This window comes from Ovis canadensis, chromosome 24 (assembly GCF_042477335.2).
Source record: "Ovis canadensis isolate MfBH-ARS-UI-01 breed Bighorn chromosome 24, ARS-UI_OviCan_v2, whole genome shotgun sequence".
Lineage (NCBI taxonomy): Eukaryota > Metazoa > Chordata > Mammalia > Artiodactyla > Bovidae > Ovis > Ovis canadensis.
In genome coordinates this window covers 7,710,840-7,781,845 of record NC_091268.1, presented here as the reverse complement: position 1 = coordinate 7,781,845, position 71,006 = coordinate 7,710,840, and positions in this window count along the sequence as shown.

Here is a 71,006-nt window from a genome sequence, read left to right as displayed (position 1 = left end):
GGGGAGCCCCGTTTCCGCCTCCTAGCACGAGATGAGGGATCCTTTCCCTGTTTCGTAGGGAAAGAATTCCCGGCGTTCCCGTCGCATCTCAAGAGGAGGCGCTCTCCACAGGAAAGGCGAGAGGAACTCCAGGGTCGTGCAACCATTCCAAGAGTCCCCCAGATGTGTCAGTCCATTCCAGAGGAAACTGTTTTCCCTGCACTGCCTTGACGTTCAAGCCGAGGATCGACTCCCACCACGTGTGCACGTGGGACAGCCCTGTGGGAAAGCCCCGTGGGAAAGCCTCGTGGGAAAGACTCGAGGGAAAACCATAGATCCTTTGATCCACGCGGCGGACTGCGTGACACTGCTGCTACCACTCTGGAGGAAAGCGCAAGTGAATGCCAGCATTCGAGACGAGGACTGACTCCCCTGGGGAGACTCCAGAATTACCCCAAGATCGATGTCAGCACTGGAGAGGAATCCTCAGGTTCCGGCCCCGAATCCACACAAGGTCTTAGGCCCCGGCATCGACGGGAGAGGAATCCCGAGCGGCCCCCGAGGAACTCGCATGGGGACTGGCCTTTCCTGAGGCCTCCAGAATGGGTCGCTGAGGTCCCCGTCGTAAGTCGAGAGCACCTGCCGCAATTCGAGAAAATTCAGGAGGTTTTGCCCTCCTGGCGAGATGGGGCCCATTTCCGCTGAGGCTTCTCGAGGCTAATCACATCTAACCACTGGAACTTCCCAAGGGTCCTTCACACCCTTGCTGCAACTCAAGAAGTTCTGCGACATACCCGTCTCCACTCTAGAGGAAGCACGCGGGGTCCCGCACACTTCCAGGGGAGCCCCGTTTCCGCCTCCTAGCTCGAGATGAGTGATCCTTTCCCTGTTTCGTAGGGAAAGAATTCCCGGCGTTCCCGACGCATCTCAAGAGGAGGCACTCTCCACAGGTAAGGCGAGAGGAACTCCAGGGTCGTGTCACCATGCCAAGAGACCCCCAGATGTGTCAGTCCATTCCAGAGGAACCTGTTTCCCCTGCACTGCCTTGACGTTCAAGCCGAGGATCGAGTCCCACCACGTGTGCACGTGGGACAGCCCTGTGGGAAAGCCACGTGGGAAAGCCTCGTGGGAAAAACTCGAGGGAAAACCATAGATCCTTTGATCCACGCGGCGGACTGCGTGACACTGCTGCTACCACTCTGGAGGAAAGCGCAAGTGCATGCCCGCATTCGAGACGAGGACTGACTCCCCTGGGGAGACTCCAGAATTAGCCCAAGATCCATGTCAGCACTGGAGAGGAATCCTCAGGTTCCGGCCCCGAATCCACACAAGGTCTTAGGCCCAGGTATCTACGGGAGAGGAATCCCGAGCGGCCCCCGAGGAACTCGCATGGGGACTGGCCTTTCCTGAGGCCACCAGAGCGGGTACCTGAGGTCCCCGTCGTAAGTCGAGAGCACCTGCCGCAACTCGAGAAAATCCAGGAGGTTTTGTCCTCCAGGCGAGATGAGGCCCATTTCCGCTGAGGCTTCTCGAGGCTAATCACATCTAACCACTGGAACTTCCAAAGGGTCCTTCACACCCTTGCTGCAACTCAAGAAGTTCCCCGACATACCCGTCTCCACTCGAGAGGAAGCACGAGGGTCCCGCACACATCCAGGGGAGCCCCGTTTCCGCCTCCTAGCTCGAGATGAGGGATCCTTTCCCTGTTTCGTAGGGAAAGAATTCCCGGCGTTCCCGTCGCATCTCAAGAGGAGGCGCTCTCCACAGGAAAGGCGAGAGGAACTCCAGTGTCGTGCCAGCATTCCAAGAGACACCCAAATGTGTCAGTCCATTCCAGAGGAAACTGTTTTCCCTGCACTGCCTTGACGTTCAAGCCGAGGATCGACTCCCACCACGTGTGCACGTGGGACAGCCCTGTGGGAAAGCCTCGTGGGAAAGCCTCGTGGGAAAGACTCGAGGGAAAACCATAAATCGTTTGATCCACGCGGCGGACTGCGTGACAGTGCTGCTACCGCTCTGGACGAAAGCGCAAGTGCAGGCCCGCATTCGAGACGAGGACTGACTCCCCTGGGGAGACTCCAGAATTACCCCAAGATCCATGTCAGCACTGGAGAGGAATCCTCAGGTTCCAGCCCCGAATCCACACAAGGTCTTAGTCCCCGGAATCGAGGGGAGAGGAATCCCGAGAGGCCCCCGAGGAACTCGCATGGGGACTGGCCTTTCCTGAGGCCACCAGAGCGGGTCCCTGAGGTCCTCGTAGTAAGTCGAGAGCACCTCCGCAACTAGAGAAAATCCAGGAGGTTTTGCCCTCCAGGCGAGATGAGGCCCATTTCCCCTGAGGCTTCTCGAGGCTAATCACGTCTAACCACTGGAACTTCCTAAGGGTCCTTCACACCCTTGCTGCAACTCAAGAAGTTCCCCGACATACCCGTCTCCACTCGAGAGGAAGCACGTGGGGTACCTCACACATCCAGGGGAGCCCCGTTTCCGCCTCCTAGCTCGAGATGAGGGATCCTTTCCCTGTTTCGTAGGGAAAGAATTCCCGGTGTTCCAATCGAATCTCAAGAGGAGGCGCTCTCCACAGGAAAGGGGAGAGGAACTCCAGGGTCGTGCCACCATTCCAAGAGTCCCCCAGATGTGTCAGTCCATTCCAGAGGAACCTGTTTTCTCTGCACTGCCTTGACGTTCAAGCCGACGATCGACTCCCACCACGTGTGCACGTGGGACAGCCCTGTGGGAAAGCCCCGTGGGAAAGCCTCGTGGGAAAGACTCGAGGGAAAACCATAGATCCTTTGATCCACGCGCTGGACTGCGTGACACTGCTGCTACCGCTCTATAGGAAAGCACAAGTGCATGCCCGCATTCGAGACGAGGACTGACTCCCCTGGGGAGACTCCAGAAGTACCCCAAGATCCATGTCAGCACTGGAGAGGAATCCTCAGGTTCCGGACCCGACTCCACACAAGGTCTTAGGCCCCGGCATCGACGGGAGAGGAATCCCGAGAGGCCCCCGAGGAACTCGCATGGGGACTGGCCTTTCCTGAGGCCACCAGAGCGTGTCCCTGTGGTCCCCGTCGTAAGTCGAAAGCACCTGCTGCAACTCGAGAAAATCCAGGAGGTTTTGCCCTCCAGGCGAGATGAGGCCCATTTCCGCTGAGGCTTCTCAAGGCTAATCACATCTAACCAATGGAACTTCCAAAGGGTCCTTCACACCCTTGCTGCAACTCAAGAAGTTCCCCAACATAACCGTCTCCACTCGAGAGGAAGCACGAGTGTCCCGCACACATCCAGGGGAGCCCCGTTTCCGCCTCCTAGCTCGAGATGAGGGATCCTTTCCCTGTTTGGTAGGGAAAGAATTCCCGGCGTTCCCGTCGCATCTCAAGAGGAGGCGCTCTCCACAGGAAAGGCGAGAGGAACTCCAGGGTCGTGCCACCATTCCAAGAGACCCCAGATGTGTCAGTCCATTCCAGAGGAACCTGTTTTCCATGTACTGCCTTGACGTTCAAGCCGAAGATAGACTCCCACCACGTGTGCACGTGGGACAGCCCTGTGGGAAAGCCTCGTGGGAGAGCCTCGTGGGAAAGACTCGAGGGAAAACCATAGATCCTTTGATCCACGCGGCGGACTGCGTGACAGTGCTGCTACCGCTCTGGACGAAAGCGCAAGTGCAGGCCCGCATTCGAGACGAGGACTGACTCCCCTGGGGAGACTCCAGAAGTACCCCAAGATCCATGTCAGCACTGGAGAGGAATCCTCAGGTTCCAGCCCCGAATCCACACAAAGTCTTAGTCCCCGGAATCGAGGGGAGAGGAATCCCGAGAGGCCCCCGAGGAACTCGCATGGGGACTGGCCTTTCCTGAGGCCACCAGAGCGGGTCCCTGAGGTCCCCGTCGTAAGTCGAGAGCACCTGCCGCAACTCGAGAAAATCCAGGAGGTTTTGCCCTCCAGGCGAGATGAGGCCCATTTCCCCTGAGGCTTCTCGAGGCTAATCACATTAAAACACTGGAACTTTCAAAGGGTCCTTCACACCCTTGCTGCAACTCAAGAAGTTCCACGACATACCCGTCTCCACTCGAGAGGAAGCACGAGGGTCCCGCACACATCCAGGGGAGCCCCGTTTCCGCCTTCTAGCTCGAGATGAGGGATCCTTTCCCTGTTTCGTAGGGAAAGAATTCCCGGCGTTCCCGTCGCATCTCAAGAGGAGGCACTCTCCACAGGAAAGGCGAGAGGAACTCCATGGTCGTGTCACCATTCCAAGAGACCCCCAGATGTGTCAGTCCATTCCAGAGGAACCTGATTTCCCTGCACTGCCTTGACTTTCAAGCCGAAGATCGAGTCCCACCAAGTGTGCACGTGGTACAGCCCGTGGGAAAGCCTCGTGGGAAAGCCTCGTGGGAAAGACTCGAGGGAAAACCATAGATCCTTTGATCCACGCGGCGGACTGAGTGACACTGCTGCTACCGCTCTGGAGGAAAGCACAACTGCATGCCCGCATTCGAGACGAGGACTGACTCCCCTGGGGAGACTCCAGAAGTACCCCAAGATCCATGTCAGCACTGGAGAGGAATATTCAGGTTCCGGCCCCGACACCACACTATGTCCTAGGCCCCGGCATCGACGGGAGAGGAATCCCGAGAGGCCCCCGCGGAACTCGCATGGGGACTGGCCTTTCCTGAGGCCATCAGAGCGGGTCCCGGAGGTCCCCGTCGTAAGTCGAGAGCACCTGCAGCAACTCGAGAAAATCCATGAGGTTTTGCCCTCCAGGCGAGATGAGGCCCATTTCCGCTGAGGCTTCTCGAGGCTAATCACATCTAACCACTGGAACTTCCAAAGGGTCCTTCACACCCTTGCTGCAACTCAAGCAGTTCCACGACATAACCGTCTCCACTCGAGAGGAAGCACGTGGGTTGCCGCACACATCCAGCGGAGCCCCGTTTCCGCCTCCTAGTTCGAGATGAGGGATCCTATCCCTGTTTCGTAGGGAAAGAATTCCCGGCGTTCCCGTCGCATCTCAAGAGGAGGCGCTCTCCACAGGAAAGGCGAGAGGAACTCCAGGGTCGTGCCACCATTCCAAGAGACCCCATATGTGTCAGTCCATTCCAGAGGAACCTGCTTTCCCTGTACTGCCTTGACGTTCAAGCCGAGGATCGACTCTCACCACGTGTGCACGTGGGACAGCCCTATGGGAATGCCTCGTGGGAAAGCCTCGTGGGAAAGACTCGAGGGAAAACCATAGATCCTTTTATCCACGCGGCGGACTGCGTGACACTGCTGCTACCGCTCTGGAGGAAAGCGCAAGTGCATGCCCGCATTCGAGACGAGGACTGACTCCCCTGGGGAGACTCCAGAAGTACCCCAAGATCCATGTCAGCACTGGAGAGGAATCCTCAGGTTCCGGCCCCGACTCCACACAAGGTCTTAGGCCACGGCATCGACGGGAGAGGAATCCCGAGAGGCCCCCGAGGATCTCGCATGGTGACTGGCCTTTCCTGAGGCCACCAGAGCGGGTCCCTGAGGTCCCCGTCGTAAGTCGAGAGCACCTGCCGCAACTCGAGAAAATCCAGGAGGTTTTGCCCTCCAGGAGAGATGAGACCCATTTCCGCTGAGGCTTCTCGAGGCTAATCACATCTAACCACTGGAACTTCCAAAGGGTCCTTCACACCCTTGCTGCAACTCAAGATGTTCTCCGACATAACCGTCTCCACTCGAGAGGAAGCACGTGGGGTCCCGCACACATCCAGGGGAGCCCCGTTTCCGCCTCCTAGCTCAAGATGAGAAATCCTTTCCCTGTTTCGTAGGGAACGAATTCCCGGCGTTCCCGTCGCATTTCAAGATGAGGCGCTCTCCACAGGAAAGGCGAGAGGAACTCCAGGGTCGTGCCACCATTCCAAGAGTCCCCCAGATGTGTCAATCCATTACAGAGGAACCTGTTTTCCCTGCACTGCCTTGACGTTCAAGCCGAGGATCGACTCCAACCACGTGTGCACGTCGGACTGCCCTTTGGGAAAGCCTCGTGGGAAAGCCTCGTGGGAAAGATTCGAGGGAAAACCATAGATCATTTGATCCACGTGGCGGACTGCGTGACCCTGCTGCTACCACTCTGGAGGAAAGCGCAAGTGCATGCCCGCATTCGAGACGAGGACTGACTCCCCTGGGGAGACTCCAGAAGTACCCCAAGATCCATGTCAGCACTGGAGAGGAATCCTCAGGTTCCGGCCCCGACTCCACACAAGGTCTTAGGCCCCGGCATCGACGGGAGAGGAATCCCGAGAGGCCCCCGGAAACTCGCATGGGGACTGGCCTTTCCTGAGGCCAACAGAGCGGGTCCCTGAGGTCCCCGTCGTAAGTCGAGAGCACCTGCCGCAACTCGAGAAAATCCAGGAGGTTTTGCCCTCCAGGCGAGATGAGGCCCATTTCCCCTGAGGCTTCTCGAGGCTAATCACGTCTAACAACTGGAACTTCCCAAGGGTCCTTCACACCCTTGCTGCAACTCAAGAAGTTCCCCGACATACCCGTCTCCACTCGAGAGGAAGCACGTGGGGTCCCGCACACATCCAGGGGAGCCCCGTTTCCGCCTGCTAGCTCGAGATGAGGGATCCTTTCCCTGTTTAGTAGGGAAAGAATTCCCGGCGTTCCCGTCGCATCTCAAGAGGAGGCGCTCTCCACAGGAAAGGGGAGAGGAACTCCAGAGTCGTGCCACAATTCCAAGAGACCCCCAGATGTGTCAGTCCATTCCAGAGGAACCTGTTTTCCCTGCACTGCCTTGACGTTCAAGCCGAGGATCGACTCCCACCACGTGTGCACGTGGGACAGCCCTGTGGGAAAGCCTCGTGGGAAAGCCTCGTGAGAAAGACTCGAGGGAAAACCATAGATCCTTTGATCCACGCGGCGGACTGCGTGACACTGCTGCTACCGCTCTGGAGGAAAGCGCAAGTGCATGCCCGCATTCGAGACGAGGACTGACTCCCCTGGGGAGACTCCAGAAGTACCCCAAGATCCATGTCAGCACTGGAGAGGAATCCTCAGGTTCCGGCCCCGACTCCACACAAGGTCTTAGGCCCCGGCATCGACGGGAGAGGAATCCCGAGAGGCCCCCGAGGAACTCGCATGGGGACTGGCCTTTCCTGAGGCCATCAGAGCGGGTCCCTGAGGTCCCTGTCGTAAGTTGAGAGCACCTGCCACAACTCGAGAAAATCCAGGAGGTTTTGTCCTCCAGGCGAGATGAGGGCCATTTCAGCTGATGCTTCTCGAGGCTAATCACATCTAACCACTGGAACTTCCAAAGGGTCCTTCACACCCTTGCTGCAACTCAAGAAGTTCCCCGACATACCCGTCTCCACTCGAGAGGAAGCACGTGGGGTCATGCACACATCCAGGGGAGCACCGTTTCCGCCTCCTAACTCGAGATGAGGGATCCTTTCCCTGTTTCGTAGCGAAAGAATTCCCGGCGTTCCCGTCGCATCTCAAGAGGAGGCGCTCTCCACAGGAAAGGCGAGAGGAACTCCAGGGTCGTGCAACCATTCCAAGAGTCCCCCAGATGTGTCAGTCCATTCCAGAGGAACCTGTTTTCCCTGCACTGCCTTGACGTTCAAGCCGAGGATCGACTCCCACCACGTGTGCACGTGGGACAGCCCTGTGGGAAAGCCTCGTGGGAAAGCCTCGTGGGAAATACTCGAGGGAAAACCATAGATCCTTTGATCCACGCGGCGGACTGCGTGACACTGCTGCTACCGCTCTGGAGGAAAGCGCAAGTGCATGCCCGCATTCGAAACGAGGACTGACTCCCCTGGGGAGACTCCAGAAGTACCCCAAGATCCATGTCAGCACTGGAGAGGAATCCTAGGTTCCGGCCTCGACTCCACACAAGGTCTTAGGCCCCGGCATCGACGGGAGAGGAATCCCGAGAGGCCCCCGAGGAACTCGCATGGGGACTGGCATTTCCTGAGGCCACCAGAGCGGGTCCCTGAGGTCCCCGTCGTAACTCGAGAGCACCTGCCGCAACTCGAGAAAATCCATGAGGTTTTGCCCTCCAGTAGAGATGAGGCCCATTTCCGCTGAGGCTTCTCGAGGCTAATCACATCTAACCACTGGAACTTCCAAAGGGTCCTTCACACCCTTGCTGTAACTCAAGCAGTTCCACGACATACCCGTCTCCACTCGAGAGGAAGCACGTGGGGTGCCGCACACATCCAGGGGAGCCCCGTTTCCGCCTCCTAGTTCGAGATGAGGGATCCTATCCCTGTTTCGTAGGGAAAGAATTCCCGGCGTTCCCGTCGCATCTCAAGAGGAGGCGCTCTCCACAGGAAAGGCGAGAGGAACTCCAGGGTCGTGCCACCATTCCAAGAGTCCCTCAGATGTGTCAGTCCATTCCAGAGGAACCTGTTTTCCCTGCACTGCCTTGACGTTCAAGCCGAGGATCGACTCCCACCACGTGTGCACGTGGGACAGCCCTGTGGGAAAGCCTCGTGGGAAAGCCTCGTGGGAAAGACTCGAGGGAAAACCATAGATCCTTTGATCCACGCGGCGGACTGCGTGACACTGCTGCTACCGCTCTGGAGGAAAGTGCAAGTGCATGCCCGCATTCGAGACGAGGACTGACTCCCCTGGGGAGACTCCAGAAGTACCCCAAGATCCATGTCAGCACTGGAGAGGAATCCTCAGGTTCCGGCCCCGACTCCACACAAGGTCTTAGGCCCCGGCATCGACGGGAGAGGAATCCCGAGAGGCCCCCGAGGAACTCGCATGGGGACTGGCCTTTCCTGAGGCCACCAGAGCGGGTCCCTGAGGTCCCCGTCGTAAGTCGAGAGCACCTGCCGCAACTCGAGAAAATCCAGGAGGTTTTGCCCTCCAGGGGAGATGAGGCCCATTTCCGCTGAGGCTTCTCGAGGCTAATCACATCTAACCACTGGAACTTCCAAAGGGTCCTTCACACCCTTCCTGCAAGTCCAGAAGTTCCCCGACATACCCGTCTCCACTCGAGAGGAAGCACGTGGGGTCCCGCACACATCCAGGGGAGCCCCGTTTCCGCCTCCTAGCTCGAGATGAGGGATCCTTTCCCTGTTTCGTAGGGAAAGAATTCCCGGCGTTCCCGTCGCATCTCAAGAGGAGGCGCTCTCCACAGGAAAGGGGAGAGGAACTCCAGAGTCGTGCCACCATTCCAAGAGACCCCCAGATGTGTCAGTCCATTCCAGAGGAACCTGTTTTCCCTGCACTGCCTTGACGTTCAAGCCGAGGATCGACTCCCACCACGTGTGCACGTCGGACAGCCCTGTGGGAAAGCCTCGTGGGAAAGCCTCGTGGGAAAAACTCGAGGGAAAACCATAGATCCTATGATCCACGCGGAGGACTGCGTGACAGTGCTGCTACCGCTCTGGAGGAAAGCTCAAGTTTAGGCCTGCGTTCGAGACGAGGACTGACTCCCCTGGGGAGACTCCAGAAGTACCCCAAGATCCATGTCAGCACTGGAGAGGAATCCTCAGGTTCCGGCCCCGAATCCCCACAAGGTCTTAGTCCCCGGCATCGACGGGAGAGGAATCCCGAGAAGCCCCCGAGGAACTCGCATGGGGACTGGCCTTTCCTGAGGCCACCAGAGCGGGTCCCTGAGGTCCCCGTCGTAAGTCGAGAGCACCTGCCGCAACTCGAGAAAATCCAGGAGGTTTTGCCCTCCAGGCGAGATGAGGCCCATTTCCCCTGAGGCTTCTCGAGGCTAATCACGTCTAACAACTGGAACTTCCTAAGGGTCCTTCACACCCTTGCTGCAACTCAAGAAGTTCCCCGACATACCCGTCTCCACTCGAGAGGAAGCACGTGGGGTCATGCACACATCCAGGGGAGCACCGTTTCCGCCTCCTAGCTCGAGATGAGGGATCCTTTCCTTGTTTCGTAGGGAAAGAATTCTCGGCGTTCCCGTCGCATCTCAAGAGGAGGCGCTCTCCACAGGAAAGGCGAGAGGAACTCCAGTGTCATGCCAGCATTCCAAGAGACACCCAAATGTGTCAGTCCATTACAGAGGAAACTGTTTTCCCTGCACTGCCTTGACGTTCAAGCCGAGGATCGACTCCCACCACGTGTGCACGTGGGACAGCCCTGTGGGAAAGCCTCGTGGGAAAGCCTCGTGGGAAAGACTCGAGGGAAAACCATAAATCCTTTGATCCACGCGGCGGACTGCGTGACAGTGCTGCTACCGCTCTGGACGAAAGCGCAAGTGCAGGCCCGCATTCGAGACGAGGACTGACTCCCCTGGGGAGACTCCAGAATTACCCCAAGATCCATGTCAGCACTGGAGAGGAATCCTCAGGTTCCAGCCCCGAATCCACACAAGGTCTTAGTCCCCGGAATCGAGGGGAGAGGAATCCCGAGAGGCCCCCGAGGAACTCGCAAGGGGACTGGCCTTTCCTGAGGCCACCAGAGCGGGTCCCTGGGGTCCTCGTAGTAAGTCGAGAGCACCTCCGCAACTAGAGAAAATCCAGGAGGTTTTGCCCTCAAGGCGCGATGAGGCCCATTTCCCCTGAGGCTTCTCGAGGCTAATCACGTCTAACCACTGGAACTTCCTAAGGGTCCTTCACACCCTTGCTGCAGCTCAAGAAGTTCCCCGACATACCCGTCTCCACTCGAGAGGAAGCACGTGGGGTCCCTCACACATCCAGGTGAGCCCCGTTTCCGCCTCCTAGCTCGAGATGAGGGATCCTTTCCCTGTTTCGTAGGGAAAGAATTCCCGGTGTTCCAATCGAATCTCAAGAGGAGGCGCTCTCCACAGGAAAGGGGAGAGGAACTCCAGGGTCGTGCCACCATTCCAAGAGTCCCCCAGATGTGTCAGTCCATTCCAGAGGAACCTGTTTTCCCTGCACTGCCTTGACGTTCAAGCCGACGATCGACTCCCACCACGTGTGCACGTGGGACAGCCCTGTGGGAAAGCCCCGTGGGAAAGCCTCGTGGGAAAGACTCGAGGGAAAACCATAGATCATTTGATCCACGCGGCGGACTGCGTGACACTGCTGCTACCGCTCTGGAGGAAAGCGCAAGTGCATGCCCGCATTCGAGACGAGGACTGACTCCCCTGGGGAGACTCCAGAAGTACCCCTACATCCATGTCAGCACTGGAGAGGAATCCTCAGGTTCCGGCCCCGACTCCACACAAGGTCTTAGGCCCCGGCATCGACGGGAGAGGAATCCCGAGAGGCCCCCGGAAACTCGCATGGGGACTGGCCTTTCCTGAGGCCACCAGAGCGGGTCCCTGAGGTCCCCGTCGTAACTCGAGAGCACCTGCCGCAACTCGAGAAAATCCATGAGGTTTTGCCCTCCAGTAGAGATGAGGCCCATTTCCGCTGAGGCTTCTCGAGGCTAATCACATCTAACCACTGGAACTTCCAAAGGGTCCTTCACACCCTTGCTGCAACTCAAGCAGTTCCACGACATACCCGTCTCCACTCGAGAGGAAGCACGTGGGGTGCCGCACACATCCAGGGGAGCCCCGTTTCCGCCTCCTAGTTCGAGATGAGGGATCCTATCCCTGTTTCGTAGGGAAAGAATTCCCGGCGTTCCCGTCGCATCTCAAGAGGAGGCGCTTTCAACAGGAAAGGCGAGAGGAACTCCAGGGTCGTGCCACCACTCCAAGAGACCCCAGATGTGTCAGTCCATTCCAGAGGAACCTGTTTTCCCTGTACTGCCTTGACGTTCAAGCCGAGGATCGACTCCCACCACGTGTGCACGTGGGACAGCCCTGTGGGAAAGCCTCGTGGGAAAGCCTCGTGGGAAAGACTCGAGGGAAAACCATAGATCCTTTGATCCACGCGGCGGACTGCGTGACACTGCTGCTACCGCTCTGGAGGAAAGCGCAAGTGCATGCCCGCATTCGAGACGAGGACTGACTCCCCTGGGGAGACTCCAGAAGTACCCCAAGATCCATGTCAGCACTGGAGAGGAATCCTAGGTTCCGGCCTCGACTCCACACAAGGTCTTGGGCCCCGGCATCGACGGGAGAGGAATCCCGAGAGGCCCCCGAGGAACTCGCATGGGGACTGGCATTTCCTGAGGCCACCAGAGCGGGTCCCTGAGGTCCCCGTCGTAAGTCGAGAGCACCTGCCGCAACTCGAGAAAATCCATTAGATTTTGCGCTCCAGGCGAGATGAGGCCCATTTCCGCTGAGGTTTCTCGAGGCTAATCACATCTAACCACTGGAACTTCCACAGGGTCCTTCACACCCTTGCTTCAACTCAAGCACTTCCGCGACATACCCGTCTCCACTCGAGAGAAAGCACGTGGGGTGCCGCACACATCCAGGGTAGCCCTGTTTCCGCCTCCTAGCTCGAGATGAGGGATCCTTTCCCTGTTTCGTAGGGAAAGAATTCCCGGCGTTCCCGTCGCATCTCAAGAGGAGGCGCTCTCCACAGGAAAGGCGAGAGGAACTCCAGGGTCGTGCCACCATTCCAAGAGTCCCTCAGATGTGTCAGTCCATTCCAGAGGAACCTGTTTTCCTGCACTGCCTTGACGTTCAAGCCGAGGATCGACTCCCACCACGTGTGCACGTGGGACAGCCCTGTGGGAAAGCCTCGTGGGAAAGCCTCGTGGGAAAGACTCGAGGGAAAACCATAGATCCTTTGATCCACGCGGCGGACTGCGTGACACTGCTGCTACCGCTCTGGAGGAAAGTGCAAGTGCATGCCCGCATTCGAGACGAGGACTGACTCCCCTGGGGAGACTCCAGAAGTACCCCAAGATCCATGTCAGCACTGGAGAGGAATCCTCAGGTTCCGGCCTCGACTCCACACAAGGTCTTAGGCCCCGGCATCGACGGGAGAGGAATCCCGAGAGGCCCCCGAGGAACTCGCATGGGGACTGGCCTTTCCTGAGGCCACCAGAGCGGGTCCCTGAGGTCCCCGTCGTAAGTCGAGAGCACCTGCCGCAACTCGAGAAAATCCAGGAGGTTTTGCCCTCCAGGGGAGATGAGGCCCATTTCCGCTGAGGCTTCTCGAGGCTAATCACATCTAACCACTGGAACTTCCAAAGGGTCCTTCACACCCTTCCTGCAAGTCCAGAAGTTCCCCGACATACCCGTCTCCACTCGAGAGGAAGCACGTGGGGTCCCGCACACATCCAGGGGAGCCCCGTTTCCGCCTCCTAGCTCGAGATGAGGGATCCTTTCCCTGTTTCGTAGGGAAAGAATTCCCGGCGTTCCCGTCGCATCTCAAGAGGAGGCGCTCTCCACAGGAAAGGGGAGAGGAACTCCAGAGTCGTGCCACCATTCCAAGAGACCCCCAGATGTGTCAGTCCATTCCAGAGGAACCTGTTTTCCCTGCACTGCCTTGACGTTCAAGCCGAGGATCGACTCCCACCACGTGTGCACGTGGGACAGCCCTGTGGGAAGGCCTCGTGGGAAAGCCTCGTGGGAAAAACTCGAGGGAAAACCATAGATCCTATGATCCACGCGGAGGACTGCGTGACAGTGCTGCTACCGCTCTGGAGGAAAGCTCAAGTTTAGGCCTGCGTTCGAGACGAGGACTGACTCCCCTGGGGAGACTCCAGAAGTACCCCAAGATCCATGTCAGCACTGGAGAGGAATCCTCAGGTTCCGGCCCCGAATCCCCACAAGGTCTTAGTCCCCGGCATCGACGGGAGAGGAATCCCGAGAAGCCCCCGAGGAACTCGCATGGGGACTGGCCTTTCCTGAGGCCACCAGAGCGGGTCCCTGAGGTCCCCGTCGTAAGTCGAGAGCACCTGCCGCAACTCGAGAAAATCCAGGAGGTTTTGCCCTCCAGGCGAGATGAGGCCCATTTCCCCTGAGGCTTCTCGAGGCTAATCACGTCTAACAACTGGAACTTCCTAAGGGTCCTTCACACCCTTGCTGCAACTCAAGAAGTTCCCCGACATACCCGTCTCCACTCGAGAGGAAGCACGTGGGGTCATGCACACATCCAGGGGAGCACCGTTTCCGCCTCCTAGCTCGAGATGAGGGATCCTTTCCCTGTTTCGTAGGGAAAGAATTCCCGGCGTTCCCGTCGCATCTCAAGAGGAGGCGCTCTCCACAGGAAAGGGGAGAGGAACTCCAGAGTCGTGCCACCATTCCAAGAGACCCCCAGATGTGTCAGTCCATTCCAGAGGAACCTGTTTTCCCTGCACTGCCTTGACGTTCAAGCCGAGGATCGACTCCCACCACGTGTGCACGTGGGACAGCCCTGTGGGAAGGCCTCGTGGGAAAGCCTCGTGGGAAAAACTCGAGGGAAAACCATAGATCCTATGATCCACGCGGAGGACTGCGTGACAGTGCTGCTACCGCTCTGGAGGAAAGCTCAAGTTTAGGCCTGCGTTCGAGACGAGGACTGACTCCCCTGGGGAGACTCCAGAAGTACCCCAAGATCCATGTCAGCACTGGAGAGGAATCCTCAGGTTCCGGCCCCGAATCCCCACAAGGTCTTAGTCCCCGGCATCGACGGGAGAGGAATCCCGAGAAGCCCCCGAGGAACTCGCATGGGGACTGGCCTTTCCTGAGGCCACCAGAGCGGGTCCCTGAGGTCCCCGTCGTAAGTCGAGAGCACCTGCCGCAACTCGAGAAAATCCAGGAGGTTTTGCCCTCCAGGCGAGATGAGGCCCATTTCCCCTGAGGCTTCTCGAGGCTAATCACGTCTAACAACTGGAACTTCCTAAGGGTCCTTCACACCCTTGCTGCAACTCAAGAAGTTCCCCGACATACCCGTCTCCACTCGAGAGGAAGCACGTGGGGTCATGCACACATCCAGGGGAGCACCGTTTCCGCCTCCTAGCTCGAGATGAGGGATCCTTTCCCTGTTTCGTAGGGAAAGAATTCTCGGCGTTCCCGTCGCATCTCAAGAGGAGGCGCTCTCCACAGGAAAGGCGAGAGGAACTCCAGTGTCGTGACAGCATTCCAAGAGACACCCAAATGTGTCAGTCCATTACAGAGGAAACTGTTTTCCCTGCACTGCCTTGACGTTCAAGCCGAGGATCGACTCCCACCACGTGTGCACGTGGGACAGCCCTGTGGGAAAGCCTCGTGGGAAAGCCTCGTGGGAAAGACTCGAGGGAAAACCATAAATCCTTTGATCCACGCGGCGGACTGCGTGACAGTGCTGCTACCGCTCTGGACGAAAGCGCAAGTGCAGGCCCGCATTCGAGACGAGGACTGACTCCCCTGGGGAGACTCCAGAATTACCCCAAGATCCATGTCAGCACTGGAGAGGAATCCTCAGGTTCCAGCCCCGAATCCACACAAGGTCTTAGTCCCCGGAATCGAGGGGAGAGGAATCCCGAGAGGCCCCCGAGGAACTCGCAAGGGGACTGGCCTTTCCTGAGGCCACCAGAGCGGGTCCCTGGGGTCCTCGTAGTAAGTCGAGAGCACCTCCGCAACTAGAGAAAATCCAGGAGGTTTTGCCCTCCAGGCGAGATGAGGCCCATTTCCCCTGAGGCTTCTCGAGGCTAATCACGTCTAACCACTGGAACTTCCTAAGGGTCCTTCACACCCTTGCTGCAGCTCAAGAAGTTCCCCGACATACCCGTCTCCACTCGAGAGGAAGCACGTGGGGTCCCTCACACATCCAGGTGAGCCCCGTTTCCGCCTCCTAGCTCGAGATGAGGGATCCTTTCCCTGTTTCGTAGGGAAAGAATTCCCGGTGTTCCAATCGAATCTCAAGAGGAGGCGCTCTCCACAGGAAAGGGGAGAGGAACTCCAGGGTCGTGCCACCATTCCAAGAGTCCCCCAGATGTGTCAGTCCATTCCAGAGGAACCTGTTTTCCCTGCACTGCCTTGACTTTCAAGCCGACGATCGACTCCCACCACGTGTGCACGTGGGACAGCCCTGTGGGAAAGCCCCGTGGGAAAGCCTCGTGGGAAAGACTCGAGGGAAAACCATAGATCATTTGATCCACGCGGCGGACTGCGTGACACTGCTGCTACCGCTCTGGAGGAAAGCGCAAGTGCATGCCCGCATTCGAGACGAGGACTGACTCCCCTGGGGAGACTCCAGAAGTACCCCTACATCCATGTCAGCACTGGAGAGGAATCCTCAGGTTCCGGCCCCGACTCCACACAAGGTCTTAGGCCCCGGCATCGACGGGAGAGGAATCCCGAGAGGCCCCCGGAAACTCGCATGGGGACTGGCCTTTCCTGAGGCCACCAGAGCGGGTCCCTGAGGTCCCCGTCGTAACTCGAGAGCACCTGCCGCAACTCGAGAAAATCCATGAGGTTTTGCCCTCCAGTAGAGATGAGGCCCATTTCCGCTGAGGCTTCTCGAGGCTAATCACATCTAACCACTGGAACTTCCAAAGGGTTCTTCACACCCTTGCTGCAACTCAAGCAGTTCCACGACATACCCGTCTCCACTCGAGAGGAAGCACGTGGGGTGCCGCACACATCCAGGGGAGCCCCGTTTCCGCCTCCTAGTTCGAGATGAGGGATCCTATCCCTGTTTCGTAGGGAAAGAATTCCCGGCGTTCCCGTCGCATCTCAAGAGGAGGCGCTTTCCACAGGAAAGGCGAGAGGAACTCCAGGGTCGTGCCACCACTCCAAGAGACCCCAGATGTGTCAGTCCATTCCAGAGGAACCTGTTTTCCCTGTACTGCCTTGACGTTCAAGCCGAGGATCGACTCCCACCACGTGTGCACGTGGGACAGCCCTGTGGGAAAGCCTCGTGGGAAAGCCTCGTGGGAAAGACTCGAGGGAAAACCATAGATCCTTTGATCCACGCGGCGGACTGCGTGACACTGCTGCTACCGCTCTGGAGGAAAGCGCAAGTGCATGCCCGCATTCGAGACGAGGACTGACTCCCCTGGGGAGACTCCAGAAGTACCCCAAGATCCATGTCAGCACTGGAGAGGAATCCTAGGTTCCGGCCTCGACTCCACACAAGGTCTTAGGCCCCGGCATCGACGGGAGAGGAATCCCGAGAGGCCCCCGAGGAACTCGCATGGGGACTGGCATTTCCTGAGGCCACCAGAGCGGGTCCCTGAGGTCCCCGTCGTAAGTCGAGAGCACCTGCCGCAACTCTAGAAAATCCATTAGATTTTGCGCTCCAGGCGAGATGAGGCCCATTTCCGCTGAGGTTTCTCGAGGCTAATCACATCTAACCACTGGAACTTCCACAGGGTCCTTCACACCCTTGCTGCAACTCAAGCAGTTCCACGACATACCCGTCTCCACTCGAGAGGAAGCACGTGGGGTGCCGCACACATCCAGGGGAGCCCCGTTTCCGCCTCCTAGTTCGAGATGAGGGATCCTATCCCTGTTTCGTAGGGAAAGAATTCCCGGCGTTTCCGTCGCATCTCAAGAGGAGGCGCTCTCCACAGGAAAGGCGAGAGGAACTCCAGGGTCGTGCCACCATTCCAAGAGACCCCAGATGTGTCAGTCCATTCCAGAGGAACCTGTTTTCCCTGTACTGCCTTGACGTTCAAGCCGAGGATCGACTCACACCACGTGTGCACGTGGGATAGCCCTGTGGGAAAGCCTCGTGGGAAAGCCTCGTGGGAAAGACTCGAGGGAAAACCATAGATCCTTTGATCCACGCGGCGGACTGCGTGACACTGCTGCTACCGCTCTGGAGGAAAGTGCAAGTGCATGCCCGCATTCGAGACGAGGACTGACTCCCCTGGGGAGACTCCAGAATTACCCCAAGATCCATGTCAGCACTGGAGAGGAATCCTCAGGTTCCGGCCTCGACTCCACACAAGGTCTTAGGCCCCGGCATCGACGGGAGAGGAATCCCGAGAGGCCCCCGAGGAACTCGCATGGGGACTGGCCTTTCCTGAGGCCACCAGAGCGGGTACCTGAGGTCCCCGTCGTAAGTCGAGAGCACCTGCCGCAACTCGAGAAAATCCAGGAGGTTTTGCCCTCCAGGGGAGATGAGGCCCGTTTCCGCTGAGGCTTCTCGAGGCTAATCACATCTAACCACTGGAAATTCCAAAGGGTCCTTCACACCCTTCCTGCAAGTCCAGAAGTTCCCCGACATACCCGTCTCCACTCGAGAGGAAGCACGTGGGGTCCCGCACACATCCAGGGGAACCCCGTTTCCACCTCCTAGCTCGAGATGAGGGATCCTTTCCCTGTTTCGTAGGGAAAGAATTCCCGGCGTTCCCGTCGCATCTCAAGAGGAGGGGCTCTCCACAGGAAAGGGGAGAGGAACTCCAGAGTCGTGCCACCATTCCAAGAGACCCCCAGATGTGTCAGTCCATTCCAGAGGAACCTGTTTTCCCTGCACTGCCTTGACGTTCAAGCCGAGGATCGACTCCCACCACGTGTGCACGTCGGACAGCCCTGTGGGAAAGCCTCGTGGGAAAGCCTCGTGGGAAAGACTCGAGGGAAAACCATAGATCCTATGATCCACGCGGAGGACTGCGTGACAGTGCTGCTACCGCTCTGGAGGAAAGCGCAAGTGGAGGCCTGCATTCGAGACGAGGACTGACTCCCCTGGGGAGACTCCAGAAGTACCCCAAGATCCATGTCAGCACTGGAGAGGAATCCTCAGGTTCCGGCCCCGAATCCCCACAAGGTCTTAGTCCCCGGCATCGACGGGAGAGGAATCCCGAGAAGCCCCCGAGGAACTCGCATGGGGACTGGCCTTTCCTGAGGCCACCAGAGCGGGTCCCTGAGGTCCCCGTCGTAAGTCGAGAGCACCTGCCCCAACTCGAGAAAATCCAGGAGGTTTTGCCCTCCAGGCGAGATGAGGCCCATTTCCCCTGAGGCTTCTCGAGGCTAATCACGTCTAACAACTGGAACTTCCTAAGGGTCCTTCACACCCTTGCTGCAACTCAAGAAGTTCCCCGACATACCCGTCTCCACTCGAGAGGAAGCACGTGGGGTCATGCACACATCCAGGGGAGCACCGTTTCCGCCTCCTAGCTCGAGATGAGGGATCCTTTCCCTGTTTCGTAGGGAAAGAATTCCCGGCGTTCCCGTCGCATCTCAAGAGGAGGCGCTCTCCACAAGAAAGGCGAGAGGAACTCCAGTGTCGTGCCAGCATTCCAAGAGACACGCAAATGTGTCAGTCCATTACAGAGGAAACTGTTTTCCCTGCACTGCCTTGACGTTCAAGCCGAGGATCGACTCCCACCACGTGTGCACGTGGTACAGCCCTGTGGGAAAGCCTCGTGGGAAAGCCTCGTGGGAAAGACTCGAGGGAAAACCATAAATCCTTTGATCCACGCGGCGGACTGCGTGACAGTGCTGCTACCGCTCTGGACGAAAGCGCAAGTGCAGGCCCGCATTCGAGACGAGGACTGACTCCCCTGGGGAGACTCCAGAATTACCCCAAGATCCATGTCAGCACTGGAGAGGAATCCTCAGGTTCCAGCCCCGAATCCACACAAGGTCTTAGTCCCCGGAATCGAGGGGAGAGGAATCCCGAGAGGCCCCCGAGGAACTCGCATGGGGACTGGCCTTTCCTGAGGCCACCAGAGCGGGTCCCTGAGGTCCTCGTAGTAAGTCGAGAGTACCTGCCGCAACAAGGAAAATCCAGGAGGTTTTGCCCTCCAGGCGAGATGAGGCCCATTTCCCCTGAGGCTTCTCGAGGCTAATCACGTCTAACCACTGGAACTTCCTAAGGGTCCTTCACACCCTTGCTGCAACTCAAGAAGTTCCCCGACATACCCGTCTCCACTCGAGAGGAAGCACGTGGGGTCCCTCACACATCCAGGGGAGCCCCGTTTCCGCCTCCTAGCTCGAGATGAGGGATCCTTTCCCTGTTTCGTAGGGAAAGAATTCCCGGTGTTCCAATCGAATCTCAAGAGGAGGCGCTCTCCACAGGAAAGGGGAGAGGAACTCCAGGGTCGTGCCACCATTCCAAGAGTCCCCCAGATGTGTCAGTCCATTCCAGAGGAACCTGTTTTCCCTGCACTGCCTTGACGTTCAAGCCGACGATCGACTCCCACCACGTGTGCACGTGGGACAGCCCTGTGGGAAAGCCCCGTGGGAAAGCCTCGTGGGAAAGACTCGTGGGAAAGACTCGAGGGAAATCCATAGATCCTTTGATCCACGCGGCGGACTGCGTGACACTGCTGCTACCGCTCTGGAGGAAAGCGCAAGTGCATGCCCGCATTCGAGACGAGGACTGACTCCCCTGGGGAGACTCCAGAAGTACCCCAAGATCCATGTCAGCACTGGAGAGGAATCCTCAGGTTCCGGCCCCGACTCCACACAAGGTCTTAGGCCCAGGCATTGACGGGAGAGGAATCCCGAGAGGCCCCCGAGGAACTCGCATGGGGACTGGCCTTTCCTGAGTCCACCAGAGCGGGTCCCTGAGGTCCCGGTCGTAAGTCGAGAGCACCTGCCGCAACTCGAGAAAATCCAGGAGGTTTTGCCCTCCAGGCGAGATGAGGCCCATTTCCGCTGAGGCTTCTCGAGGCTAATCACATCTAACCACTGGAACTTCCAAAGGGTCCTTCACACCTTTGATGCAACTCAAGAAGTTCCCCGACATACCCGTCTCCACTCGAGAGGAAGCACGTGGGATCCCGCACACATCCAGGGGAGCCCCGTTTCCGCCTCCTAGCTCGAGATGAGGGATCCTTTCCCTGTTTCGTAGGGAAAGAATTCCCGGCGTTCCCGTCGCATCTCAAGAGGAGGCGCTATCCACAGGAAAGGCGAGAGGAACTCCAGGGTCGTGCCACCATTCCAAGAGTCCACCAGATGTGTCAGTCCATTCCAGAGGAACCTGTTTTCCCTGCACTGCCTTGACGTTCAAGCCGAGGATCGACTCCCACCACGTGTGCACGTGGGACAGCACTGTGGGAAAGCCTCGTGGGAAAGACTCGTGGGAAAGACTCGAGGGAAATCCATAGGTCTTTTGATCCACGCGGCGGATTGCGTGACACTGCTGCTACCGCTCTGGAGGAAAGCGCAAGTGCATGCCCGCATTCGAGACGAGGACTGACTCCCCTGTGGAGACTCCAGAAGTACCCCAAGATCCATGTCAGCACTGGAGAGGAATCCTCAGGTTCCGGCCCCGACTCCACACAAGGTTTAGGCCCCGGCATCGACGGGAGAGGAATCCCGAGAGGCCCCCGAGGAACTCGCATGGGGACTGGCCTTTCCTGAGGCCACCAGAGCGGGTCCATGAGGTCCCCGTCGTAAGTCGAGAGCACCTGCCGCAACTCGAGAAAATCCAGGAGGTTTTGCACTCCAGGCGAGATGAGGCCCATTTCCGCTGAGGCTTTTCGAGGCTAATCACGTCTAACCACTGGAACTTCCTAAGGGTCCTTCACACCCTTGCTGCAACTCAAGAAGTTCCCCGACATACCCGCCTCCACTCGTGAGGAAGCACGTGGGGTCCCGCACACATACAGGGGAGACCCGTTTCCGCCTACTAGCTCGAGATGAGGGATCCTTTCCCTGTTTCGTAGGGAAAGAATTCCCGGCGTTCCCGTCGCATCTCAAGAGGAGGCACTCTCCACAGGAAAGGCGAGAGGAACTCCAGGGTCGTGCCACCATTCCAAGAGTCCCCCAGATGTGTCAGTCCATTCCAGAGGAACCTGTTTTCCCTGCACTGCCTTGACGTTCAAGCCGAGGATCGACTTCCACCACGTGTGCACGTGGGACAGCCCTGTGGGAAAGCCTCGTGGGAAAGACTCGAGGGAAAACCATAGATCCTTTGATCCACGCGGCGGACTGCGTGACACTGCTGCTACCGCTCTGGAGGAAAGCGCAAGTGCATGCCCGCATTCGAGACGAGGACTGACTCCCCTGGGGAGATTCCAGAAGTACCCCAAGATCCATGTCAGCACTGGAGAGGAATCCTCAGGTTCCGGCCCCGACTCCACACAAGGTCTTAGTCCCCGGCATTGACGGGAGAGGAATCCCGAGAGGCCCCCGAGGAACTCGCATGGGGACTTGCCTTTCCTGAGGCCACCAGAGCGGGTCCCTGAGGTCCCCGTCGTAAGTCGAGAGCACCTGCCGCAACTCGAGAAAATCCAGGAGGTTTTGCCCTCCAGGCGAGATGAGGCCCATTTCCGCTGAGGCTTCTCGACGCTAATCACGTCTAACCACTGGAACTTCCAAAGGGTCCTTCACACCCTTGCTGCAACTCAAGAAGTTCCCCGACATACCCGTCTCCACTCGAGAGGAAGCATGTGGGGTCCCGCACACATCCAGGGGAGCCCCGTTTCTGCCTCCTACCTCGAGATGAGGAATCCTTTCCCTTTTTCGTAGGGAAAGAATTCCCGGCGTTCCCGGCGCATCTCAAGAGGAGGTGCTCTCCACAGGAAAGGCAAGAGGAACTCCAGGGTCGTGCCACCATTCCAAGAGTCCCCCAGATGTGTCAGTCCATTCCAGAGGAACCTGTTTTCCCTGCACTGCCTTGACGTTCAAGCCGAGGTTCGACTCCCACCACGTGTGCACGTGGGACAGCCCTGTGGAAAGGCTCGTGGGAAAGCCTCGTGGGAAAGACTCGAGGGAAAACCATAGATCCTTTGATCCACGCGGCGTACAGCGTGACACTGCTGCTACCGCTCTGGAGGAAAGCACAAGTGCATGCGCGCATTCGAGAGGATGACTGACTCCCCTGGGGAGACTCCAGAAGTACCCCAAGATCCATGTCAGCACTGGAGAGGAATCCTCAGGTTCTGGCCCCGACTCCACACAAGGTCTTAGGCCCTGGCATCGACGGGAGAGGAATCCCGAGAGGCCCCCGAGGAACTCGCATGGGGACTGGCCTTTCCTGAGGCCTCCAGAGCGGGTCCCTGAGGTCCCCGTCGTAAGTCGAGAGCACCTGCCGCAACTCGAGAAAATCCAGGAGGTTTTGCCCTCCAGGCGAGATGAGGCCCATTTCCGCTGAGGCTTCTCGAGTTCAATCACATCTAACCACTGGAACTTCCAAAGGGTCCTTCACACCCTTGCTGCAAGTCAAGAAGTTCCCCGACAACCCGTCTCCACTCGAGAGGAAGCACGTGTGGTCCCGCACACATCCAGGTGTGCCCCGTTTCCGCTTCCTAGCTTGAGATGAGGGATCCTTTCCCTGTTTAGTAGGGAAAGAATTCCCGGCGTTCCCGTCGCAACTCAAGAGGAGGCGCTCTCCACAGGAAAGGCGAGAGAAACTCCAGGGTCGTGCCACCATTCCAAGAGACCACCAGATGTGTCAGTCCATTACAGAGGAACCTGTTTTCCCTGCACTGCCTTGACGTTCAAGCCGAGGATCGAGTCCCACCACGTGTGCACGTGGGACAGCCCTGAGGGAAAGCCTCGTGGGAAAGCCTCGTGGGAAAGACTGGAGGGAAAACCATAGATCCTTTGATCCACGCGGCGGACTGCGTGACACTGCTGCTACCGCTCTGGAGGAAAGCGCAAGTGCATGCCCGCATTCGAGACGAGGACTGACTCCCCTGGGGAGACTCCAGAAGTACCCCAAGATCCTTGTCAGCACTGGAGAGGAATCCTCAGGTTCCGGCCCCGACTCCACACAAGGTCTTAGGCCCCGGCACCGACGGGAGAGGAATCCCGAGAGGCCCCCGAGGAACTCGCATGGGGACTGGCCTTTCCGGAGGCCTCCAGAGCGGGTCCCTGAGGTCCCCGTCGTAAGTCGAGAGCACCTGCCGCAACTCGAGAAAATCCAGGAGGTTTTGCCCTCCAGGCGAGTTGAGGCCCATTTCCGCTGAGGCTTCTCGAGGCTAATCACATCTAACCACTGGAACTTCCAAAGGGTCCTTCACACCCTTGCTGCAACTAAAGAAGTTCCCCGACATACCCGTCTCCACTCGAGAGGAAGCACGTGGGGTCCCGCACACATCCAGGGGAGCCCCGTTTCCGCCTCCTAGCTCGAGATGAGGGATCCTTTCCCTGTTTCGTAGGGAAGGAATTCCCGGCGTTCCCGTCGCATCTCAAGAGGAGGCGCTCTCCACAGGAAAGGCGAGAGGAACTCCAGGGTCGTGCCACCATTCCAAGAGTCCCCCAGATGTGTCAGTCCATTCCAGAGGAACCTGTTTTCCCTGCACTGCCTTGACGTTCAAGCCGAGGATCGACTCCCACCACGTGTGCACGTGGGACAGACCTGTTTGAAAGCCTCGGGGGAAAGCCTCGTGGGAAAGACTCGAGGGAAAACCATAGATCCTTTGATCCACGCGGCGGACTGCGTGACACTGCTGCTACCGCTCTGGAGGAAAGCGCAAGTGCATGCCCGCATTCGAGACGAGGACTGACTCCCCTGGGGAGACTCCAGAAGTACCCCAAGATCCAAGTCAGCACTGGAGAGGAATCCTCAGGTTCCGGCCCCGACTCCACACAAGGTCTTAGGCCCCGGCATCGACGGGAGAGGAATCCCGAGAGGCCCCCAAGGAACTCGCATGGGGACAGGCCTTTCCTGAGGCCTCCAGAGCGGGTCCCTCTGGTCCCCTTGGTAAGTCGAGAGCACCTGCCGCAACTCGAGAAAATCCAGGAGGTTTTGCCCTCCAGGCGAGATGAGGCCCATTTCCGCTGAGGCTTCTCGAGGCTAATCACATCTAACCACTGGAACTTCCAAAGGGTCCTTCACACCCTAGCTGCAACTCAAGCAGTTCCGCGACATACCCGTCTCCACTCGAAAGGAAGCACGTGGGGTGCCGCACACATCCAGGGGAGCCCCGTATCCGCCTCCTTGTTCGAGGTGAAGGATCCTATCCCTGTTTCGTAGGGAAAGAATTCCCGGGGTTCCCATCGCATCTCAAGAGGAGGCGCTCTCCACAGGAAAGGCGAGAGGAACTCCAGGGTCGTGACACCATTCCAAGAGTACCCCAGATGTGTCAGTCCATTCCAGAGGAACCTGTTTTCCCTAAACTGCCTTGACGTTCAAGCCGAGGATCGACTCCCACCACGTGTGTACGTGGGACAGCCCTTGGGAAAACCGCGTGGGACAGCCTCGTGGGAAAGACTCGAGGGAAAACCATAGATCCTTTGATCCACGCGGCGGACTGCGTGACACTGCTGCTACCGCTCTGGAGGAAAGCGCAAGTGCATGCCCGCATTCGAGACGAGGACTGACTCCCCTGGGGAGACTCCAGAAGTACCCCAAGATCCATGTCAGCACTGGAGAGGAATCCTCAGATTCCGGCCCCGACTCCACACAAGGTCTTAGGCCCCGGCACCGACGGGAGAGGAATCCCGAGAGGCCCCCGAGGAACTCGCATGGGGACTGGCCTTTCCGGAGGCCTCCAGAGCGGGTCCCTGAGGTCCCCGTCGTAAGTCGAGAGCACCTGCCGCAACTCGAGAAAATCCAGGAGGTTTTGCCCTCCAGGCGAGTTGAGGCCCATTTCCGCTGAGGCTTCTCGAGGCTAATCACATCTAACCACTGGAACTTCCAAAGGGTCCTTCACACCCTTGCTGCAACTAAAGAAGTTCCCCGACATACCCGTCTCCACTCGAGAGGAAGCACGTGGGGTCCCGCACACATCCAGGGGAGCCCCGTTTCCGCCTCCTAGCTCGAGATGAGGGATCCTTTCCCTGTTTCGTAGGGAAGGAATTCCCGGCGTTCCCGTCGTATCTCAAGAGGAGGCGCTCTCCACAGGAAAGGCGAGAGGAACTCCAGGGTCGTGCCACCATTCCAAGAGTCCCCCAGATGTGTCAGTCCATTCCAGAGGAACCTGTTTTCCCTGCACTGCCTTGACGTTCAAGCCGAGGATCGACTCCCACCACGTGTGCACGTGGGACAGACCTGTTTGAAAGCCTCGGGGGAAAGCCTCGTGGGAAAGACTCGCGGGAAAACCATAGATCCTTTGATCCACGCGGCGGACTGCGTGACACTGCTGCTACCGCTCTGGAGGAAAGCGCAAGTGCATGCCCGCATTCGAGACGAGGACTGACTCCCCTGGGGAGACTCCAGAAGTACCCCAAGATCCAAGTCAGCACTGGAGAGGAATCCTCAGGTCCGGCCCCGACTCCACACAAGGTCTTAGGCCCCGGCATCGACGGGAGAGGAATCCCGAGAGGCCCCCAAGGAACTCGCATGGGGACAGGCCTTTCCTGAGGCCTCCAGAGCGGGTCCCTCTGGTCCCCTTGGTAAGTCGAGAGCACCTGCCGCAACTCGAGAAAATCCAGGAGGTTTTGCCCTCCAGGCGAGATGAGGCCCATTTCCGCTGAGGCTTCTCGAGGCTAATCACATCTAACCACTGGAACTTCCAAAGGGTCCTTCACACCCTAGCTGCAACTCAAGCAGTTCCGCGACATACCTGTCTCCACTCGAAAGGAAGCACGTGGGGTGCCGCACACATCCAGGGGTGCCCCGTATCCGCCTCCTTGTTCGAGGTGAAGGATCCTATCCCTGTTTCGTAGGGAAAGAATTCCCGGGGTTCCCATCGCATCTCAAGAGGAGGCGCTCTCCACAGGAAAGGCGAGAGGAACTCCAGGGTCGTGACACCATTCCAAGAGTACCCCAGATGTGTCAGTCCATTCCAGAGGAACCTGTTTTCCCTAAACTGCCTTGACGTTCAAGCCGAGGATCGACTCCCACCACGTGTGTACGTGGGACAGCCCTTGGGAAAACCGCGTGGGACAGCCTAGTGGGAAAGACTCGAGGGAAAACCATAGATCCTTTGATCCACGCGGTGGACTGCGTGACACTGCTGCGACCGCTCTGGAGCAAAGCGCAAGTGCATGCCCGCATTCGAGACGAGGACTGACTCCCCTGGGGAGACTCCAGAAGTACCCCAAGATCCATGTCAGCACTGGAGAGGAATCCTCAGATTCCGGCCCCGACTCCACACAAGGTCTTAGGCCCCGGAATCGACGGGAGAGGAATCCCGAGAGGCCCCCGAGGAACTCGTATGGGGACTGGCCTTTCCTGAGGCTTCCAGAGCGGGTCCCTGAGGTCCCCGTCGTAAGTCGAGAGCACCTGCCGCAACTCGAGAAATTCCATGAGGTTTTGCCCTCCAGGCGAGATGAGGCCCATTTCCGCTGAGGCTTCTCGAGGCTAATCACATCTAACCACTGGAACTTCCAAAGGGTCCTTCACACCCTAGCTACAACTCAAGCAGTTCCGCGACATACCCGTCTCCACTCGAAAGGAAGCACGTGGGGTGCCGCACACATCCAGGGGAGCCCCGTATCCGCCTCCTTGTTCGAGGTGAAGGATCCTATCCCTGTTTCGTAGGGAAAGAATTCCCGGGGTTCCCATCGCATCTCAAGAGGAGGCGCTCTCCACAGGAAAGGCGAGAGGAACTCCAGGGTCGTGACACCATTCCAAGAGTACCCCAGATGTGTCAGTCCATTCCAGAGGAACCTATTTTCCCTAAACTGCCTTGACGTTCAATCCGAGGATCGACTCCCACCACGTGTGTACGTGGGACAGCCCTTGGGAAAACCGCGTGGGACAGCCTCGTGGGAAAGACTCGAGGGAAAACCATAGATCCTTTGATCCACGCGGCGGACTGCGTGACACTGCTGCTACCGCTCTGGAGGAAAGCGCAAGTGCATGCCCGCATTCGAGACGAGGACTGACTCCCCTGGGGAGACTCCAGAAGTACCCCAAGATCCATGTCAGCACTGGAGAGGAATCCTCAGGTTCCGGCCCCGACTCCACACAAGGTCTTAGGCCCCGGCATCGACGGAGGAGGAATCCCGAAAGGCAACCTAGGAACTCGCATGGGGACTGGCCTTTCCTCAGGCCACCAGAGAGGGTACCTGAGGTCCCCGTCGTAAGTCGAGAGCACCTGCCACAACTCGAGAAAATCCAGGAGGTTTTGCCCTCCAGGCGAGATGAGGCCCATTTACACTGAGGCTTCTCGAGGCTAATCATATCTAACCACTGGAACTTCCAAAGTGTCCTTCACACCCTTGCTGCAACTCAAGAAGTTCCCCGACATACCCGTCTCCACTCGAGTGGAAATACGAGGGTACCGCACACATCCAGGGGAGCCCCGTTTCCGCCTCCTAGCTCGAGATGAGGGATCCTTTCCCTGTTTCGTAGGGAAAGAATTCCCGGCGTTCCCGTCGCATCTCAAGAGGAGGCGCTCTCCACAGGAAAGGCGAGAGGAACTCCAGGGTCGTGCCACCATTCCAAGAGTCCCACAGATGTGTCAGTCCATTTCAGAGGAAACTGTTTTCCCTGCACTGCCTTGACGATCAAGCCAAGGATCGAGTCCCACCACGTGTGCACGTGGGACAGCCCTGAGGGAAAGCCTCGTGAGAAAGCCTCGTGGGAACGACTCGAGGGAAAACCATAGATCCTTTGATACACGCGGCGGACTGTGTGACACTGCTGCTACCGCTCTGGAGGAAAGCGCAAGTGTATGCCCGCATTCGAGACGAGGACTGACTCCCCTGGGGAGACTCCAGAAGTACCCCAATATCCATGTCAGCACTGGAGAGGAATCCTCAGGTTCCGGCCCCGACTCCACACAAGGTTTTAGGCCCCGGCATCGACAGGAGAGCAATCCTGAGAGGCCCCCGAGGAACTCGCATGGGGACTGGCCTTTCCTGAGGCCACCAGAGCGGGTCCCTGAGGTCCCCGTCGTAAGTCGAGAGCACCTGCCGCAACTCGAGAAAATCCAGGAGGTTTTGCACTCCAGGCGAGATGAGGCCCATTTCCGCTGAGGCTTCTCGAGGCTAATCACATCTAACCACTGGAACTTCCAATGTGTCCTTCACACCCTTGCTGCAACTCAAGAAGTTCCCCGACATACCCGTCTCCACTCGAGAGGAAGCACGAGGGTCCCGCACACATCCAGGGGAGCCCCGTTTCCGCCTCCTAGCTCGAGATGAGGGATCCTTTCCCTGTTTCGTAGGGAAAGAATTCCCGGCGATCCCGTCGCATCTCAAGAGGAGGCGCTCTCCACAGGAAAGGCGAGAGGACCTCCAGGGTCGTGCCACCATTCCAAGAGTCCCCAAGATGTGTCAATCCATTCCAGAGGAACCTGTTTTCCCTGCACTGCCTTGACGTTCAAGCCGAGGATCGACTCCCACCACGTGTGCACGTCGGACTGCCCTGTGGGAAAGCCTCGTGGGAAAGCCTCGTGGGAAAGCCTCGAGGGAAAACCATAGATCCTTTGATCCACGGGGCAGACTGCGTGACACTGCTGCTACCGCTCTGGAGGAAAGCGCAAGTGCATGCCCGCATTCGAGACTAGGACTGACTCCCCTGGGGAGACTCCAGAAGTACCCCAAGATCCATGTCAGCACTGGAGAGGAATCCTCAGGTTCCGGCCCCGACTCCACACAAGGTCTTAGGCCCCGGCATCGACGGGAGAGGAATCCCGAGAGGCCCCCGAGGAATTCGCATGGGGACTGGCCTTTCCTGAGGCCTCCAGAGCGGGTCCCTGAGGTCCCCGTCGTAAGTCGAGAACACCTGCCGCAACTCGAGAAAATCCAGGAGGTTTTGCCCTCCAGGCGAGATGAGGCCCATTTCCGCTGAGGCTTCTCGAGGCTAATCACATCTAACCACTGCAACTTCCAAAGGGTCCTTCACACCCTTTCTGCAACTCAAGAAATTCCCCGACATAACCGTCTCCACTCGAGAGGAAGCCCGTGGGGTCCCTCACACATCCAGGGGAGCCACGTTTCCGCCTCCTAGCTCGAGATGAGGGATCCTTTCCCTGTTTAGTAGGGAAAGAATTCGCGACGTTCCCGTCGCATCTCAAGAGCAGGCGTTCTCCACAGGAAAGGCGAAAGGAACTCCAGGGTCGTGGCACCATTCCAAGAGACCCCCAGATGTGTCAGTCCATTCCAGAGGAACCTGTTTCCCCTGCACTGCCTTGACGTTCAAGCCGTGGATCGACTCCCACCACGTGTGCACGTGGGACAGCCCTGTGGGAAAGCCACGTGGGAAACCCTCGTGGGAAAAACTCGAGGGAAAACCATATATCCTTTGATCCACGCGGCGGACTGCGTGACACTGCTGCTACCACTCTGGAGGAAAGCGCAAGTGCATGCCCGCATTCGAGACGAGGACTGACTCCCCTGGGGAGACTCCAGAAGTAGCCCAAGATCCATGTCAGCACTGGAGAGGAATCCTCAGGTTCCGGCCCCGAATCCACACAAGGTCTTAGGCCCAGGTATCTACGGGAGAGGAATCCCGAGCGGCCCCCGAGGAACTCGCATGGGGACTGGTCTTTCCTGAGGCCTCCAGAGCGGGTCCCTGAGGTCCCCGTCATAAGTCGAGTGCACCTGCCGCAATTCTAGAAAATTCAGGAGGTTTTGCCCTCCAGGCGAGACGAGGCCCATTTCCGCTGAGGCTTCTCCAGGCTAATCACGTCTAACCACTGGAACTTCCTAAGGGTCCTTCACACCCTTGCTGCAACTCAAGCAGTTCCGCGACATACCCGTCTCCACTCGAGAGGAAGCACGAGGGTCCAGCACACATCCAGGGGAGCCCCGTTTCCGCCTCCTAGCACGAGATGAGGGATCCTTTCCCTGTTTCGTAGGGAAAGAATTCCCGGCGTTCCCGTCGCATCTCAAGAGGAGGCGCTCTCCACAGGAAAGGCGAGAGGAACTCCAGGGTCGTGCAACCATTCCAAGAGTCCCCCAGATGTGTCAGTCCATTCCAGAGGAACCTGTTTTCCCTGCACTGCCTTGACGTTCAAGCCGAGGATCGACTCCCACCACGTGTGCACGTGGGACAGCCCTGTGGGAAAGCCTCGTGGGAAAGCCTCCTGGGAAAGTCTCGAGGGAAAACCATAGATCCTTTGATCCAGGCGGCGGACTGTGTGACACTGCTGCTACCGCTCTGGAGGAAAGCGCAAGTGCATGCCTGCATTCGAGACGAGGACTGACTCCCCTGGGGAGACTCCAGAAGTAGCCCAAGATCCATGTCAGCACTGGAGAGGAATCCTCAGGTTCCGGCCCCGACTCCACACAAGGTCTTAGGCCCCGGCATCGACGGGAGAGGAATCCCGAGAGGCCCCCGAGGAACTCGCATGGGGACTTGCCTTTCCTGAGGCCACCAGAGCGGGTCCCTGAGGTCCCCGTCGTAAGTCGAGAGCACCTGCCGCAACTCGGGTTAATCCAGGAGGTTTTGCCCTCCAGGCGAGATGAGGCCCATTTCCGCTGAGGCTTCTCGAGGCTAATCACATCTAACAACTGGAACTTCCCAAGGGTCCTTCACACCCTTGCTGCAACTCAAGAAGTTCCCCGACATAGCCGTCTCCACTCGAGAGAAAGAACGAGGGTCCCGCACACATCCAGGGGAGCCCCGTTTCCGCCTCCTAGCTCGAGATGAGGGATCCTTTCCCTGTTTCGTAGAGAAAGAATTCCCGGCGTTCCCGTCGCATCTCAAGAGGAGGCGCTTTCCACAGGAAAGGCGAGAGGAATTCCAGGGTCGTGCCACCATTCCAAGAGTCCCCCAGATGTGTCAGTCCATTCTAGAGGAACCTGTTTTTCTTGCACTGCCTTGACGTTCAAGCCGAGGATCGACTCCCACCACGTGTGCACGAGGGACAGCCCTGGGGGAACGCCTCGTGGGAAAGCCTCGTGGGAAAGACTCAAGGGAAAGCTATAGATCCTTTGATCCACGCTGCAGACTGCGTGACCCTGCTCCTACCGCACTGGAGGGAAGCGCAAGTGCATGCCCGCATTCGAGACGAGGACTGACTCCCCTGGGGAGACTCCAGAAGTACCCCAAGATCCATGTCTGCACTGGAGAGGAATCCTCAGGTTCCGGCCCCGACTCCACACAAGGTCTTAGGCCCCGGCATCGACGGGAGAGGAATCCCGAGAGGCCCCCGGAAACTCGCATGGGGACTGGCCTTTCCTGAGGCCACCAGAGCGGGTCCCTGAGGTCCCCGTCGTAAGTCGAGAGCACCTGCCGCAACTCGAGAAAATCCAGGAGGTTTTGTCCTCCAGGCGAGATGAGACCCATTTCCGCTGAGGCTTCTCGAGGCTAATCACATCTAACCACTGGAACTTCCAAAGGGTCCTTCACACCCTTGCTGCAACTCAAGAAGTTCCCCGACATACCCGTCTCCACTCGAGAGGAAGCACGAGGGTCCCGCACACATGCAGGGGAGCCCCGTATCCGCCTCCTAGCTCGAGATGAGGGATCCTTTTCCTGTTTCGTAGGGAAAGAATTCCCGGCGTTCCCGTCGCATCTCAAGAGGAGGCGCTCTCCACAGGAAAGGCGAGAGGAACTCCAGGGTCGTGCCACCATTCCAAGAGTCCCCCAGATGTGTCAGTCCATTCCAGAAGAACCTGTTTTTCCTGCACTGCCTTGACGTTCAAGCCGAGGATCGACTCCCACCACGTGTGCACGTGGGACAGCCCTGTGGGAAAGCCTCGTGGGAAAGCCTCGTGGGAAAGCCACGTGGGAAAGACTTGAGGAAAAACCATAGATCCTTTGATCCACGCGGCGGACTGCGTGACACTGCTGCTACCACTCTGGAGGAAAGCACAAGTGCATGCCCGCATTCGAGACGAGGACTGACTCCCCTGGGGAGACTCCAGAAGTACCCCAAGATCCATGTCAGCACTGGAGAGGAATCCTCAGGTTCCGGCCCCGACTCCACACAAGGTCTTATGGCCCGGCATCGACGGGAGAGGAATCCCGAGAGGCCCTCGAGGAACTCGCATGGGGACTGGCCTTTCCTGAGGCCACCAGAGCGGGTCCCTGAGGTCCCCGACGTAAGTCGAGAGCACCTGCCACAACTCGAGAAAATCCAGGAGGTTTTGCCCTCCAGGCGAGATGAGGCCCATTTCCGCTGAGGCTTCTCGAGGCTAATAACATCTAACCACTGGAACTTTCAAAGGGTCCTTCACACCCTTGCTGCAACTCAAGAAGTTCCCCGACATACCCGTGTCCACTCGAGAGGAAGCACGAGGGTCCCGCACACATCCAGGGGAGCCCCGTTTCCGCCTCCTAGCTCGAGATGAGGGATCCTTTCCCTGTTTCGTAGGGAAAGAATTCCCGGCGTTCCCGTCGCATCTCAAGAGGAGGCGCTCTCCACAGGAAAGGCGAGAGGAACTCCAGGGTCGTACCATCATTCCAAGAGACCCCAGATGTGTCAGTCCATTCCAGAGGAACCTGTTTTCCCTGTACTGCCTTGACGTTCAAGCCGAGGATAGACTCCCACCACGTGTGCACGTGGGACAGCCCTGTGGGAAAGCCTCGCGGGAAAGACTCGAGGGAAAACCATAGATCCTTTGATGCACGCGGCGGACTGCGAGACACTGCTGCTACCGCTCTGGAGGAAAGCGCAAGTGCATGCCCGCATTCGAGACGAGGACTGACTCCCCTGGGGAGACTCCAGAAGTACCCCAAGATCCATGTCAGCACTGGAGAGGAATCCTCAGGTTCCGGCCCCGACTCCACACAAGGTCTTAGGCCCCGGCATCGACGGGAGAGGAATCCCAAGAGGTCCCCGAGGAACTCGCATGGGGACTGGCCTTTCCTGAGGCCACCAGAGCGGGTCCTTGAGGTCCACGTCGTAAGTCGAGAGCACCTGCCGCAACTCGAGAAAATCCAGGAGGTTTTGCCCTCCAGGCGAGATGAGGCCCATTTCCGCTGAGGCTCTCGAGGCTAATCACATCTAACCACTGGAACTTCCAAAGGGTCATTCACACCCTTGCTGCAACACAAGAAGTTCCCCGACATACCCGTCTCCACTCGAGAGGAAGCACGTGGGGTCCCGCACACATCCAGGGGAGCCACGTTTCCGCCTCCTAGCTCGAGATGAGGGATCCTTCTCTCTTTCGTAGGGAAAGAATTCCCGGCGTTCCCGTCGCATCTCAAGAGGAGGCGCTCTCCACAGGAAAGGCGAGAGGAACTCCAGGGTCGTGCCACCATTCCAAGAGACCCCAGATGTGTCAGTCCATTCCAGAGGAACCTGTTTTCCCTGTACTGCCTTGACGTTCAAGCCGAGGATCGACTCTCACCACGTGTGCACGTGGGACAGCCCTGTGGGAAAGCCTCGTGGGAAAGACTCGTGGGAAAGACTCGAGGGAAAACCATAGATCCTTTGATCCACGTGGCGGACTGCGTGACACTGCTGCTACCGCTCTGGAGGAAAGCGCAAGTGCATGCCCGCATTCGAGACGAGGACTGACTCCCCTGGGGAGACTCCAGAAGTACCCCAAGATCCATGTCAGCACTGGAGAGGAATCCTCAGGTTCCGGCCCCGACTCCACACAAGGTCTTAGGCCCCGGCATCGACGGGAGAGGAATCCCGAGAGGTCCCCGGAAACTCGCATGGGGACTGGCCTTTCCTGAGGCCACCAAAGCGGGTCCCTGAGGTCCCCGTCGTAAGTCGCGAACACCTGCCGCAACTCGAGAAATTCCAGGAGGTTTTGCCCTCCAGGCGAGATGAGGCCCATTTCCGCTGAGGCTTCTCGAGGCTAATCACATCTAACCACTGCAACTTCCAAAGGGTCCTTCACACCCTTTCTGCAACTCAAGAAATTCCCCGACATAACCGTCTCCACTCGAGAGGAAGCCCGTGGGGTCCCTCACACATCCAGGGGAGCCACGTTTCCGCCTCCTAGCTCGAGATGAGGGATCCTTTCCCTGTTTAGTAGGGAAAGAATTCGCGACGTTCCCGTCGCATCTCAAGAGCAGGCGTTCTCCACAGGAAAGGCGAAAGGAACTCCAGGGTCGTGGCACCATTCCAAGAGACCCCCAGATGTGTCAGTCCATTCCAGAGGAACCTGTTTCCCCTGCACTGCCTTGACGTTCAAGCCGTGGATCGACTCCCACCACGTGTGCACGTGGGACAGCCCTGTGGGAAAGCCACGTGGGAAACCCTCGTGGGAAAAACTCGAGGGAAAACCATAGATCCTTTGATCTACGCGGCGGACTGCGTGACACTGCTGCTACCACTCTGGAGGAAAGCGCAAGTGCATGCCCGCATTCGAGACGAGGACTGACTCCCCTGGGGAGACTCCAGAAGTAGCCCAAGATCCATGTCAGCACTGGAGAGGAATCCTCAGGTTCCGGCCCCGAATCCACACAAGGTCTTAGGCCCAGGCATCTACGGGAGAGGAATCCCGAGCGGCCCCCGAGGAACTCGCATGGGGACTGGCCTTTCCTGAGGCCTCCAGAGCGGGTCCCTGAGGTCCCCGTCATAAGTCGAGTGCACCTGCCGCAATTCTAGAAAATTCAGGAGGTTTTGCCCTCCAGGCGAGACGAGGCCCATTTCCGCTGAGGCTTCTCCAGGCTAATCACGTCTAACCACTGGAACTTCCTAAGGGTCCTTCACACCCTTGCTGCAACTCAAGCAGTTCCGCGACATACCCGTCTCCACTCGAGAGGAAGCACGAGGGTCCAGCACACATCCAGGGGAGCCCCGTTTCCGCCTCCTAGCACGAGATGAGGGATCCTTTCCCTGTTTCGTAGGGAAAGAATTCCCGGCGTTCCCGTCGCATCTCAAGAGGAGGCGCTCTCCACAGGAAAGGCGAGAGGAACTCCAGGGTCGTGCAACCATTCCAAGAGTCCCCCAGATGTGTCAGTCCATTCCAGAGGAACCTGTTTTCCCTGCACTGCCTTGACGTTCAAGCCGAGGATCGACTCCCACCACGTGTGCACGTGGGACAGCCCTGTGGGAAAGCCTCGTGGGAAAGCCTCGTGGGAAAGACTCGAGGGAAAACCATAGATCCTTTGATCCAGGCGGCGGACTGTGTGACACTGCTGCTACCGCTCTGGAGGAAAGCGCAAGTGCAAGCCTGCATTCGAGACGAGGACTGACTCCCCTGGGGAGACTCCAGAAGTAGCCCAAGATCCATGTCAGCACTGGAGAGGAATCCTCAGGTTCCGGCCCCGACTCCACACAAGGTCTTAGGCCCCGGCATCGACGGGAGAGGAATCCCGAGAGGCCCCCGAGGAACTCGCATGGGGACTTGCCTTTCCTGAGGCCACCAGAGCGGGTCCCTGAGGTCCCCGTCGTAAGTCGAGAGCACCTGCCGCAACTCGGGAAAATCCAGGAGGTTTTGCCCTCCAGGCGAGATGAGGCCCATTTCCGCTGAGGCTTCTGGAGGCTAATCACATCTAACAACTGGAACTTCCCAAGGGTCCTTCACACCCTTGCTGCAACTCAAGAAGTTCCCCGACATAGCCGTCTCCACTCGAGAGAAAGAACGAGGGTCCCGCACACATCCAGGGGAGCCCCCTTTCTGCCTCCTAGCTCGAGATGAGGGATCCTTTCCCTGTTTCGTAGAGAAAGAATTCCCGGCGTTCCCGTCGCATCTCAAGAGGAGGCGCTTTCCACAGGAAAGGCGAGAGGAATTCCAGAGTCGTGCCACCATTCCAAGAGTCCCCCAGATGTGTCAGTCCATTCTAGAGGAACCTGTTTTTCTTGCACTGCCTTGACGTTCAAGCCGAGGATCGACTCCCACCACGTGTGCACGAGGGACAGCCCTGGGGGAACGCCTCGTGGGAAAGCCTCGTGGGAAAGACTCAAGGGAAAGCTATAGATCCTTTGATCCACGCTGCAGACTGCGTGACCCTGCTCCTACCGCACTGGAGGGAAGCGCAAGTGCATGCCCGCATTCGAGACGAGGACTGACTCCCCTGGGGAGACTCCAGAAGTACCCCAAGATCCATGTCTGCACTGGAGAGGAATCCTCAGGTTCCGGCCCCGACTCCACACAAGGTCTTAGGCCCCGGCATCGACGGGAGAGGAATCCCGAGAGGCCCCCGAGGAACTCGCATGGGGACTGGCCTTTCCTGAGGCCACCAGAGCGGGTCCCTGAGGTCCCCGACGTAAGTCGAGAGCACCTGCCACAACTCGAGAAAATCCAGGAGGTTTTGCCCTCCAGGCGAGATGAGGTTCATTTCCGCTGAGGCTTCTCGAGGCTAATCACATCTAACCACTGGAACTTTCAAAGGGTCCTTCACACCCTTGCTGCAACTCAAGAAGTTCCCCGACATACCCGTGTCCACTCGAGAGGAAGCACGAGGGTCCCGCACACATCCAGGGGAGCCCCGTTTCCGCCTCCTAGCTCGAGATGAGGGATCCTTTCCCTGTTTCGTAGGGAAAGAAGTCCCGGCGTTCCCGTCGCATCTCAAGAGGAGGCGCTCTCCACAGGAAAGGCGAGAGGAACTCCAGGGTCGTACCACCATTCCAAGAGACCCCAGATGTGTCAGTCCATTCCAGAGGAACCTGTTTTCCCTGCACTGCGTTGACGTTCAAGCCGAGGATCGACTCCCACCACGTGTGCACGTGGGACAGCCCTGTGGGAAAGCCTCGTGGGAAAGCCTCATGGGAAAGACTCGAGGGAAAACCATAGATCCTTTGATCCACGCGGCGGACTGCGTGACACTGCTGCTACCGCTCTGGAGGAAAGCGCAAGTACATGCCCGCATTCGAGACGAGGACTGACTCCCCTGGGGAGACTCCAGAAGTCGCCCATGATCCATGTCTGCACTGGAGAGGAATCCTCAGCTTCGGGCCCAGACTCCACACAAGGTCTTAGGCCCCGGCATCGACGGGAGAGGAATCCCGAGAGGCCCCCGAGGAACTCGCATGGGGACTGGCCTTTCCTGAGGCCACCAGAGCGGGTCCCTGAGGTCCCCGACGTAAGTCGAGAGCACCTGCCACAACTCGAGAAAATCCAGGAGGTTTTGCCCTCCAGGCGAGATGAGGTTCATTTCCGCTGAGGCTTCTCGAGGCTAATCACATCTAACCACTGGAACTTTCAAAGGGTCCTTCACACCCTTGCTGCAACTCAAGAAGTTCCCCGACATACCCGTGTCCACTCGAGAGGAAGCACGAGGGTCCCGCACACATCCAGGGGAGCCCCGTTTCCGCCTCCTAGCTCGAGATGAGGGATCCTTTCCCTGTTTCGTAGGGAAAGAATTCCCGGCGTTCCCGTCGCATCTCAAGAGCAGGCGCTCTCCACAGGAAAGGCGAGAGGAACTCCAGGGTCGTACCACCATTCCAAGAGACCCCAGATGTGTCAGTCCATTCCAGAGGAACCTGTTTTCCCTGCACTGCGTTGACGTTCAAGCCGAGGATCGACTCCCACCACGTGTGCACGTGGGACAGCCCTGTGGGAAAGCCTCGTGGGAAAGCCTCATGGGAAAGACTCGAGGGAAAACCATAGATCCTTTGATCCACGCGGCGGACTGCGTGACACTGCTGCTACCGCTCTGGAGGAAAGCGCAAGTACATGCCCGCATTCGAGACGAGGACTGACTCCCCTGGGGAGACTCCAGAAGTCGCCCATGATCCATGTCTGCACTGGAGAGGAATCCTCAGCTTCGGGCCCAGACTCCACACAAGGTCTTAGGCCCCGGCATCGACGGGAGAGGAATCCCGAGAGGCCCCTGAGGAACTCGCATGGGGACTGGCCTTTCCTGAGGCCACCAGAGCGGGTCCCTGAGGTCCCCGTCGTAAGTCGAGAGCACCTGCCGCAACTCGAGAAAATCCAGGAGGTTTTGCCCTCCAGGGGAGATGAGGCCCATTTCCGCTGAGGCTTCTCGAGGCTAATCACATCTAACCACTGGAACTTCCAAAGGGTCCTTCACACCCTTCCTGCAAGTCCAGAAGTTCCCCGACATACCCGTCTCCACTGGAGAGGAAGCACGTGGGGTCCCGCACACATCCAGGGGAGCCCCGTTTCCGCCTCCTAGCTCGAGATGAGGGATCCTTTCCCTGTTTCGTAGGGAAAGAATTCCCGGCGTTAGCGTCGCCTCTCAAGAGGAGGTGCTCTCCACAGGAAAGGGGAGAGGAACTCCAGAGTCGTGCCACCATTCCAAGAGACCCCCAGATGTGTCAGTCCATTCCAGAGGAACCTGTTTTCCCTGCACTGCCTTGACGTTCAAGCCGAGGATCGACTCCCACCACGTGTGCACGAGGGACAGCCCTGGGGGAACGCCTCGTGGGAAAGCCTCGTGGGAAAGACTCGAGGGAAAGCTATAGATCCTTTGATCCACGCTGCAGACTGCGTGACCCTGCTCCTACCGCACTGGAGGGAAGCGCAAGTGCATGCCCGCATTCGAGACGAGGACTGACTCCCCTGGGGAGACTCCAGAAGTACCCCAAGTTTCATGTCTGCACTGGAGAGGAATCCTCACGTTCCGGCCCCGACTCCACACAAGGTCTTAGGCCCCGGCATCGATGGGAGAGGAATCCCGAGAGGCCCCCGAGGAACTCGCATGGGGACTGGCCTTTCCTGAGGCCACCAGAGCGGGTCCCTGAGGTCCCCGACGTAAGTCGAGAGCACCTGCCACAACTCGAGAAAATCCAGGAGGTTTTGCCCTCCAGGCGAGATGAGGTTCATTTCCGCTGAGGCTTCTCGAAGCTAATCACATCTAACCACTGGAACTTTCAAAGGGTCCTTCACACCCTTGCTGCAACTCAAGAAGTTCCCCGACATACCCGTGTCCACTCGAGAGGAAGCACGAGGGTCCCGCACACTTCCAGGGGAGCCCCGTTTCCGCCTCCTAGCTCGAGATGAGGGATCCTTTCCCTGTTTCGTAGGGAAAGAATTCCCGGCGTTCCCGTCGCATCTCAAGAGGAGGCGCTCTCCACAGGAAAGGCGAGAGGAACTCCAGGGTCGTACCACCATTCCAAGAGACCCCAGATGTGTCAGTCCATTCCAGAGGAACCTGTTTTCCCTGCACTGCGTTGACGTTCAAGCCGAGGATCGACTCCCACCACGTGTGCACGTGGGACAGCCCTGTGGGAAAGCCTCGTGGGAAAGCCTCGTGGGAAAGACTCGAGGGAAAACCATAGATCCTTTGATCCACGCGGCGGACTGCGTGACACTGCTGCTACCGCTCTGGAGGAAAGCGCAAGTACATGCCCGCATTCGAGCCGATGACTGACTCCCCTGGGGAGACTCCAGAAGTCGCCCATGATCCATGTCTGCACTGGAGAGGAATCCTCAGCTTCGGGCCCAGACTCCACACAAGGTCTTAGGCCCCAGCATCGACGGGAGAGGAATCCCGAGAGGCCCCCGAGGAACTCGCATGGGGACTGGCCTTTCCTGAGGCCACCAGAGCGGGTACCTGAGGTCCCCGTCGTAAGTCGAGAGCACCTGCCGCAACTCGAGAAAATCCAGGAGGTTTTGTCCTCCAGGCGAGATGAGGCCCATTTCCGCTGAGGCTTCTCGAGGCTAATCACATCTAACCACTGGAACTTCCAAAGGGTCCTTCACACCCTTGCTGCAACTCAAGAAGTTCCCCGACATACCCGTCTCCACTCGAGAGGAAGCACGTGGGGTCCGGCACACATCCAGGGGAGCCCCGTTTCCGCCTCCTAGCTCGAGATGAGGGATCCTTTCCCTGTTTCGTAGGGAAAGAATTCCCGGCGTTCCCGACGCATCTCAAGAGGAGGCACTCTCCACAGGTAAGGCGAGAGGAACTCCAGGGTCGTGTCACCATGCCAAGAGACCCCCAGATGTGTCAGTCCATTCCAGAAGAACCTGTGTTTCCTGCACTGCCTTGACGTTCAAGCCGAGGATCGACTCCCACCACGTGTGCACGTGGTACAGCCCTGTGGGAAAGCCTCGTGGGAAACCCTCGTGGGAAAGACTCGAGGAAAAACCATTGATCCTTTGATCCACGCGGCGGACTGCGTGACACTGCTGCTACCACTCTGGAGGAAAGCACAAGTGCATGCCCGCATTCGAGACGAGGACTGACTCCCCTGGGGAGACTCCAGAAGTACCCCAAGATCCATGTCAGCACTGGAGAGGAATCCTCAGGTTCCGGCCCCGACTCCACACAAGGTCTTAGGCCCCGGCATCGACGGGAGAGGAATCCCGAGAGGCCCCCGAGGAACTCGCATGGGGACTGGCCTTTCCTGAGGCCACCAGAGCGGGTCCCTGAGGTCCCCGACGTAAGTCGAGAGCACCTGCCACAACTCGAGAAAATCCAGGAGGTTTTGCCCTCCAGGCGAGATGAGGCCCATTTCCGCTGAGGCTTCTCGAGGCTAATAACATCTAACTACTGGAACTTTCAAAGGGTCCTTCACACCCTTGCTGCAAGACAAGAAGTTCCCCGACATACCCGTGTCCACTCGAGAGGAAGCACGAGGGTCCCGCACACATCCAGGGGAGCCCCGTTTCCGCCTCCTAGCTCGAGATGAGGGATCCTTTCCCTGTTTCGTAGGGAAAGAATTCCCGGCGTTCCCGTCGCATCTCAAGAGCAGGCGCTCTCCACAGGAAAGGCGAGAGGAACTCCAGGGTCGTACCACCATTCCAAGAGACCCCAGATGTGTCAGTCCATTCCAGAGGAACCTGTTTTCCCTGCACTGCGTTGACGTTCAAGCCGAGGATCGACTCCCACCACGTGTGCACGTGGGACAGCCCTGTGGGAAAGCCTCGTGGGAAAGCCTCGTGGGAAAGACTCGAGGGAAAACCATAGATCCTTTGATCCACGCGGCGGACTGCGTGACACTGCTGCTACCGCTCTGGAGGAAAGCGCAAGTACATGCCCGCATTCGAGCCGATGACTGACTCCCCTGGGGAGACTCCAGAAGTCGCCCATGATCCATGTCTGCACTGGAGAGGAATCCTCAGCTTCGGGCCCAGACTCCACACAAGGTCTTAGGCCCCAGCATCGACGGGAGAGGAATCCCGAGAGGCCCCCGAGGAACTCGCATGGGGACTGGCCTTTCCTGAGGCCACCAGAGCGGGTACCTGAGGTCCCCGTCGTAAGTCGAGAGCACCTGCCGCAACTCGAGAAAATCCAGGAGGTTTTGTCCTCCAGGCGAGATGAGGCCCATTTCCGCTGAGGCTTCTCGAGGCTAATCACATCTAACCACTGGAACTTCCAAAGGGTCCTTCACACCCTTGCTGCAACTCAAGAAGTTCTGCGACATACCCGTCTCCACTCTAGAGGAAGCACGTGGGGTCCCGCACACATCCAGGGGAGCCCCGTTTCCGCCTCCTAGCTCGAGATGAGTGATCCTTTCCCTGTTTCGTAGGGAAAGAATTCCCGGCGTTCCCGACGCATTTCAAGAGGAGGCACTCTCCACAGGTAAGGCGAGAGGAACTCCAGGGTCGTGTCACCATGCCAAGAGACCCCCAGATGTGTCAGTCCATTCCAGAAGAACCTGTTTTTCCTGCACTGCCTTGACGTTCAAGCCGAGGATCGACTCCCACCACGTGTGCACGTCGGACTGCCCTGTGGGAAAGCCTCGTGGGAAAGCCTCGAGGGAAAACCATAGATCCTTTGATCCACGTGGCGGACTGCGAGACACTGCTGCTACCACTCTGGAGGAAAGCGCAAGTGCATGCCCGCATTCGAGACGAGGACTGACTCCCCTGGGGAGACTCCAGAAGTACCCCAAGATCCATGTCAGCACTGGAGAGGAATCCTCAGGTTCCGGCCCCGACTCCACACAAGGTCTTAGGCCCCGGCATAGACGGGAGAGGAATCCCGAGAGGCCCCCGAGGAATTCGCATGGGGACTGGCCTTTCCTGAGGCCTCCAGAGCGGGTCCCTGAGGTCCCCGTCGTAAGTCGAGAACACCTGCCGCAACTCGAGAAAATCCAGGAGGTTTTGCCCTCCAGGCGAGATGAGGCCCATTTCCGCTGAGGCTTCTCGAGGCTAATCACATCTAACCACTGCAACTTCCAAAGGGTCCTTCACACCCTTTCTGCAACTCAAGAAATTCCCCGACATAACCATCTCCACTCGAGAGGAAGCCCGTGGGGTCCCTCACACATCCAGGGGAGCCACGTTTCCGCCTCCTAGCTCGAGATGAGGGATCCTTTCCCTGTTTAGTAGGGAAAGAATTCGCGACGTTCCCGTCGCATCTCAAGAGCAGGCGTTCTCCACAGGAAAGGCGAAAGGAACTCCAGGGTCGTGGCACCATTCCAAGAGACCCCCAGATGTGTCAGTCCATTCCAGGGGAACCTGTTTCCCCTGCACTGCCTTGACGTTCAAGCCGTGGATCGACTCCCACCACGTGTGCACGTGGGACAGCCCTGTGGGAAAGCCACGTGGGAAAGCCTCGTGGGAAAAACTCGAGGGAAAACCATAGATCCTTTGATCCACGCGGCGGACTGCGTGACACTGCTGCTACCACTCTGGAGGAAAGCGCAAGTGCATGCCCGCATTCGAGACGAGGACTGACTCCCCTGGGGAGACTCCAGAAGTAGCCCAAGATCCATGTCAGCACTGGAGAGGAATCCTCAGGTTCCGGCCCCGAATCCACACAAGGTCTTAGGCCCAGGCATCTACGGGAGAGGAATCCCGAGCGGCCCCCGAGGAACTCGCATGGGGACTGGCCTTTCCTGAGGCCTCCAGAGCGGGTCCCTGAGGTCCCCGTCATAAGTCGAGTGCACCTGCCGCAATTCTAGAAAATTCAGGAGGTTTTGCCCTCCAGGCGAGACGAGGCCCATTTCCGCTGAGGCTTCTCCAGGCTAATCACGTCTAACCACTGGAACTTCCTAAGGGTCCTTCACACCCTTGCTGCAACTCAAGCAGTTCCGCGACATACCCGTCTCCACTCGAGAGGAAGCACGAGGGTCCAGCACACATCCAGGGGAGCCCCGTTTCCGCCTCCTAGCACGAGATGAGGGATCCTTTCCCTGTTTCGTAGGGAAAGAATTCACGGCGTTCCCGTCGCATCTCAAGAGGAGGCGCTCTCCACAGGAAAGGCGAGAGGAACTCCAGGGTCGTGCAACCATTCCAAGAGTCCCCCAGATGTGTCAGTCCATTCCAGAGGAACCTGTTTTCCCTGCACTGCCTTGACGTTCAAGCCGAGGATCGACTCCCACCACGTGTGCACGTGGGACAGCCCTGTGGGAAAGCCTCGTGGGAAAGCCTCGTGGGAAAGACTCGAGGGAAAACCATAGATCCTTTGATCCAGGCGGCGGACTGTGTGACACTGCTGCTACCGCTCTGGAGGAAAGCGCAAGTGCATGCCCGCATTCGAGACGAGGACTGACTCCCCTGGGGAGACTCCAGAAGTAGCCCAAGATCCATGTCAGCACTGGAGAGGAATCCTCAGGTTCCGGCCCCGACTCCACACAAGGTCTTAGGCCCCGGCATCGACGGGAGAGGAATCCCGAGAGGCCCCCGAGGAACTCGCATGGGGACTTGCCTTTCCTGAGGCCACCAGAGCGGGTCCCTGAGGTCCCCGTCGTAAGTCGAGAGCACCTGCCGCAACTCGGGAAAATCCAGGAGGTTTTGCCCTCCAGGCGAGATGAGGCCCATTTCCGCTGAGGCTTCTCGAGGCTAATCACATCTAACCACTGGAACTTCCCAAGGGTCCTTCACACCCTTGCTGCAACTCAAGAAGTTCCCCGACATAGCCGTCTCCACTCGAGAGAAAGAACGAGGGTCCCGCACAGATCCAGGGGAGCCCCGTTTCCGCCTCCTAGCTCGAGATGAGGGATCCTTTCCCTGTTTCGTAGAGAAAGAATTCCCGGCGTTCCCGTCGCATCTCAAGAGGAGGCGCTTTCCACAGGAAAGGCGAGAGGAATTCCAGGGTCGTGCCACCATTCCAAGAGTCCCCCAGATGTGTCAGTCCATTCTAGAGGAACCTGTTTTTCTTGCACTGCGTTGACGTTCAAGCCGAGGATCGACTCCCACCACGTGTGCACGTGGGACAGCCCTGTGGGAAAGCCTCGTGGGAAAGCCTCGTGGGAAAGACTCGAGGGAAAACCATAGATCCTTTGATCTACGCGGCGGACTGCGTGACACTGCTGCTACCGCTCTGGAGGAAAGCGCAAGTACATGCCCGCATTCGAGACGAGGACTGACTCCCCTGGGGAGACTCCAGAAGTCGCCCATGATCCATGTCTGCACTGGAGAGGAATCCTCAGCTTCGGGCCCAGACTCCACACAAGGTCTTAGGCCCCGGCATCGACGGGAGAGGAATCCCGAGAGGCCCCCGAGGAACCCGCATGGGGACTGGCCTTTCCTGAGGCCACCAGAGCGGGTCCCTGAGGTCCCCGTCGTAAGTCGAGAGCACCTGCCGCAACTCGAGAAAATCCAGGAGGTTTTGCCCTCCAGGAGAGATGAGGCCCATTTCCGCTGAGGCTTCTCGAGGCTAATCACATCTAACCACTGGAACTTCCAAAGGGTCCTTCACACCCTTCCTGCAAGTCCAGAAGTTCCCCGACATACCCGTCTCCACTCGAGAGGAAGCACGTGGGGTCCCGCACACATCCAGGGGAGCCCCGTTTCCGCCTCCTAGCTCGAGATGAGGGATCCTTTCCCTGTTTCGTAGGCAAAGAATTCCCGGCGTTCCCGTCGCATCTCAAGAGGAGGCGCTCTCCACAGGAAAGGGGAGAGGAACTCCAGAGTCGTGCCACCATTCCAAGAGACCCCCAGATGTGTCAGTCCATTCCAGAGGAACCTGTTTTCCCTGCACTGCCTTGACGTTCAAGCCGAGGATCGACTCCCACCACGTGTGCACGTGGGACAGCCCTGTGGGAAAGCCTCGTGGGAAAGCCTCGTGGGAAAGACTCGAGGGAAAACCATAGATCCCTTGATCCACGCGGCGGACTGCGTGACACTGCTGCTACCGCTCTGGAGGAAAGCGCAAGTGGAGGCCCGCATTCGAGACGAGGACTGACTCCCCTGGGGAGACTCCAGAAGTACCCCAAGATCCACGTCAGCACTGGAGAGGAATCCTCAGGTTCCGGCGCCGACTCCACACAAGGTCTTAGGCCCCGGCATCGACGGGAGAGGAATCCCGAGAGGCCCCCGGAAACTCGCATGGGGACTGGCCTTTCCTGAGGCCACCAGAGCGGGTCCCTGAGGTCCCCGTCGTAAGTCGAGAGCACCTGCCGCAACTCGAGAAAATCCAGGAGGTTTTGTCCTCCAGGCGAGATGAGGCCCATTTCCGCTGAGGCTTCTCGAGGCTAATCACATCTAACCACTGGAACTTCCAAAGGGTCCTTCACACCCTTGCTGCAACTCAAGAAGTTCCCCGACATACCCGTCTCCACTCGAGAGGAAGCACGAGGGTCCCGCACACATGCAGGGGAGCCCCGTATCCGCCTCCTAGCTCGAGATGAGGGATCCTTTCCCTGTTTCGTAGGGAAAGAATTCCCGGCGTTCCCGTCGCATCTCAAGAGGAGGCGCTCTCCACAGGAAAGGCGAGAGGAACTCCAGGGTCGTGCCACCATTCCACGAGTCCCCCAGATGTGTCAGTCCATTACAGAGGAACCTGTTTTCCCTGCACTTCCTTGACGTTCAAGCCGAGGATCGACTCCCACCACGTGTGCACGTGGGACAGCCCTGTGGGAAAGCCTCGTGGGAAAGCCTCGTGGGAAAGACTCGAGGGAAAACCATGGATCCTTTGATCCACGCGGCGGACTGCGTGACACTGCTGCTACCGCTCTGGAGGAAAGCGCAAGTGCATGCCCGCATTCGAGACGAGGACTGACTCCCCTGGGGAGACTCCAGAAGTACCCCAAGATCCATGTCAGCACTGGAGAGTAATCCTCAGGTTCCGGCCTCGACTCCACACAAGGTCTTAGGCCCCGGCATCGACGGGAGAGGAATCCCGAGAGGCCCCCGAGGAACTCGCATGGGGACTGGCCTTTCCTGAGGCCACCAGAGCGGGTCCCTGAGGTCCCCGTCGTAAGTCGAGAGCACCTGCCGCAACTCGGGAAAATCCAGGAGGTTTTGCCCTCCATGCGAGATGGGGCCCATTTCCGCTGAGGCTTCTCGAGGCTAATCACATCTAACCACTGGAAGTTCCCAAGGGTCCTTCACACCCTTGCTGCAACTCAAGAAGTTCTGCGACATACCCGTCTCCACTCTAGAGGAAGCGCGAGGGGTCCCGCACACATCCAGGGGAGCCCCGTTTCCGCCTCCTAGCTCGAGATGAGGGATCCTTTCCCTGTTTCGTAGGGAAAGAATTCCCGGCATTCCCGACGCATCTCAAGAGGAGGCACTCTCCACAGGTAAGGCGAGAGGAACTCCAGGGTCGTGTCACCATGCCAAGAGACCCCCAGATGTGTCAGTCCATTCCAGAAGAACCTGTTTTTCCTGCACTGCCTTGACGTTCAAGCCGAGGATCGAGTCCCACCACGTGTGCACGTGGTACAGCCCTGTGGGAAAGCCTCGTGGGAAAGCCTCGTGGGAAAGTCACGTGGGAAAGACTCGAGGAAAAACCATAGATCCTTTGATCCACGCGGCGGACTGCGTGACACTGCTGCTACCACTCTGGAGGAAAGCACAAGTGCATGCCCGCATTCGAGACGAGGACTGACTCCCCTGGGGAGACTCCAGAAGTACCCCAAGATCCATGTCAGCACTGGAGAGGAATCCTCAGGTTCCGGCCCCGACTCCACACAAGTTCTTAGGGCCCGGCATCGACGGGAGAGGACTCCCGTGAGGCCCCCGAGGAACTCGCATGGGGACTGGCCTTTCCTGAGGCCACCAGAGCGGGTTCCTGAGGTCCCCGACGTAAGTCGAGAGCACCTGACACAACTCGAGAAAATCCAGGAGGTTTTGCCCTCCAGGCGAGATGAGGCCCATTTCCGCTGAGGCTTCTCGAGGCTAATAATATCTAACCACTGGAACTTTCAAAGGGTCCTTCACACCCTTGCTGCAACTCAAGAAGTTCCCCGACATACCCGTGTCCACTCGAGAGGAAGCACGAGGGTCCCGCACACATCCAGGGGAGCCCCGTTTCCGCCTCCTAGCTCGAGATGAGGGATCCTTTCCCTGTTTCGTAGGGAAAGAATTCCCGGCGTTCCCGTCGCATCTCAAGAGGAGGCGCTCTCCACAGGAAAGGCGAGAGGAACTCCAGGGTTGTACCATCATTCCAAGAGACCCCAGATGTGTCAGTCCATTCCAGAGGAACCTGTTTTCCCTGTACTGCCTTGACGTTCAAGCCGAGGATAGACTCCCACCACGTGTGCACGTGGGACAGCCCTGTGGGAAAGCCTCGTGGGAAAGACTCGAGGGAAAACCATAGATCCTTTGATCCACGCGGCGGACTGCGAGACACTGCTGCTACCGCTCTGGAGGAAAGCGCAAGTGCATGCCCGCATTCGAGACGAGGACTGACTCCCCTGGGGAGACTCCAGAAGTACCCCAAGATCCATGTCAGCACTGGAGAGGAATCCTCAGGTTCCGGCCCCGACTCCACACAAGGTCTTAGGCCCCGGCATCGACGGGAGAGGAATCCCAAGAGGTCCCCGAGGAACTCGCATGGGGAATGGCCTTTCCTGAGGCCACCAGAGCGGGTCCCTGAGGTCCCCGTCGTAAGTCGAGAGCACCTGCCGCAACTCGAGAAAATCCAGGAGGTTTTGCCCTCCAGGCGAGATGAGGCCCATTTCCGCTGAGGCTCTCGAGGCTAATCACATCTAACCACTGGAACTTCCAAAGGGTCCTTCACACCCTTGCTGCAACACAAGAAGTTCCCCGACATACCCGTCTCCACTCGAGAGGAAGCACGTGGGGTCCCGCACACATCCAGGGGAGCCCCGTTTCCGCCTCCTAGCTCGAGATGAGGGATCCTTCTCTCTTTCGTAGGGAAAGAATTCCCGGCGTTCCCGTCGCATCTCAAGAGGAGGCGCTCTCCACAGGAAAGGCGAGAGGAACTCCAGGGTCGTGCCACCATTCCAAGAGACCCCAGATATGTCAGTCCATTCCAGAGGAACCTGTTTTCCCTGTACTGCCTTGACGTTCAAGCCGAGGATCGACTCTCACCACGTGTGCACGTGGGACAGCCCTGTGGGAAAGCCTCGTGGGAAAGACTCGTGGGAAAGACTCGAGGGAAAACCATAGATCCTTTGATCCACGTGGCGGACTGCGTGACACTGCTGCTACCGCTCTGGAGGAAAGCGCAAGTGCATGCCCGCATTCGAGACGAGGACTGACTCCCCTGGGGAGACTCCAGAAGTACCCCAAGATCCATGTCAGCACTGGAGAGGAATCCTCAGGTTCCGGCCCCGACTCCACACAAGGTCTTAGGCCCCGGCATCGACGGGAGAGGAATCCCGAGAGGTCCCCGGAAACTCGCATGGGGACTGGCCTTTCCTGAGGCCACCAGAGCGGGTCCCTGAGGTCCCCGTCGTAAGTCGAGAGCACCTGCCGCAACTCGAGAAAATCCAGGAGGTTTTGTCCTCCAGGCGAGATGAGGCCCATTTCCGCTGAGGCTTCTCGAGGCTAATCACGTCTAACCACTGGAACTTCCTAAGGGTCCTTCACACCCTTGCTGCAACTCAAGAAGTTCCCCGACATACCCGTCTCCACTCGAGAGGAAGCACGAGAGTCCCGCACACATCCAGGGGAGCCCCGTATCCGCCTCCTAGCTCGAGATGAGGGATCCTTTCCTTGTTTCGTAGGGAAAGAATTCCCGGCGTTCCCGTCGCATCTCAAGAGGAGGCGCTCTCCACAGGAAAGGCGAGAGGAACTCCAGGGTCGTGCCACCATTCCAAGAGACCCCCAGATGTGTCAGTCCATTCCAGAGGAACCTGTTTTCCCTGCACTGCCTTGACGTTCAAGCCGAGGATCGACTCCCACCACGTGTGCACGTGGGACAGCCCTGTGGGAAAGACTCGTGGGAAAGCCTCGTGGGAAAGACTCGAGGGAAAACCATAGATCCTTTGATCCACGCGGCGGACTGCGTGACACTGCTGCTACCGCTCTGGAGGAAAGCGCAAGTGCATGCCCGCATTCGAGACGAGGACTGACTCCCCTGGGGAGACTCCAGAAGTACCCCAAGATCCATGTCAGCACTGGAGAGGAATCCTCAGGTTCCGGCCCCGACTCCACACAAGGTCTTAGGCCCCGGCATCGACGGGAGAGGAATCCCGAGAGGCCCCCAAGGAACTCGCATGGGGACTGGCCTTTCCTGAGGCCACCAGAGCGGGTCCCTGAGGTCCCTGTCGTAAGTTGAGAGCACCTGCCACAACTCGAGAAAATCCAGGAGGTTTTGCCCTCCAGGCGAGATGAGGGCCATTTCAGCTGATGCTTCTCGAGGCTAATCACATCTAACCACTGGAACTTCCAAAGGGTCCTTCACACCCTTGCTGCAACTCAAGAAGTTCCCCGACATACCCGTCTCCACTCGAGAGGAAGCACGTGGGGTCATGCACACATCCAGGGGAGCACCGTTTCCGCCTCCTAGCTCGAGATGAGGGATCCTTTCCCTGTTTCGTAGCGAAAGAATTCCCGGCGTTCCCGTCGCATCTCAATAGGAGGCGCTCTCCACAGGAAAGGCGAGAGGAACTCCAGTGTCGTGCCACCATTTCAAGAGACCCCCAGATGTGTCAGTCCATTCTAGAGGAACCTGTTTTTCTTGCACTGCCTTGACGTTCAAGCCGAGGATCGACTCCCACCACGTGTGCACGAGGGACAGCCCTGGGGGAACGCCTCGTGGGAAAGCCTCGTGGGAAAGACTCGAGGGAAAGCTATAGATCCTTTGATCCACGCTGCAGACTGCGTGACCCTGCTCCTACCGCACTGGAGAGAAGCGCAAGTGCATGCCCGCATTCGAGACGAGGACTGACTCCCCTGGGGAGACTCCAGAAGTACCCCAAGATTCATGTCTGCACTGGAGAGGAATCCTCACGTTCCGGCCCCGACTCCACACAAGGTCTTAGGCCCCGGCATCGACGGGAGAGGAATCCCGAGAGGCCCCCGAGGAACTCGCATGGGGACTGGCCTTTCCTGAGGCCACCAGAGCGGATCCCTGAGGTCCCCGCCGTAAGTCGAGAGCACCTGCCACAACTCGAGAAAATCCAGGAGGTTTTGCCCTCCAGGCGAGATGAGGTTCATTTCCGCTGAGGCTTCTCGAGGCTAATCACATCTAACCACTGGAACTTTCAAAGGGTCCTTCACACCCTTGCTGCAACTCAAGAAGTTCCCCGACATACCCGTGTCCACTCGAGAGGAAGCACGAGGGTCCCGCACACATCCAGGGGAGCCCCGTTTCCGCCTCCTAGCTCGAGATGAGGGATCCTTTCCCTGTTTCGTAGGGAAAGAATTCCCGGCGTTCCCGTCGCATCTCAAGAGGAGGCGCTCTCCACAGGAAAGGCGAGAGGAACTCCAGGGTCGTACCACCATTCCAAGAAACCCCAGATGTGTCAGTCCATTCCAGAGGAACCTGTTTTCCCTGCACTGCGTTGACGTTCAAGCCGAGGATCGACTCCCACCACGTGTGCACGTGGGACAGCCCTGTGGGAAAGCCTCGTGGGAAAGCCTCGTGGGAAAGACTCGAGGGAAATCCATAGATCCTTTGATCCACGCGGCGGACTGCGTGACACTGCTGCTACCGCTCTGGAGGAAAGCGCAAATACATGCCCGCATTCGAGCCGAAGACTGACTCCCCTGGGGAGACTCCAGAAGTCGCCCATGATCCATGTCTGCACTGGAGAGGAATCCTCAGCTTCGGGCCCAGACTCCACACAAGGTCTTAGGCCCCAGCATCGACGGGAGAGGAATCCCGAGAGGCCCCCGAGGAACTCGCATGGGGACTGGCCTTTCCTGAAGCCACCAGAGCGGGTACCTGAGGTCCCCGTCGTAAGTCGAGAGCACCTGCCGCAACTCGAGAAAATCCAGGAGGTTTTGTCCTCCAGGCGAGATGAGGCCCATTTCCGCTGAGGCTTCTCGAGGTTAATCACATCTAACCACTGGAACTTCCAAAGGGTCCTTCACACCCTTGCTGCAACTCAAGAAGTTCCCCGACATACCCGTCTCCACTCGAGAGGAAGCACGAGGGTCCCGCACACATCCAGGGGAGCCCCGTTTCCGCCTCCTAGCTCGAGATGAGGGATCCTTTCCCTGTTTCGTAGGGAAAGAATTCCAGGCGTTCCCGTCGCATCTCAAGAGGAGGCGCTCTCCACAGGAAAGGCGAGAGGAACTCCAGTGTCGTGCCAGCATTCCAAGAGACACCCAAATGTGTCAGTCCATTACAGAGGAAACTGTTTTCCCTGCACTGCCTTGACGTTCAAGCCGAGGATCGACTCCCACCACGTGTGCACGTGGGACAGCCCTGTGGGAAAGCCTCGTGGGAAAGCCTCGTGGGAAAGACTCGAGGGAAAACCATAAATCCTTTGATCCACGCGGCGGACTGCGTGACAGTGCTGCTACCGCTCTGGACGAAAGCGCAAGTGCAGGCCCGCATTCGAGACGAGGACTGACTCCCCTGGGGAGACTCCAGAATTACCCCAAGATCCATGTCAGCACTGGAGAGGAATCCTCAGGTTCCAGCCCCGAATCCACACAAGGTCTTAGTCCCCGGAATCGAGGGGAGAGGAATCCCGAGAGGCCCCCGAGGAACTCGCATGGGGACTGGCCTTTCCTGAGGCCACCAGAGCGGGTCCCTGAGGTCCTCGTAGTAAGTCGAGAGCACCTCCGCAACTAGAGAAAATCCAGGAGGTTTTGCCCTCCAGGCGAGATGAGGCCCATTTCCCCTGAGGCTTCTCGAGGCTAATCACGTCTAACCACTGGAACTTCCTAAGGGTCCTTCACACCCTTGCTGCAACTCAAGAAGTTCCCCGACATACCCGTCTCCACTCGAGAGGAAGCACGTGGGGTACCTCACACATCCAGGGGAGCCCCGTTTCCGCCTCCTAGCTCGAGATGAGGGATCCTTTCCCTGTTTCGTAGGGAAAGAATTCCCGGTGTTCCAATCGAATCTCAAGAGGAGGCGCTCTCCACAGGAAAGGGGAGAGGAACTCCAGGGTCGTGCCACCATTCCAAGAGTCCCCCAGATGTGTCAGTCCATTCCAGAGGAACCTGTTTTCTCTGCACTGCCTTGACGTTCAAGCCGACGATCGACTCCCACCACGTGTGCACGTGGGACAGCCCTGTGGGAAAGCCCCGTGGGAAAGCCTCGTGGGAAAGACTCGAGGGAAAACCATAGATCCTTTGATCCACGCGCTGGACTGCGTGACACTGCTGCTACCGCTCTATAGGAAAGCACAAGTGCATGCCCGCATTCGAGACGAGGACTGACTCCCCTGGGGAGACTCCAGAAGTACCCCAAGATCCATGTCAGCACTGGAGAGGAATCCTCAGGTTCCGGCCCCGACTCCACACAAGGTCTTAGGCCCCGGCATCGACGGGAGAGGAATCCCGAGAGGCCCCCGAGGAACTCGCATGGGGACTGGCCTTTCCTGAGGCCACCAGAGCGTGTCCCTGTGGTCCCCGTCGTAAGTCGAGAGCACCTGCTGCAACTCGAGAAAATCCAGGAGGTTTTGCCCTCCAGGCGAGATGAGGCCCATTTCCGCTGAGGCTTCTCAAGGCTAATCACATCTAACCAATGGAACTTCCAAAGGGTCCTTCACACCCTTGCTGCAACTCAAGAAGTTCCCCAACATAACCGTCTCCACTCGAGAGGAAGCACGAGTGTCCCGCACACATCCAGGGGAGCCCCGTTTCCGCCTCCTAGCTCGAGATGAGGGATCCTTTCCCTGTTTGGTAGGGAAAGAATTCCCGGCGTTCCCGTCGCATCTCAAGAGGAGGCGCTCTCCACAGGAAAGGCGAGAGGAACTCCAGGGTCGTGCCACCATTCCAAGAGACCCCAGATGTGTCAGTCCATTCCAGAGGAACCTGTTTTCCATGTACTGCCTTGACGTTCAAGCCGAAGATAGACTCCCACCACGTGTGCACGTGGGACAGCCCTGTGGGAAAGCCTCGTGGGAAAGCCTCGTGGGAAAGACTCGAGGGAAAACCATAGATCCTTTGATCCACGCGGCGGACTGCGTGACAGTGCTGCTACCGCTCTGGACGAAAGCGCAAGTGCAGGCCCGCATTCGAGACGAGGACTGACTCCCCTGGGGAGACTCCAGAAGTACCCCAAGATCCATGTCAGCACTGGAGAGGAATCCTCAGGTTCTGGGACCGACTCCACACAAGGTCTTAGGCCCCGGCATCGACGGGAGAGGAATCCCAAGAGGCCCCCGAGGAAGTCGCATGGGGACTGGCCTTTCCTGAGGCCACCAGAGCGGGTCCCTGAGGTCCCCGTCGTAAGTCGAGAGCACCTGCCGCAACTCGAGAAAATCCAGGAGGTTTTGCGCTCCAGGCGAGATGAGGTCCATTTCCGCTGAGGCTTCTCGAGGCTAATCACATCTAACAACTATAACTTCCAAAGGGTCCTTCACACCCTTGCTGCAACTCAAGAAGTTCCCCGACATACCCGTCTCCACTCGAGAGGAAGCACGAGGGTCCCGCACACATCCAGAGGAGCCCCGTTTCCGCCTCCTAGCTCGAAATGAGAGATCCTTTCCCTGTTTCGTAGGGAAAGAATTCCCGGCGTTCCCGTCGCATCTCAAGAGGAGGCGCTCTCCACAGAAAGGCGAGAGGAACTCCAGGGTCGTGCCACCATTCCAAGAGTCCCCCAGATGTGTCAGTCCATTACAGAGGAACCTGTTTTCCCTGCACTGCCTTGACGTTCAAGCCGACGATCGACTCCCACCACGTGTGCACGTAGGACAGCCCTGTGGGAAAGCCCCGTGGGAAAGCCTCGTGGGAAAGACTCGAGGGAAAACCATAGATCCTTTGATCCACGCGGCGGACTGCGTGACACTGCTGCTACCACTCTGGAGGAAAGCGCAAGTGCATGCCCGCATTCGAGACGAGGACTGACTCCCCTGGGGAGACTCCAGAAGTACCCCAAGATCCATGTCAGCACTGGAGAGGAATCCTCAGGTTCCGGCCCCGTCTCCACACAAGGTCTTAGGCCCCGGCATCGACGGGAGAGGAATCCCGAGAGGCCCCCGAGGAACTCGCATGGGGACTGGCCTTTCCTGAGGCCACCAGAGCGGGTCCCTGAGGTCCCCGTCGTAAGTCGAGAGCACCTGCCGCAACTCGAGAAAATCCAGGAGGTTTTGCCCTCCAGGCGAGATGAGGCCCATTTCCGCTGAGGCTTCTCGAGGCTAATCACATTAAACCACTGGAACTTTCAAAGGGTCCTTCACACCCTTGCTGCAACTCAAGAAGTTCCCCGACATACCCGTCTCCACTCGAGAGGAAGCACGTGGGGTCATGCACACATCCAGGGGAGCACCGTTTCCGCCTCCTAGCTCGAGATGAGGGATCCTTTCCCTGTTTCGTAGCGAAAGAATTCCCGGCGTTCCCGTCGCATCTCAATAGGAGGCGCTCTCCACAGGAAAGGCGAGAGGAACTCCAGTGTCGTGCCACCATTTCAAGAGACCCCCAGATGTGTCAGTCCATTCTAGAGGAACCTGTTTTTCTTGCACTGCCTTGACGATCAAGCCGAGGATCGACTCCCACCACGTGTGCACGAGGGACAGCCCTGGGGGAACGCCTCGTGGGAAAGCCTCGTGGGAAAGACTCGAGGGAAAGCTATAGATCCTTTGATCCACGCTGCAGACTGCGTGACCCTGCTCCTACCGCACTGGAGAGAAGCGCAAGTGCATGCCCGCATTCGAGACGAGGACTGACTCCCCTGGGGAGACTCCAGAAGTACCCCAAGATTCATGTCTGCACTGGAGAGGAATCCTCACGTTCCGGCCCCGACTCCACACAAGGTCTTAGGCCCCGGCATCGACGGGAGAGGAATCCCGAGAGGCCCCCGAGGAACTCGCATGGGGACTGGCCTTTCCTGAGGCCACCAGAGCGGGTCCCTGAGGTCCCCGCCGTAAGTCGAGAGCACCTGCCACAACTCGAGAAAATCCAGGAGGTTTTGCCCTCCAGGCGAGATGAGGTTCATTTCCGCTGAGGCTTCTCGAGGCTAATCACATCTAACCACTGGAACTTTCAAAGGGTCCTTCACACCCTTGCTGCAACTCAAGAAGTTCCCCGACATACCCGTGTCCACTCGAGAGGAAGCACGAGGGTCCCGCACACATCCAGGGGAGCCCCGTTTCCGCCTCCTAGCTCGAGATGAGGGATCCTTTCCCTGTTTCGTAGGGAAAGAATTCCCGGCGTTCCCGTCGCATCTCAAGAGGAGGCGCTCTCCACAGGAAAGGCGAGAGGAACTCCAGGGTCGTACCACCATTCCAAGAAACCCCAGATGTGTCAGTCCATTCCAGAGGAACCTGTTTTCCCTGCACTGCGTTGACGTTCAAGCCGAGGATCGACTCCCACCACGTGTGCACGTGGGACAGCCCTGTGGGAAAGCCTCGTGGGAAAGCCTCGTGGGAAAGACTCGAGGGAAAACCATAGATCCTTTGATCCACGCGGCGGACTGCGTGACACTGCTGCTACCGCTCTGGAGGAAAGCGCAAATACATGCCCGCATTCGAGCCGATGACTGACTCCCCTGGGGAGACTCCAGAAGTCGCCCATGATCCATGTCTGCACTGGAGAGGAATCCTCAGCTTCGGGCCCAGACTCCACACAAGGTCTTAGGCCCCAGCATCGACGGGAGAGGAATCCCGAGAGGCCCCCGAGGAACTCGCATGGGGACTGGCCTTTCCTGAGGCCACCAGAGCGGGTCCCTGAGGTCCCCGCCGTAAGTCGAGAGCACCTGCCACAACTCGAGAAAATCCAGGAGGTTTTGTCCTCCAGGCGAGATGAGGCCCATTTCCGCTGAGGCTTCTCGAGGCTAATCACATCTAACCACTGGAACTTCCAAAGGGTCCTTCACACCCTTGCTGCAACTCAAGAAGTTCCCCGACATACCCGTCTCCACTCGAGAGGAAGCACGAGGGTCCCGCACACATCCAGGGGAGCCCCGTTTCCGCCTCCTAGCTCGAGATGAGGGATCCTTTCCCTGTTTCGTAGGGAAAGAATTCCCGGCGTTCCCGTCGCATCTCAAGAGGAGGCGCTCTCCACAGGAAAGGCGAGAGGAACTCCAGTGTCGTGCCAGCATTCCAAGAGACACCCAAATGTGTCAGTCCATTACAGAGGAAACTGTTTTCCCTGCACTGCCTTGACGTTCAAGCCGAGGATCGACTCCCACCACGTGTGCACGTGGGACAGCCCTGTGGGAAAGCCTCGTGGGAAAGCCTCGTGGGAAAGACTCGAGGGAAAACCATAAATCGTTTGATCCACGCGGCGGACTGCGTGACAGTGCTGCTACCGCTCTGGACGAAAGCGCAAGTGCAGGCCCGCATTCGAGACGAGGACTGACTCCCCTGGGGAGACTCCAGAATTACCCCAAGATCCATGTCAGCACTGGAGAGGAATCCTCAGGTTCCAGCCCCGAATCCACACAAGGTCTTAGTCCCCGGAATCGAGGGGAGAGGAATCCCGAGAGGCCCCCGAGGAACTCGCATGGGGACTGGCCTTTCCTGAGGCCACCAGAGCGGGTCCCTGAGGTCCTCGTAGTAAGTCGAGAGCACCTCCGCAACTAGAGAAAATCCAGGAGGTTTTGCCCTCCAGGCGAGATGAGGCCCATTTCCCCTGAGGCTTCTCGAGGCTAATCACGTCTAACCACTGGAACTTCCTAAGGGTCCTTCACACCCTTGCTGCAACTCAAGAAGTTCCCCGACATACCCGTCTCCACTCGAGAGGAAGCACGTGGGGTACCTCACACATCCAGGGGAGCCCCGTTTCCGCCTCCTAGCTCGAGATGAGGGATCCTTTCCCTGTTTCGTAGGGAAAGAATTCCCGGTGTTCCAATCGAATCTCAAGAGGAGGCGCTCTCCACAGGAAAGGGGAGAGGAACTCCAGGGTCGTGCCACCATTCCAAGAGTCCCCCAGATGTGTCAGTCCATTCCAGAGGAACCTGTTTTCTCTGCACTGCCTTGACGTTCAAGCCGACGATCGACTCCCACCACGTGTGCACGTGGGACAGCCCTGTGGGAAAGCCCCGTGGGAAAGCCTCGTGGGAAAGACTCGAGGGAAAACCATAGATCCTTTGATCCACGCGCTGGACTGCGTGACACTGCTGCTACCGCTCTATAGGAAAGCACAAGTGCATGCCCGCATTCGAGACGAGGACTGACTCCCCTGGGGAGACTCCAGAAGTACCCCAAGATCCATGTCAGCACTGGAGAGGAATCCTCAGGTTCCGGCCCCGACTCCACACAAGGTCTTAGGCCCCGGCATCGACGGGAGAGGAATCCCGAGAGGCCCCCGAGGAACTCGCATGGGGACTGGCCTTTCCTGAGGCCACCAGAGCGTGTCCCTGTGGTCCCCGTCGTAAGTCGAGAGCACCTGCTGCAACTCGAGAAAATCCAGGAGGTTTTGCCCTCCAGGCGAGATGAGGCCCATTTCCGCTGAGGCTTCTCAAGGCTAATCACATCTAACCAATGGAACTTCCAAAGGGTCCTTCACACCCTTGCTGCAACTCAAGAAGTTCCCCAACATAACCGTCTCCACTCGAGAGGAAGCACGAGTGTCCCGCACACATCCAGGGGAGCCCCGTTTCCGCCTCCTAGCTCGAGATGAGGGATCCTTTCCCTGTTTGGTAGGGAAAGAATTCCCGGCGTTCCCGTCGCATCTCAAGAGGAGGCGCTCTCCACAGGAAAGGCGAGAGGAACTCCAGGGTCGTGCCACCATTCCAAGAGACCCCAGATGTGTCAGTCCATTCCAGAGGAACCTGTTTTCCATGTACTGCCTTGACGTTCAAGCCGAAGATAGACTCCCACCACGTGTGCACGTGGGACAGCCCTGTGGGAAAGCCTCGTGGGAAAGCCTCGTGGGAAAGACTCGAGGGAAAACCATAGATCCTTTGATCCACGCGGCGGACTGCGTGACAGTGCTGCTACCGCTCTGGACGAAAGCGCAAGTGCAGGCCCGCATTCGAGACGAGGACTGACTCCCCTGGGGAGACTCCAGAAGTACCCCAAGATCCATGTCAGCACTGGAGAGGAATCCTCAGGTTCCAGCCCCGAATCCACACAAGGTCTTAGTCCCCGGAATCGAGGGGAGAGGAATCCCGAGAGGCCCCCGAGGAACTCGCATGGGGACTGGCCTTTCCTGAGGCCACCAGAGGGGGTCCCTGAGGTCCTCGTAGTAAGTCGAGAGCACCTCCGCAACCAGAGAAAATCCAGGAGGTTTTGCCCTCCAGGCGAGATGAGGCCCATTTCCCCTGAGGCTTCTCAAGGCTAATCACGTCTAACCACTGGAACTTCCTAAGGGTCCTTCACACCCTTGCTGCAACTCAAGAAGTTCCCCGACATACCCGTCTCCACTCGAGAGGAAGCACGTGGGGTCCCTCACACATCCAGGGGAGCCGCGTTTCCGCCTCCTAGCTCGAGATGAGGGATCCTTTCCCTGTTTCGTAGGGACAGAATTCCCGGTGTTCCAATCGAATCTCAAGAGGAGGCGCTCTCCACAGGAAAGGGGAGAGGAACTCCAGGGTCGTGCCACCATTCCAAGAGTCCCCCAGATGTGTCAGTCCATTCCAGAGGAACCTGTTTTCCCTGCACTGCCTTGACGTTCAAGCCGACGATCGACTCCCACCACGTGTGCACGTGGGACAGCCCTGTGGGAAAGCCCCGTGGGAAAGCCTCGTGGGAAAGACTCGAGGGAAAACCATAGATCCTTTGATCCACGCGGCGGACTGCGTGACACTGCTGCTACCACTCTGGAGGAAAGCGCAAGTGCATGCCCGCATTCGAGACGAGGACTGACTCCCCTGGGGAGACTCCAGAAGTACCCCAAGATCCATGTCAGCACTGGAGAGGAATCCTCAGGTTCCGGCCCCGACTCCACACAAGGTCTTAGGCCCCGGCATCGACGGGAGAGGAATCCCGAGAGGCCCCCGAGGAACTCGCATGGGGACTGGCCTTTCCTGAGGCCACCAGAGCGGGTCCCTGAGGTCCCCGTCGTAAGTCGAGAGCACCTGCCGCAACTCGAGAAAATCCAGGAGGTTTTGCCCTCCAGGCGAGATGAGGCCCATTTCCGCTGAGGCTTCTCGAGGCTAATCACATTAAAACACTGGAACTTTCAAAGGGTCCTTCACACCCTTGCTGCAACTCAAGAAGTTCCACGACATACCCGTCTCCACTCGAGAGGAAGCACGAGGGTCCCGCACACATCCAGGGGAGCCCCGTTTCCGCCTTCTAGCTCGAGATGAGGGATCCTTTCCCTGTTTCGTAGGGAAAGAATTCCCGGCGTTCCCGTCGCATCTCAAGAGGAGGCACTCTCCACAGGAAAGGCGAGAGGAACTCCATGGTCGTGTCACCATTCCAAGAGACCCCCAGATGTGTCAGTCCATTCCAGAGGAACCTGATTTCCCTGCACTGCCTTGACTTTCAAGCCGAAGATCGAGTCCCACCAAGTGTGCACGTGGTACAGCCCGTGGGAAAGCCTCGTGGGAAAGCCTCGTGGGAAAGACTCGAGGGAAAACCATAGATCCTTTGATCCACGCGGCGGACTGAGTGACACTGCTGCTACCGCTCTGGAGGAAAGCACAACTGCATGCCCGCATTCGAGACGAGGACTGACTCCCCTGGGGAGACTCCAGAAGTACCCCAAGATCCATGTCAGCACTGGAGAGGAATATTCAGGTTCCGGCCCCGACACCACACTATGTCCTAGGCCCCGGCATCGACGGGAGCGGAATCCCGAGAGGCCCCCGCGGAACTCGCGTGGGGACTGGCCTTTCCTGAGGCCACCAGAGCGGGTCCCTGAGATCCCCGTCGTAAGTCGAGAGCACCTGCCGCAACTCGAGAAAATCCAGGAGGTTTTGCCCTCCAGGCGAGATGAGGCCCATTTCCGCTGAGGCTTCTCGAGGCTAATCACATCTAACCACTGGAACTTCCAAAGGGTCCTTCACACCCTTGCTGCAACTCAAGAAGTTCCCCGACATACCCGTCTCCACTGGAGAGGAAGCACGTGGGGTCCCGCAACATCCAGGGGAGCCCCGTTTCCGCCTCCTAGCTCAAGATGAGGGATCCTTTCCTTGTTTCGTAGGGAAAGAATTCCCGGCGTTCCCGTCGCATCTCAAGAGGAGGCGCTCTCCACAGGAAAGGCGAGAGGAACTCCAGGGTCGTGCCACCATTCCAGGAGTCCCCCAGATGTGTCAGTCCATTCCAGAGGAACCTGTTTTCCCTGCACTTCCTTGACGTTCAAGCCGACGATCGACTCCCACCACGTGTGCACTTGGGACAGCCCTGTGGGAAAGCCTCGTGGGAAAGCCTCGTGGGAAAGACTCGAGGGAAAACCATAGATCCTTTGATCCACGCGGCGGACTGCGTGACACTGCTGCTACCACTCTGGAGGAAAGCGCAAGTGCATGCCCGCATTCGAGATGAGGACTGACTCCCCTGGGGAGACTCCAGAAGTACCCCAAGATCCATGTCAGCACTGGAGAGGAATCCTCAGGTTCCGGCCCCGACTCCACACAAGGTCTTAGGCCCCGGCATCGACGGGAGAGGAATCCCGAGAGGCCCCCGAGGAACTCGCATGGGGACTGGCCTTTCCTGAGGCCACCAGAGCGGGTCCCTGAGGTCCCCGTCGTAAGTCGAGAGCACCTGCCGCAACTCGAGAAAATCCAGGAGGTTTTGCCCTCCAGGCGAGATGAGGCCCATTTCCGCTGAGGCTTCTCGAGGCTAATCACATTAAAACACTGGAACTTTCAAAGGGTCCTTCACACCCTTGCTGCAACTCAAGAAGTTCCCCGACATACCCGTCTCCACTCGAGAGGAAGCACGAGGGTCCCGCACACACCCAGGGGAGCCCCGTTTCCGCCTTCTAGCTCGAGATGAGGGATCCTTTCCCTGTTTCGTAGGGAAAGAATTCCCGGCGTTCCCGTCGCATCTCAAGAGGAGGCACTCTCCACAGGAAAGGCGAGAGGAACTCCATGGTCGTGTCACCATTCCAAGAGACCCCCAGATGTGTCAGTCCATTCCAGAGGAACCTGATTTCCCTGCACTGCCTTGACTTTCAAGCCGAAGATCGAGTCCCACCAAGTGTGCACGTGGTACAGCCCGTGGGAAAGCCTCGTGGGAAAGCCTCGTGAGAAAGACTCGAGGGAAAACCATAGATCCTTTGATCCACGCGGCGGACTGAGTGACAATGCTGCTACCGCTCTGGAGGAAAGCACAACTGCATGCCCGCATTCGAGACGAGGACTGACTCACCTGGGGAGACTCCAGAAGTACCCCAAGATCCATGTCAGCACTGGAGAGGAATATTCAGGTTCCGGCCCCGACACCACACTATGTCCTAGGCCCCGGCATCGACGGGAGAGGAATCCCGAGAGGCCCCCGAGGAACTCGCATGGGGACTGGCCTTTCCTGAGGCCACCAGAGCGGGTCCCTGAGATCCCCGTCGTAAGTCGAGAGCACCTGCCGCAACTCGAGAAAATCCAGGAGGTTTTGCCCTCCAGGCGAGATGAGGCCCATTTCCGCTGAGGCTTCTCGAGGCTAATCACATCTAACCACTGGAACTTCCAAAGGGCCCTTCACACCCTTGCTGCAACTCAAGAAGTTCCCCGACATACCCGTCTCCACTGGAGAGGAAGCACGTGGGGTCCCGCAACATCCAGGGGAGCCCCGTTTCCGCCTCCTAGCTCGAGATGAGGGATCCTTTCCTTGTTTCGTAGGGAAAGAATTCCCGGCGTTCCCGTCGCATCTCAAGAGGAGGCGCTCTCCACAGGAAAGGCGAGAGGAACTCCAGGGTCGTGCCACCATTCCAGGAGTCCCCCAGATGTGTCAGTCCATTCCAGAGGAACCTGTTTTCCCTGCACTTCCTTGACGTTCAAGCCGACGATCGACTCCCAACACGTGTGCACTTGGGACAGCCCTGTGGGAAAGCCTCGTGGGAAAGCCTCGTGGGAAAGACTCGAGGGAAAACCATAGATCCTTTGATCCACGCGGCGGACTGCGTGACACTGCTGCTACCACTCTGGAGGAAAGCGCAAGTGCATGCCCGCATTCGAGACGAGGACTGACTCCCCTGGGGAGACTCCAGAAGTACCCCAAGATCCATGTCAGCACTGGAGAGGAATCCTCAGGTTCCGGCCCCGACTCCACACAAGGTCTTAGGCCCCGGCATCGACGGGAGAGGAATCCCGAGAGGCCCCCGAGGAACTCGCATGGGGACTGGCCTTTCCTGAGGCCACCAGAGCGGGTCCCTGAGGTCCCCGTCGTAAGTCGAGAGCACCTGCCGCAACTCGAGAAAATCCAGGAGGTTTTGCCCTCCAGGCGAGATGAGGCCCATTTCCGCTGAGGCTTCTCGAGGCTAATCACATTAAAACACTGGAACTTTCAAAGGGTCCTTCACACCCTTGCTGCAACTCAAGAAGTTCCACGACATACCCGTCTCCACTCGAGAGGAAGCACGAGGGTCCCGCACACATCCAGGGGAGCCCCGTTTCCGCCTTCTAGCTCGAGATGAGGGATCCTTTCCCTGTTTCGTAGGGAAAGAATTCCCGGCGTTCCCGTCGCATCTCAAGAGGAGGCACTCTCCACAGGAAAGGCGAGAGGAACTCCAGGGTCGTGTCACCATTCCAAGAGACCCCCAGATGTGTCAGTCCATTCCAGAGGAACCTGATTTCCCTGCACTGCCTTGACTTTCAAGCCGAAGATCGAGTCCCACCAAGTGTGCACGTGGTACAGCCCGTGGGAAAGCCTCGTGGGAAAGCCTCGTGGGAAAGACTCGAGGGAAAACCATAGATCCTTTGATCCACGCGGCGGACTGAGTGACACTGCTGCTACCGCTCTGGAGGAAAGCACAACTGCATGCCCGCATTCGAGACGAGGACTGACTCATCTGGGGAGACTCCAGAAGTACCCCAAGATCCATGTCAGCACTGGAGAGGAATATTCAGGTTCCGGCCCCGACACCACACTATGTCCTAGGCCCGGCATCGACGGGAGAGGAATCCCGAGAGGCCCCCGAGGAACTCGCATGGGGACTGGCCTTTCCTGAGGCCACCAGAGCGGGTCCCTGAGATCCCCGTCGTAAGTCGAGAGCACCTGCCGCAACTCGAGAAAATCCAGGAGGTTTTGCCCTCCAGGCGAGATGAGGCCCATTTCCGCTGAGGCTTCTCGAGGCTAATCACATCTAACCACTGGAACTTCCAAAGGGCCCTTCACACCCTTGCTGCAACTCAAGAAGTTCCCCGACATACCCGTCTCCACTCGAGAGGAAGCACGTGGGGTCCCGCACACATCCAGGGGAGCCCCGTTTCCGCCTCCTAGCTCGAGATGAGGGATCCTTTCCCTGTTTCGTAGGGAAAGAATTCCCGGCGTTCCCGTCGCATCTCAAGAGGAGGCGCTCTCCACAGGAAAGGCGAGAGGAACTCCAGGGTCGTGCCACCATTCCAAGAGTCCCCCAGATGTGTCAGTCCATTCCAGAGGAACCTGTTTTCCCTGCACTGCCTTGACATTCAAGCCGAGGATCGACTCCCAACACGTGTGCACGTGGGACAGCCCTGTGGGAAAGCCTCGTGGGAAAGCCTCGTGGGAAAGACTCGAGGGAAAACCATAGATCCTTTGATCCACGCGGCGGACTGCGTGACACTGCTGCTACCGCTCTGGAGGAAAGCGCAAGTGCATGCCCGCATTCGAGACGAGGACTGACTCCCCTGGGGAGACTCCAGAATTACCCCAAGATCCATGTCAGCACTGGAGAGGAATCCTCAGGTTCCGGCCCCGACTCCACACAAGGTCTTAGGCCCCGGCATCGACGGGAGAGGAATCCCGAGAGGCCCCCGAGGAACTCGCATGGGGACTGGCCTTTCCTGAGGCCTCCAGAGCGGGTCTCTGAGGTCCCTGTCGTAAGTCGAGAGCACCTGCCGCAACTCGAGAAAATCCAGGAGGTTTTGCCCTCCAGGCGAGATGAGGCCCATTTCCGCTGAGCCTTCTCGAGGCTAATCATATCTAACCACTGGAACTTCCAAAGGGTCCTTCACACCCTTGCTGCAACTCAAGAAGTTCCCCGACATACCCGTCTGCACTCGAGAGGAAGCACGTGGTGTCCCGCACACATCCAGGGGAGCCCCGTTTCCGCCTCCTAGCTCGAGATAAGGGATCCTTTCCCTGTTTCGTAGAGAAAGAATTCCCGGCGTTCCCGTCGCATCTCAAGAGGAGGCGCTCTCCACAGGAAAGGGGAGAGGAACTCCAGGGTCGTGCCAGCATTCCAAGAGACCCCCAGATGTGTCAGTCCATTACAGAGGAACCTGTTTTCCCTGCACTGCCTTGACGTTCAAGCCAAGGATCGACTCCCACTACGTGTGCACGTGGGACAGCCCTGTGGGAAAGCCTCGTGGGAAAGCCTCGTGGGAAAGACTCGAGGGAAAACCATAGATCCTTTGATCCACGCGGCGGACTGCGTGACACTGCTGCTACCGCTCTGGAGGAAAGCGCATGTGCATGCCCGCATTCGAGACGAGGACTGACTCCCCTGGGGAGACTCCAGAAGTACCCCAAGATCCATCTCAGCACTGGAGAGGAATCCTCAGGTTCCGGCCCCGAATCCACACAAGGTCTTAGTCCCCGGCATCGACGGGAGAGGAATCCCGAGAGGCCCCGGAGGAACTCGCATGGGGACTGGCCTTTCCTGAGGCCAACAGAGCGGGTCCCTGAGGTCCCCGTCGTAAGTCGAGAGCACCTGCCGCACCTCCAGAAAATCCAAGAGGTTTTGCCCTCCACGCGAGATGAGGCCCATTTCCGCTGAGGCTTCTCGAGGCTAATCACATCTAACCACTGGAACTTCCTAAGGGTCCTTCACACCCTTGCTGCAACTCAAGAAGTTCCCCGACATATCCGTCTCCACTCGAGAGGAAGCACGTGGGGTCCCGCACACATCCAGGGGAGCCCCGTTTCCGCCTGCTAGCTCGAGATGAGGGATCCTTTCCCTGTTTCGTAGGGTAAGAATTCCCGGCGTTCCCGTCGCATCTCAAGAGGAGGCGCTCTCCACAGGAAAGGCGAGAGGAACTCCAGGGTCGTGCCACCATTCCAAGAGTCCCCCAGATGTGTCACTCCATTACAGAGGAACCTGTTTTCCCTGCACTGCCTTGACCTTCAAGCCGAGGATCGACTCCCACCACGTGTGCACGTGGGACAGCCCTGTGGGAAATCCTCGTGGGAAAGCCACATGGGAAAGACTCGAGGGAAAACCATAGATCTTTTGATCCACGCGGCGGACTGCGTGACACTGCTGCTACCGCTCTGGAGGAAAGCGCAAGTGCATGCCCGCATTCGAGACGAGGACTGACTCCCCTGGGGAGACTCCAGAAGTACCCCAAGATCCATGTGAGCACTGGAGAGGAATCCTCAGGTTTCGGCCCCGACTCCACACAATGTCTTAGGCCCCGACATCGACGGGAGAGGAATCCCGAGAGGCCCCCGAGGAACTCGCATGGGGACTGGCCTTTCCTGAGGCCACCAGAGCGGGTCCCTGAGGTCCCCGTCGTAAGTCGAGAGCACCTGCCACAACTCGAGAAAATCCAGGAGATTTTGCCCTCCAGGCGAGATGAAGTCCATTTTCGCTGAGGCTTCTCGAGGCTAATCACGTCTAACCACTTGAACTTCCAAAGGGTCCTTCACACCCTTGCTGCAACTCTAGAAGTTCCCCGACATACCCGTCTCCACTCGAGAGGAAGCACGAGGGTCCCGCACACATCCAGGGTAGCCCCGTTTCTGCCTCCTAGCTCGAGATGAGGGATTCTTTCCCTGTTTCGTAGGAAAGAATTCCCGGCATTCCCGTCGCATCTCAAGAGGAGGCGCTCTCCACAGGAAAGGCGAGAGGAACTCCAGGGTCGTGCCACCATTCCAAGAGACCCCCAGATGTGTCAGTCCATTCCAGAGGAACCTGTTTTCCCTGCACTGCCTTGACGTTCAAGCCGAGGATCGACTCCCAACACGTGTGCACGTGGGACAACCCAGTGGGAAAGCCTCGTGGGAAAGCCTCGTGGGAAAGCCTAGAGGGAAATCCATAGATCCTTTGATCCACGCGGTGGACTGCGTGACACTGCTGCTACCGCTCTGGAGGAAAGCGCAAGTGCATGCCCGCATTCGAGACGAGGACTGACTCCCCTGGGAAGACTCCAGAAGTACCCCAAGATCCATGTCAGCACTGGAGAGGAATCCTCAGGTTCCGGCCCCGACTCCACACAAGGTCTTAGGCCTCAGCATCGACGGGAGAGGAATCCCGAGAGGACCCGAGGAAGTCGCATGGGGACTGGCCTTTCCTGAGGCCACCAGAGCGGCTCTCTGAGGTCCCCGTCGTAAGTCGAGAGCACCTGCCGCAACTCGAGAAAATCCAGGAGGTTTTGCCCTCCAGGCGAGATGAGGCCCATTTCCGCTGAGGCTTCTCGAGGCTAATCACATCTAACCACTGGAACTTCCAAAGGGTCCTTCACACCCTTGCTGCAACTCAAGAAGTTCCCCGACATACCTGTCTCCACTCGAGAGGAAGCACGTGGGGTCCCGCACACATCCAGGGGAGCCCCGTTTCTGCCTCCAAGCTCGAAATGAGGGATCCTTTCCCTGTTTCGTAGGGAAAGAATTCCGGCGTTCCCGTCGCATCTCAAGAGGAGGCGCTCTCCACAGGAAAGGCGAGAGGAACTCCAGGGTCGTGCCACCATTCCAAGAGTCCCCCAGATGTGTCAGTCCATTCCAGAGGAACCTGTTTTCCCTGCACTGCCTTGACGTTCAAGCCGAGGATCGACTCCCACCACGTGTGCACGTGGGACAGCCCTGTGGGAAAGCCTCGTGGGAAAGCCTCGTGGGAAAGACTCGAGGGAAAACCATAGATCCTTTGATGCACGCGGCGGATTGCTTGACACTCCTGCTTCCGCTCTGGAGGATAGCGCAAGTGCATGCCCGCATTCCAGACGAGGACTGACTCCCCTGGGGAGACTCCAGAAGTACCCCAAGATCCATGTCAGCACTGGAGAGGAATCCTCAGGTTCCGGCCCCGACTCCACACAAGGTATTCGGCCCCCGGCATCGACGGGAGAGGAATCCCGAGAGGCCCCCGAGGAAGTCGCATGGGGACTGGCCTTTCCTGAGGCCACCAGAGCGGGTCCCTGAGGTCCCCGTCGTAAGTCGAGAGCACCTGCCGCAACTCGAGAAAATCCAGGAGGTTTTGCCCTCCAGGTGAGATGAGGCCCATTTCCAAAGAGGCTTCTCGAGGCCAATCACATCTAACCACTGGAACTTCCAAAGGGTCTTTCACACCCTTGCTGCAACTCAAGAAGTTCCCCGGCATACCCGTCTGCACTCGAGAGGAAGCACGTGGTGTCCCGCACACATCCAGGGGGGCCCCGTTTCCGCCTCCTAGCTCGAGATGAGGGATCCTTTCCCTGTTTCGTAGGGAAAGAATTCCCGGCGTTCCCGTCGCATCTTAAGAGGAGGCGCTCTCCACAGGAAAGGAGAGAGGAACTCCAGGGTCGTGCCACCATTCCAAGAGTCCCCCAGATGTGTCAGTCCATTCCAGAGGAACCTGTTTTCCCTGCACTGCCTTGACGTTCAAGCCGAGGATCGACTCCCACCACGTGTGCACGTGGGACAGCCCTGTGGGAAAGCCTCGTGGGAAAGCCTCGTGGGAAAGACTCGAGGGAAAACCATAGATCCTTTGATCCACGCGGCGGACTGCGTGACACTGCTGCTACCGCTCTGGAGGAAAGCGCAAGTGCATGCCCGCATTCGAGACGAGGACTGACTCCCCTGGGGAGACTCCAGAAGTACCCCAAGATCCATGTCAGCACTGGAGAGGAATCCTCAGGTTCCGGCCCCGACTCCACACAAGGTCTTAGGCCCCGGCATCGACGGGAGAGGAATCTCGAGAGGCCCCCGAGGAACTCGCATGGGGACTGGCCTTTCCTGAGGCCACCAGAGCGGGTCCCTGAGGTCCCCGTCGTAAGTCGAGAGCACCTGCCTCAACTCGAGAAAATCCAGGAGGTTTTGCCCTCCAGGCGAGATGAGGCCCATTTCCGCTGAGGCTTCTCGAGGCTAATCACGTCTAACCACTGGAACTTCCAAAGGGTCCTTCACACCCTTGCTGCAACTCAAGAAGTTCCCCGACATACCCGTCTCCACTTGAGAGGAAGCACGTGGGTCCCGCACACATCCAGGGGAGCCCCGTTTCCGCCTCCTAGCTCGAGATGAGGGATCCTTTCCCTGTTTCGTAGGGAAAGAATTCCCGGCGTTCCGTCGCGTCTCAAGAGGAGGCGCTCTCCACAGGAAAGGCGAGAGGAACTCCAGGGTCGTGACACCATTCCAAGAGTCCCCCAGATGTGTCAGTCCATTCCAGAGGAACCTGTTTTCCCTGCACTGCCTTGACGTTCAAGCCGAGGATCGACTCCCACCACGTGTGCACGTGGGACAGCCCTGTGGGAAAGCCTCGTGGAAAGCCTCGTGGGAAAGACTGGAGGGAAAACCAGAGATCCTTTGATCCACGCGGCAGACTGCGTGACACTGCTGCTACCGCTCTGGAGGAAAGCGCAAGTGCATGCCCGCATTCGAGACGAGGACTGACTCCCCTGGGGAGACTCCAGAAGTACCCCAAGATCCATGTCAACACTGGAGAGGAATCCTCAGGTTCCGGCCCCGACTCCACACAAGGTCTTAGGCCCCGGCATCGACGGGAGAGGAATCCCGAGAGGCCCCCGAGGAACTCGCGTGGGGACTGGCCTTTCCTGAGGCCACCAGAGCGGTTCCCTGAGGTCCCCGTCGTAAGTCGAGAGCACCTGCCGCAACTCGAGAAAATCCAGGAGGTTTTCCCCTCCAGGCGAGATGAGGCCCATTTCCGCTGAGGCTTCTCGAGGCCAATCACATCTAACCACTGGAACTTCCAAAGGGTCCTTCACACCCTTGCTGCAACTCAAGAACTTCCCCGACATACCCGTCTCCACTCGAGAGGAAGCACGTGGTGTCCCGCACACATCCAGGGGAGCCCCGTTTCCGCCTCCTAGCTCGAGATGAGGGATCCTTTCCCTGTTTCGTAGGGAAAGAATTCCAGGCGTTCCCGTCGCATCTCAAGAGGAGGCGCTCTCCACAGGAAAGGCGAGAGGAACTCCAGGGTCGTGACACCATTCCAAGAGTCCCCAGATGTGTCAGTCCATTTCAGAGGAACCTGTTTTCCCTGCACTGCCTTGACGTTCAAGCCGAGGATCGACTCCCACCACGTGTGCACGTGGGACAGCCCTGTGGGAAAGCCTCGTGGGAAAGCCTCGTGGGAAAGACTCGAGGGAAAACCATAGATCCTTTGATGCACGCGGCGGATTGCTTGACACTCCTGCTTCCGCTCTGGAGGATAGCGCAAGTGCATGCCCGCATTCCAGACGAGGACTGACTCCCCTGGGGAGACTCCAGAAGTACCCCAAGATCCATGTCAGCACTGGAGAGGAATCCTCAGGTTCCGGCCCCGACTCCACACAAGGTTTTCGGCCCCCGGCATCGACGGGAGAGGAATCCCGAGAGGCCCCCGAGGAAGTCGCATGGGGACTGGCCTTTCCTGAGGCCACCAGAGCGGGTCCCTGAGGTCCCCGTCGTAAGTCGAGAGCACCTGCCGCAACTCGAGAAAATCCAGGAGGTTTTGCCCTCCAGGCGAGATGAGGCCCATTTCCGCTGAGGCTTCTCGAGGCCAAAGACATCTAACTACTGGAACTTCCAAAGGGTCCTTCACACCCTTGCTGCAACTCAAGAAGTTCCCCGACATACCTGTCTCCACTCGAGAGGAAGCACGTGGGGTCCCGCACACATCCAGGGGAGCCCCGTTTCTGCCTCCAAGCTCGAAATGAGGGATCCTTTCCCTGTTTCGTAGGGAAAGAATTCTGGCGTTCCCGTCGCATCTCAAGAGGAGGCGCTCTCCACAGGAAAGGAGAGAGGAACTCCAGGGTCGTGCCACCATTCCAAGAGTCCCCCAGATGTGTCAGTCCATTCCAGAGGAACCTGTTTTCCCTGCACTGCCTTGACGTTCAAGCCGAGGATCGACTCCCACCACGTGTGCACGTGGGACAGCCCTGTGGGAAAGCCTCGTGGGAAAGCCTCGTGGGAAAGACTCGAGGGAAAACCATAGATCCTTTGATCCACGCGGCGGACTGCGTGACACTGCTGCTACCGCTCTGGAGGAAAGCGCAAGTGCATGCCCGCATTTGAGACGAGGACTGACTCCCCTGGGGAGACTCCAGAAGTACCCCAAGATCCATGTCAACACTGGAGAGGAATCCTCAGGTTCCGGCCCCGACTCCACACAAGGTCTTAGGCCCCGGCATCGACGGGAGAGGAATGCCGAGAGGCCCCCGAGGAACTCTCATGGGGACTGGCCTTTCCTGAGGCCACCAGAGCGGGTCCCTGAGGTCCCCGTCGTAAGTCGAGAGCACCTGCCGCAACTAGAGAAAATCCAGGAGGTTTTGCCCTCCAGGCGAGATGAGGCCCATTTCCAAAGAGGCTTCTCGAGGCCAATCACATCTAACCACTGGAACTTCCAAAGGGTCTTTCACACCCTTGCTGCAACTCAAGAAGTT